This window comes from Heterocephalus glaber, unplaced genomic scaffold (genome assembly GCF_053883595.1).
Source record: "Heterocephalus glaber isolate CG9 unplaced genomic scaffold, H.glaber_assembly_v1.0 deba00001610, whole genome shotgun sequence".
Classification (NCBI taxonomy): Eukaryota; Metazoa; Chordata; class Mammalia; order Rodentia; family Bathyergidae; genus Heterocephalus; species Heterocephalus glaber.
Window position 1 is genome coordinate 33,381,051 of NW_028258381.1, and position 69,619 is coordinate 33,450,669.

Genomic DNA, 69,619 nt, shown 5'->3' on the forward strand with positions numbered 1-69,619 from the left:
GACATCGATGGGGTTGCCAGTGCACAATCGCACTGAATAGGACAGCAGGAGCCACTCAGGGAGAAGAGAAGATCAGGGACCGCACCTATCAGCACAGGAAAGAAGGTAGGAAAGGCCAAGGCCAAGCAGAGATGCCACGGAGGGAGAGGCCAAGGAGGAAAAGGGCCATGGTGTCATCGGATGTCTGTCCAGCAGGGCCAGGACAGCTGTGGGTGCAGCTAGGGTCACAGTCAGGCTCCTTCTGTGACGTGAAGGAGCTGAACCACTCCTGAAGGCTGGCAGCACACCCAGGCTGGGTCTCACTGCTCCTGCCCATCAGCAGGAGTGTTGGAGGCCCAGGTTCCCCATGGGTGCCCCACTCACAGAAAGTTCACTTCCTGCTGTTGGAGGTTTGCTTAGACGTATTAAATTTTGCAGTGTTTCTCAAGCCCTGCTGAATAATAAGATAATATTCTCTTCAACCTGTGAGACAAGTGAGGTCTTTCTGGCTTCTGAGGGCACTGGTCCCTTCGGGGCCAACATCAGCATGCACAAGTTGTGAAATGATGTGAACTCTCTGCCTTTCTCCTCTGCTTCAGAACGATTTCTGTAAGATACAAAACTTTCGCTCCTTGTCAGGTGAAAATGCCTGGCCTGGCTTCTAGGGTATCTAGGGTGAAGGGTTTTTTTTCCTGCTAAGATGGGTCTAGCCCTGTTTTCTAGTATTTCTTGGATCAATCTCTGTAATTTGGATTTTTTTTTAAATCCATTTTCTCTGCAAACTCAAATATACCAGTCTGGGGTTGCCTGGTCTTTTCTGCCTTTCTTGTTTCTAGTCACATTCTTTTCTCATTCCTATAGCACTGAATTTTGTCTTTTGTTAAGTTCATGAAGCTTTGGTCTTTTTTCAGAGTGATCTTCACTTTATTAACTGCCTCCACTATTGTTTGTTTGCCTCTGCATTATTTTCATTCCTTCTTTGTTTGGGCCTATTTCATTGCTCTTTTCTAGTTTCTCAAACTGAAAGCTAGTTCACTTGGTTTGTGTCATTATCATTTCTAGGAAGCACAGTCCTGTCTCCAGGTTTCCTGGGAGCATCCCTTTGGTGACATCCAACAGATTCTAAAAGGTCCTGTTCTTGTTTGTGTTCATATTAAAATAGTCTTCAATTCCTCTTGTGGTTTCTTTTTATAAGCCCAAAATTATGTACAAGTGTCTTTATTTGTGATTTAATTTCCAGATGGAAATATTTGGCTTTTGTTTTATTATACCAAATGCCCTGTGCACAGATTGTAGGTTATATATGGTATGCATATGTACCTGCATATATACGTTGGGTCAGTGAACAGTCAATTAGCTGCCTTTTGAAATTTCTTGACATTTTTCTTATGGTCTAAAGAAGGCCAGTTTTTCTGAGTATTCCATGTCTGATAGAAAAGAATATAAATCATGTCACTGAAGGATGCAAAACATAATTTGCATAGTTTTGGCTTCCTGGTCTGTCACTTTAACTCATATCAAAGTTCTGTTTTCCAACTTCTGGGCCATAGTTGGGAGTGAATGGCCAAGATGACCAGCCATAGTCTTTTGGTCCTTAGCTGCAGCCATCCCACTTCCAGTAGTCCCCCAGACAGCGCAGACATTTACTTAGCTCCTTTTCCCACAAACACATTGTCTTATTCACTTTGTGACAAAATACCTGACACCTGCAATTTAGAGAAGGAGAGGTTTATTTTGGCTCATGTTTTCAGTTCATACATGATTGGCTCCAAAGCAGAACAGCATGGTAGGTGGACATAACAGAGGAAAGCTCCTCATGTCATGGCAGCCAGGAAGTGGAGAGAGAAGGAAGGAGCCAAGGAGGAAGATACATCCTCCCCTGTGACTTGGATCTTTTGCCCAGACCCCACATTCTAATCCACACTCAGCTGCTGGACTCCCCAGTGGATGATTCCCCTGATAGTACAGCATCCCCACGATCCAATCACCTTCCACAAGTCCCACCTGTGAAGGCATGAGACCTTTGAGGGACATCCTTTAACTGAACCATAACACTGCTCCAGCTCCCAAAAGACTCATGAGCATCTCTTTATGCAAAATGAATTTAGTTCATCTCCAAGAGTTGCCAAAGTGTTAAACAGTATTGCTGAGAAGTCCAAGGCCAAAGTCTCCTCTGAGATGGAAGGCAAACTCTTAGCTGTGAGCCCTTGTAAAAATCAAAAAGAATTAAACACTGCTGATTTACAATGGCACAGGGTAAATATTCCACTCGAAAAGAAAGACAGAAAGGGATAGAAAGAAATGAGACCAAAGCAAGACTAAAACTCAGCAGGCCAAACATTAAATCCTGTAGCTCCATGTACAGCAACTGGGGCAAGCTGCAACTTGATGTGAGCTCCATAATGGCTTGGGCAGCCCCATCCTTATGGCCTTGTCTATTGCAGCTCTCATGGCTCCTCTCTGAGGGGTGGCTTGGCTTGCTGCCTGAAGCGTTCCTCAGTACATGTTCCACATTCCTGGCTTCTCCAACCTCCTTGCACTTCTGGCTTCACTATCATAGCTTCATGCACTGACCTCTCAGGAGGACACTGCCTGGCCTCCTAGGCCTTTTTCTGAAATTCAAGTGGAAGCCTCCCTCACCCCACAACCCTTGCATTCTCCATGCCTATAAATCCAGCACCACATGGATGACACCAAAGTCTGCCAACAGCTTGAGTAGTAGCCAGGCCCTCTTGGATCATAGCTACAGAGGCTTCCAATTGCTGAGATGGCTGAGCACTGTGAAACAAATCCTGGGGGACCAATTCACAAGCAGAGTACCCTGGGGTTTTCTTTTTAAAGCAGAGTCTTTCACTTTTAGTCTCATGAGCCCGTGAAGGGTGGGGTCTTGCTCATTCCTTACATGCCCTCAAGGCATCTTTTCTATTGTTCTGATATAAGTAATTGATTCTTTTTAATGCTAATATTTTCAACAACCAACCTATCTCAAGATAAAATTTTACCAACCCTAATTTTGCAGGCCCCAACTTTTTAGGACTTTCCTCTCTGGCCACCAGTAAAATTTTTCAAATTATTCATTTTGGCTTTTTGCTCCTACTTCTCACAGGTATCACTAAAAGTAGCAAACAGTACCCATGCTATACCCTGAATGCTGAGCTTCCTTGAAATTTCCTCTGCCATATGAATTAGTCCACCATCTTTAATCTCAACCTCCTGCAAAGTCTTAGGACATGAGAAAATTGTGAACAAATTTTCTCCCAGAGCATAACGCACATGGCATTAATCCAACTGCCAATGGAGTCCTTCTTCCTAACTGAAACCTCCTGAGCCTAGCTTTTACTATCTACATCTCTATCAGCATTCTGATCTGAGTTCTGACCAGAATCTCCCATCAAGCTTGGCTAACAGCATTCTAGGGCTTCTCTATATGGCATCTCCAAAGCTTTCCAAACTTTTCCCATAAATCACTTCCAAAGGCTTCTAAACCACATGGTCAAGTATAATCGCAGCAACAACTCCATTTCTCTGGTACCAAAATTCTGTCTTACTCACCTTCTCATCACTGGGACAAAATACTCAATATTCTCGACTTAAAGAGGTTTATTTTGGCTTGTGGATACAGTCCATTGTTGGCTGGCTCTAGGGAAGAAAATAGCATGGCAGGGGAGACAGTGGAGGAAAAGGTGCTCCCATCGTAGCATCCAGGAAGCAGAGAAAGAAGGGAGGAGCTAAGAGAGGAGATATATTCTTCCAGGTCATGCCTCAAGTGACTCACCTCTTCTGACCAGATCTTACCTCCTAACAGCAAATCAGCTATAAGCCTCCATTATTCAATCACCTTCCAAAAGCCCTGCCTATGAATGAGACCATGAGGCCTTGGAGGTACATTCTTGAGCCACACCACAACATGTATTTTCTCTTGATCCTCATGTGAACCCTGATAATCAGCCCACTTCCCCACCAGTACTGTATTCCAGACAAGGAGTAAAGTCACACAGCCCATAATTTGTGTGCGACAGCATCTGGATGCTCAGCAGAAGTGACTCTCCCTCCTCTCCCACTTTATGGAGCACTGCACAGCTGCCCACCCCAGTCATTGCCCACCTCACACTCTCAAAATAGTCTGTGGCCAGAGCTGTCTATAGTCATAAGCCCTAGAGCTTCCTGGGGTGCTTGTAGATGAGTGATCCTTAGGGAAACACCCCAGGATCCAGGATGTGAATGACAGGCTCAACAGGAAGCTCCCTCTCTACCACTCTGATTTTGGTGGGCCACTGTAGCTCAGGCCAGGGTAGAGGCACAGGGGTGTGCTCACTCTCAGGCTGTTCTGCTCCTCTAACTCCACCCCAGGAACAAGTCTTGGACCTTTCTGCAGTGTTGCACAACCATCTGGGCAGGGAAGCCTATCATCCCGCAGCTGATGGGACCTCAGTGGGATCCAGGGATATCAGATGGGGGGCTCTGTCTGCTGTGGACTCTCAATCCTTGACCTGCAGCTCAAGGAAGGATTCTTCTCTAGCACTCTCCATCCTCACCTATTATGCACCTCCAAACATTACGGCCCAAAATCTCTCTCCCACCCTGGTCCCATCAGATGCCTACTGGATAGATCTTCATTGCAAGAATTTCTTCAGCTTTGTCCAGACATCTGGGATGCAACAATGCAGCGGGCCTCTTTCTCTTCCTTCTCAAATTGCTCTGCCCCTCCCTATGCCTCCTCGGTCTACTCATGAGCAGCCTTTGTCTTGAGATTGATGCTGGCTGCTCAGCTAGGCGGGTTGGGGGCTGGCACTCCCAGGGGTTCAAGGTATTCTACCATCTCCCTCCCACCCCTGAAGAGTCCTACTTTGACATTAACTCAAAAGAGCAACTGGCTAGTGGGGGTAAAACCAGTCAAACTGCTTCCCTTCCATCATAGGCCCCTGGAGTCCAACCATGACAGGCCCCTCCAGAGCCCTGCTCTGCCCAACCACTCCCTCCCTGGAAAGTCCTTCCTCCTTCCCCATCCACTGGGAAACCCCAAGGTGCCCTCTCACCCAGTCATAGCACCTCCTGTGGGGTCCTTGCCAGCCCTGAACTCCACTGCAGCCCAGCTGTCCTCCTCCTGGCTGCTGAGGTCAGCTGTTGGGTCCACCCAGCCCATTTCTCCTGCATATCTCCTTGGCATTAGCTGACACTGGGATGGATAGTGGAAACGGGTATCCCCTGTGTGCATCCTCAGAGAAGCCCCATGGTCCCTGAGGCCAAGTTCAGCATTCAGGATTCCTCTCTGTCTAGGAACTAGAGGTCCCTCCTGCCATCATCCCATCTTTACCCATTTTTCTTTTCTGTTTCACATGCAAGACATGACACTGTGCCCGAAATGTGTCTGTAGGAGACAGAACATGGCCCCAAATGTGCATCTGGCATACACATTATTTTGAGCTAGTTATTTTGAGAAACAAGAGCCACCATAAAAGCTCTGAAAACAAGAATGAGTTTCCCTTTTATAAGGGAAATTTACATTCATCAAGGAATTTCCCACTGCACCTGGAAGAGAGAAACTCTCCTATCAGGAAGGGAAGAGAAGGCACCCACAGGGCTCGGCCTGACACACCTTCCCCACACATGCTTTCTTTGTTCCTGGACTATGACATTTGAACCTGAAAGCAATCTGTGTGTTTATGAGGACACCTGCCCAGGTACCCTGTGCCAGAGGTGTATGTGTTACAAAATGTGTCTGCTTTCTCTTCTTCATCTGCCTCTGAGACAGGGCCCCACTCAAAGCTCTCCTCTCTGCCTCTCAAGGTCCCCACTTCTCAAAACCTCCTTTTGTCATCTCCCACTCTACAGCTGCACCAAGGTGGCAGGGGGACCACCAATGGGTTCACCCTGGCCCCTCCTTCCTCATTCCAGGGCACTGGCCCTGCTTCTTAACCTCCTGGGCATGCCTTCAGGGCTTCCTGGGCCTCCTGACTCAGGGAACACTGGCTCTGGTCCCCAGGAAGGTCCCTGCTGGCCTTGAGGTCTTCTGTGAAGGTTCCTGGCCTGGGCAATTCCTCCCAAGGCAGCTTGCAATCCAGAATACAATTGGTCCCAGACTATTCCTGGCTCCTGCCAAGGGTCTGGTGGGGGCCTCTGTTACCCCACTGCTCTTGGCCTCCTCTGCCTGTCTCAGTCAGGACACAGCCCACAGTCTGTGGTCACCTGCAGGTCCCACACATTGCCCCACACTCCTCTCCCAAGTCCAGCCTCTCAGGCCTGCTTGTGCCTCCCTGAGTGCCTGTGTGTCCCCTCCTCCCGCCTCTACACTCCCCTGCTTCCTCCTGAAACGCCAGCCACAGACCTCCAAGAGGGATATTCCTTATGTATACATTCCTACTCAGATGTCACTCCTGTGTCTCCCTGGCCATCCCAGATAAGGCAGTAAGCACCTCACAACCCAAATGCCACCCTTTCTATAGAAAACAATTCCTGTCACCACATGACGTTTCACAGTGGTTTATTGGAGCACCAGTATGTGCATGAAAAGTCCCCAGAACCATCCCCTTGTCTTTGATTAGGTCACATAACATCAACAGGTGCCTACCCCTGAGCAGTCCAGTCCAGCCAGCCCTGGGAGGGCCTGGGCCGACAGAACAAGAAGCCAGAGAAGGCCTAGTGAGGTTCACTGAGGACCGTGTGTGTATGCGTATGTGTGTATATGTATGCACCTGTGTCTATGTGCCTATGTATGTGTGTCTATGTGTATCTCTGTGTGTATATGTCTGTATGTGTCTCTGTGTATGTCTGGGTGTATATGCATCTGTGTCTCTGTGTGTGTATATGTGGGTGTCTGTGTGTCTGCATGTGTCTATGAGTATGTGTATCCGAGTGTATCTGCGTGTGTATGCCTGTGTTTGTGTCTGAGTGTATCTCTGACCATGTGTGCCTGTATGTGTACATCTGTGTGTGTGTTTTTATGTCTGTGTGTATGAGCATGTGTGTGCATGTCTGTCTGTGTATCTCTGCATGCACGTGTCTATGTGTGTGTATCCATCTCTGTGCGTTTATTCTTTGTGATTTCCAGGAATGAATGGATTGAATCAAGTCAAATTACTCCTCAGATCAAGCAAAAAAGAAGCAGGCTACAGGCATGTCACTCTCCTGTGTGGGGTCTCCTCTGTCTTCAGGGACCATTTCTGCATTTTACCTTAGCCCGCTGGCACTGACCCATAGCTGGTCAGCTGTGGGTCCTTCCCCGGGCACCTGCTCTGAGCCTGGCACTAAGCAGGGCATCATCTGAGATTCTACTTTGGCAGAGGATGTGCATTTGGGGGAGAAAAAAGATAGAGGAAAGTGTTGGTAGTGACAGTGTTGTTAGGACAACAGAGTGGGGCTAGGAGGGAGGGGCATCTCAGGTGACCTGGTCAGCAGACAGGGAGCAACAGAACCAGGAACCCAGCAATGGAGCCATCCAGTGGTGGACAGGAGTGACCACAACACCCGGAGACCCCAGGGGGCCCTAGGAAGCCCCCACACATGCACCCCAGGTTCCCAGGTCAGGCCACCAGGTCTATCCTGAGGCTGCTGGCCACAGCTCTGCTGTCAAGGATGCAGATTATAGGAAGGATGGGGGCCCAGTCCAGAGTGCCCAGGCCCAAGGGAGATCCCCTGCCTGCACACTGTGTGCTGAGGTGGGGAGAAGCTGTGACCACTCCCAGGGTGAAGCTGTGTCCTTCCAGAGGTGCATCCCAAAGCCAACCCTCGTCACCCTCTGGGCACATCCCCATCACAACACAACCCCCAACTCAACACAGCCGAGAGCTCCTGCTCCAGGGGATTGATTTTACTAAGGAGATGGGCAGGACCTTCCCCTCTCAACACGCAATAGTCTAAAAGTCAGGCACTGGACCAGGCACCAGACTCAATGATGAACTTATGTGTCCCAAGTGTGGCCCAGAGAGGGCAGTGAGGGCCCAAGCATCGGTGTCTATGACAAGGGAGGGGCTCCCTACCCTGGCCTCCACCCCACAGCCCCCTACCTGGTCCTGCTGGAGAGGCTGCTGGGCTGGCTCCCTCCTGCCTGGCTTGAGAAGCTTCCTGGGCCGGAGTTGTCCCTGGGCCGAGGATCTCTCTTCGATCCTCCCCACTTACCTTCCTGACTATTTTAGGCTGAAATTCACTTGGATTCCCATTACGCAGGGGTGTCGCGAGCAGGTACCGTGGGTAAAGAGGACTCGGATTTGGATGGCAGTTCACATACTTATCTTATATTATCATAATTCACTTCAATACAGTTATCACACAATATTAAGTCTGCCAATTACCACGTCCCTGTACCTGTACTGCGCAAGTCCTTATGGGAGCGCGACGTTTCCTCCTGTAGGGTCGAGGGTCCGATCCGTAGACGCAGGGCGTCGAGTCGGCGCTAGGCCTATCCGTCTCTCTGCTTGCCTCGTCCTCTGGTCTTCTCTGGTAGGCGGCGATGCTCCTTCCAGCGGGATCAGGTGTGCAGATGTCTCGGTCGGTAGTCAGATCAGCAGATCGACGACTTGCTTGGAGTCTTCAGCTCCTTTATACTATTCTAACTGGGCGTTTGTGGTATTGGTTCAGACTTATCACGTCTTATCACACTGTCCAGTTCGGGGCACACCCTTATCAGTTCCATACCGCTTCAGGTTCTACTTTCATATTTTAGGGTTATGCATCACTCTTATGATTACGTCACACTTAGGGTTACAGCACACTTAGGGTTATACAATTTAATCTTATTTCAAAGTGTTCTACACAAGGGGGCAGGAGATCCAGAGGCCACGTTGCCGAAGCAGCGTTCCCCTGTTCCCCTCGGAGAGCTTGGCCCGGATGTGTGCGGGGGAGGCCGAAACGCGCCCGCCCCACCCCGCCCCGCCCGAAGCCACGGAGGCGCCCGCCCCCCCCCCACACACACCTCCAAGCCCCAGACAGCCGTTTGGGCGCTCGGCGCCTCTAGATTGAAGGCCCAGGCGTGGTCCCGGGGTGGCGTGGGCCGGGCCGCTGTTCCGGTGTCGGCTCCGGATTTGGGCTCACAGCGCTCTCCTCCGCTCTTCTCCAGTCTTCTCCGCTCGTTTGTGGCCCCGGCACCCCCTCCTCCGCCTCGCGGCCCCACTCGCATCCGGCGGCGCAGACACCCGGCAGTCCGGGGAGGGACTTGGCCAGGCCGGGCCGGCCGGCTCGCTGGGGAGGAGCCCCAGGCCGCAGCTGGCGGGCGCAGGCGGAGGTCCGGGGCGGTGGCCAGGCCGGGCCTCTGCCGCGCTCCACCGCGGGCCTCGGGGCCTCCGCGGACAGAGGGAGGAGGCGCGCTTGGTTCAGCGGCTCGGGGTGCTGCCGGGGGCGGGGAAGGCGGAGTGGAGCGAGCGCCGGGCCGCGCAGATCCTCGAGGCCGCCGCTCCGCCAATCTGCAGGCTCTGACGCGGGGGGCGGCTCCGCGGCGCGGGGATATTTGCGGGCCGGGCGAGGAGCTAGAGAGCTCAGCCGAGCGGGCGCCCGCCGCGCTTCGGGACGCCACGGCACCTGCCCAGCCCCTCCGCCCCTCCCCGGCCCAAGCTCCGGGCCGCCCACCTGAGATCAGCCCCGCTCCAAAGAGCCCTGGAGGACCGCGCCCCGGGAGGATCCCGTGTGGACCGGACGCGCCGCGCCCCGGCTGGGATGGCCAGCCGCATGGGGTCCCCGAGCGCCCGGTGAGGCGGCTGCGATCCCGAAGACCCGCGCCTCGCCAGGCTGCGCCCCCCGACCCCTAGCCCCGCAGGCAAGGGCGGCTGGCAGCTCCCGAGAGGCCGAGGACCGGCCCGAGATGGCCCGGAGAGCCGGCGCCGCGGCGACGAGCGCCCTCCACGCTGTTGGCGCCCGGGGACAGCCCCGGAGCTGGTAGCTGCTCCCGCTGGATGGACCTTGACCTGCAGGACACCGCCGCGTTCGTGCCGAACCGCGGCTGAGGTGCGCAGGAGCAGCGCGCTGGCGAAGGGCGCCAGGTCCCGGAGCCCGCTCGCGCGCCGGCCATGAAGATGATCCTGGTTCGCCGGTTCCGCGTGCTCATCCTGATGGTGTTCCTGCTGGCCTGCGCGCTGCACATCGCTCTGGACCTGCTGCCCCGGCTGGAACGGCGCACGGCGCGGCCCCCCGGAGACCCCGGCTGCTCGTGTGCGCAGCCCGCTGAGGCGAAGGCGCCCGGCTGGGCCCAGGCGCGGGGCCGCCCCGCGGAGCCCCCGGCCGCCGGCGACGCGGGCTGGCCCAACAAGCACACGCTGCGCATCCTCCAGGACTTCAGCTCCGACCCCGCCTCCAACCTCACGTCCCACTCGCTGGAGAAGCTGCCGCCCGCAGCGGAGCCAGCCGAGCGCGCCCCGCGGGGCCGGCAGCCTGGAGCCCCTCGACCCCACGACCCAGCGCACCGGCCGCTGCTGCGTGACCCCGGGCACCGGCGACCGGCACCGCCCCTGGGCCCGAGCGGGGACAGCTCGCTACTGGCCAGGCTGTTCGCACACTCTCTGTACAGCGGGGCCATCCCGCCGCTGACCGAAGACGACGTCCTGTTTAACGTTAACAGCGACATCAGGTTCAACCCCAAGGCGGCAGAGAACCCGGACTGGTGAGCGAGGATGGCGGGTTGGACTGGCAGGTCCGGACCAGAGGGAGTTGGGACCCTCCCGGAATAAAGATGCTCCCCACAAAAGGCTCTTCCACCTAGGCACTGTGTGTCCAGGTCCAGGGCAAGTGGAGGAGGCCCAGGGCCCCTGTGGGCGGGGCTGCCTTTGTCTCCAGATGCCCCCCCCGAAGGGTGTGGCGGCTTGGGAGGTGCCCTGTACCCTGGGGAGCAAGGTGACTGGACACTGAGCCAGGGAGCCCAGTGCTCCGCTGTAAGGAAGCAGAGTCAGGCCATGAATGAATGTGCCGGGGATCCCAGGCATTAGTGAGGACAGCCACCGTGCCCAGGAACATGCTGGGCCTGGGCTTTCAGGACTTGGTGACACTTTTCTGGTAGACACCTTGAGAAGGCCTGCATGTGCCTAACAAGTCTTTCAAAGCTGTCTGAGGATAGAATTAACAGAGAAGTGTGCTGGCAGCAGCGAGCCAGAGCACAGAGGCCTCTGGGCGGCGGTGTGGACAGTGGGCAGCAGCCCTGGGTTGGCACAGCTCTGTAACAAGCGCAGAGCCGCCAGCAGGAGAGCATCATTGGAGCTGCCCTGCTTTGCCCTTCCCCCGAGGCCCTTCCTCCCGCACAGATCCAAATAAGCAGATGCTTCAGCCCAGGGCAGTGAAATATTAACTTTCAGCAAGGTCAGAACAAATACAGTAACTACCTGCAAAGGTTACCCAAGCAACACAGAAAAGGCCAGGCTTCCAAAACCCTCCATGAAAATCCTCCTCCCCTGAAATTAGACCCGGCCCTGTGCTTTGTGCCTGCGCTGGCAGGCTGTAGGTGGGTTTGAGCTTTGCTGGCCAGATTTGAGGAAATGCTCAGAAACTTGGTCCAGGCCTGTAGCTCTCTACAGCAGAGGAATAGCCCAGAGCGAGTGGTCAGGGGCTGGCTCCAGGGAAGCCTCTAGCTGGCCTTTGTGTCTGTTGTGTTCAGGACTGAACTGAGGCCAGAAGTGACTTGGACATGAGAAAGTTCTACTTTCCCCCCAGCCCAGCAAGCAGACTGAGGGTCTTTCCCTCCTCCAGACCGGCCCCTGTCCAGGGAAGGGAGGACAGAACCCGAGGACAGCAGGTCCTCCGTCTGAGCCTGGGCTGGGGTGAGCAGCTGTCTCTCTTCCCTCGCCCCCCACCTAAGTCTGTTCATGTTAAAATCAAATTTAGCCCCTTGCATCATTCCTGCCTGTTAGTTGGAACAAAAGCAGAGACTGGAAGATTCCTGGCGACTGGGTGTGCCTGTGACCGCTAGGCATCTGGTCAGAGAGGGTCGCCTGTCTGCTCCCAAGAAGAGCCAGTAGCCCCGCACCCCACCTGATGTCATTCTGTCAAGCAGTTTTGGTGACCCCAGAACAGACATGCCGAGGATAACGCTGACACTCTGGGTTTAGTCTTGCTATAGTTATAGCTGTCTGTGGCATCTCGAGGGTAGATGAGAATTACAGGCCTCAGGTGTGTTATTACTTATTACTTGGTAGAACCACAGCCCCAAAGAAAGTGCAGAGGCTGCAGGGTCTCTGAGCAGAGGCGCTTCCTCGAGTCTGCATTTTAACTGGAGGTCACAGGGCCTGGTTCAGGACCAGCTCTTCTGGCCCCGTATCGTTTTTGGTTGACTTTGGACCATCTTTGTTTCTGTAGGCCACACGAAGGTGCTGAAGGTGGAGAATTCCTGCCCACTGGGGAGGCTGCAGTGGATTCCTACCCCAACTGGCTCAAGTTCCATATCGGCATTAACCGGTACGAGCTGTACTCCAGGCACAACCCAGCAATCGACGCACTGCTGCAGGACCTGGGTTCACAGAAGATCACCAGTGTGGGTAGGTGCCCTGGTGCCCACAGCAGGCTGTGTTGGCTGAGACGTGTGGCTTCCCATAGGGACCTGGGCAACCTTGCTCATAGTAGAAGCCTCCTTCCCTGAGAGAGAGGGGACCCTGCGTGGATGATGGCCTGGGTGCTCTTGGCATTGGAAGTGCTGCTGTCTGCTGCAAGGTGAGCAGGCCAGTAAAATATCACCTTAGCCGCCCAGAGGGGCACTGGCCAGGCCACCAGGACTCCATCCTCCACAGTCGAGGGGAGGGATACTCCTGGTGGCTACAGTCCTTCTTCGGAGCCTTTTGAAGGGCTCTCTGCTTTCCAATCCAGCTCTTCTGGGAGCTCCAGCCAGATGACAGGGAATTCCAGGGCTGCCTCTTCTGGGGCAGTGCCAGTGGGCCTGGATAGAGCAGTTTGAAGGCAGTAGCTTCACGTGTTTTGTGATCTGCTGAAGTGCATGAAAAGGGCATCCATTTCCGATTTCAGGAAAGTGTATCAGGCAGCATCTAAGTGTGAGGTTTGATGCTCCTGCTGTCCAGTTTTGGACAACCATGAATGTCCCATTAATCACTGCTGCTTCTCCGTGAGCTGAGGGCCCTGGGCTTCCCAGGAATGGCCAGAGCACACAAGCTTTGTGTAGAGGGGAGGCCTCCCTGTATCATAGCTGCAATTCTTCTCTTCATGTTTGCATTTCTGATGCAAGGGCCACCTCCAGTTACAGGGTCATGGGCTTCTGTCCAGATGCAGCACAGGCAGGGAGTTACCTGTGCCTAGCAGCTGCCTCTTTAGGGGCCTTGTGTAGCTTCCCACTGAGCTGTTTGCTGGGCTCTCACCTGGCTGTGGAAGTTGGGATGCAAAGCTTCTGATACGCGGTCAGGTTACCTGGTGAAGAAGTGGCTGGAGTAGTTAGTGGCCTCTACTCTCCCTGCTCTTGCCCAGGAGGAAGGAACCCCTTCCTGCTCTGGGCCTCTCCCTTAGAAGTCCAAGGCCTTTGAGCCAAGTTGGGAGCAGTGCTTAGGCCACAATGGGTTGTCCCTCTCGCTCTGGAGAGTAGGTATGTCTGTTAAAGAAATGTACTGACCAGCTTGATTGTCCCTTTAGCACATACCACTGGGGACCTCTTTCTGTGTGGTGGGGAGTTGGGGTGAGTCCAGCCCCCCACAAGCACAAGCACAAGCCTTTATGGTCCTGGCAGCTAGGAGGAAAGAGAGGAAAGAAAAAAAAGAGAAGAGAGGCCATGAGGATGTGTGGCAGCTGTGGAGGTGTGCACAGCCCAGTGGGCAGATGTTCAGGAGGCTGCAAGGGTCCCAGGGCTGGCACTGCTCTGTGCAGAGGTGCAGGGCTCTGAGCCCAAAAGCTCAGGGAGTAGGAAGAGGCTGGGCCTCCAGGGCCTGACCAACAGCTTTGCCCACTTTAAGGGTGCTCTGTCGCTCTCCACAGGCCTAGCCTTGATCACAGTGCAGTGTACAGCTCCCATCACCATGGGAGCTGAGCCTGTGCAGCCGCCATGCCCTGCATCTGTGCAGCAATGCTCAGCCCAGTGCTGCATGGCACACAGTCGTACCCTAAGCTATGATGCCAAAGCTAGTTCCACTCAAGCATTCCTGGATGGGCCATTCCCAGGATAGGAAGGGACCATCATTCTGCAGGGGCTCAGTAGGTGTGGGAAGTGGGTTGATAGGCTTATGGCAGAGGCAGGATATGGGATGCTGGCCCAGAGTAGGGTGTGATCCTGGCTTTCCTGGTCACTAGCTGAAGTGAGCTGAGGCAAAAGGGTGAACCCTGCTACTGTTGCTTCTCACCTGGAGTAGGGGTGTTATAGCCCACACCTGTAGCTACCACCTGCGACTCTGAAACCCAGACAGAGCCAGGCCAAAGCAAAGCCCTCTAAGGCCTGAGTGTTCTGGGGCAGAAACCTGACTGCCAAGGTGCTTATGGGTGCTGTCGTCTCCGCATGTTCTCTGAGGATTGTGTGTTTGAGTTCTTCCCCCTCCGGGTGGGTGATTCTTGCCAGGCAGAGTGTGTACACCTGAGTGCTTCCCCAGCTCGATGCCCAGACACTGTTGTCCCACAGATGTGGCCCTGTGACACATGCCCTGGTGCCAAGAGGTGTCAGTGGGAACAAGTGAGTACAGGATAAGAGTGGAGCCCAGCAGCCTGCGGTATTTCAGGCAGGCGGAGTCCCCTTGCCTAGGAAGCCAGTGCTGGTCAGGCTCCTGCACCTTCTCAGACCTCATCTGGCTCTGCTGAGGAGGAGGGCAAACCCTGGGGAAAGCCTTGCTCCGGAGGAAGCAGGAGGTCTTCATCCTGGGGGGAGCAGTTTGCAGCAGCCACTTGAGGTACCCAGGCCCAGTTGTCCTGCTCTACAGGGAGTAGCCTGAGAGCATGCACCCTCCTGGAGGTGGTGGTGCCCTTTCATGGCCCCACTCCTGCTGCCCCCACTGGCCTAACTCTGCCAGGGTCTTTCTGTGTAGGAAGAGCTGGTCAGAGCCTTCAGGTGGACACAGCTGGACCCTCACATGGCAGGGCGAGACCTGGCTGGGGCCTGCCATGAGACCAACCCTGCCTCCCAGCCTCCATTCTGCAGCCAGGGAAACAGACCTCCAGGAGGGGAGGCTGCCCCATGGCAGCAGCCCTTCATTAGTCTGGCTTGGGGCAGTGCTTACTCTTGAAATTGTTCACCCCACTGTTAAACGTGAGCCTGGAGATGTGAAGGGGAAGGATGCTGGCAGGCTGAGCCCTCTCAGAATGGTTCCATTAAATCTCCCTTGTTCAGAGTCACTCGCTCCAGTCCATGAGGCTCTGTGTGGCCACAGCACAGCTGGTTGTGGCCAACAGAGGTTTATTTATAGCCAGACTCCTGGCTGCCTGGAAACCGGCTGTTACTGCCTTTAAAGACGCTCTGCATAGGATCCACCTCTGCTCAGCTTGAAGTCAGGCATGCAGCGCCTTCCACTCTGGGCCGGTGATAATTAAATCGCTATCATGCACAATTATGGATGCAAAGAATAAATGACACAATTAACTGCTCTACTTGGAATTACTTTAAAAGAAGAAGAAGAAGAAGTCACACCAGCATGTGAGGATCCATCGGCCTCTGGCCCAAGCACAGACGTCACCATCCTCCATCCAGGTCAGGACAAACCCGGAGGCTCAGAGAACGTGGCTGAAAGAACACAACTGAACAAAGGAAAACGTCTCCACAGGACAGAAGTCCCCGATGCTAATTCATCTGCCAAGGGGAAGAAGGAGTTGAGATGGAATCTGGGATAATTGGCTACGGGCTTCGAGGAACAAAGGGCCTTTGGTTGCGGCAGCCCCACGAGGACCAGCTGTGGGTGCTGGGGCTGGGCATGGCTGCCCTGTCTGACTAGATGGAGGTGAGTCTCAACGGAAGGCAGTGCCAGCCCAGAAAGGCCACAGTCCTCTCATGCTCACCCCTCCTGCAGTTCACAGTCCAGGACCCGGCTTGACCAGGGAAGGGACTGAAGATGCCCGAGTATCCAGATGCCTATAATTCCAGAGGGGCCTCAGATCCTCCAAAGGACAAAGGTCCCGGAAGGGCAGTGGCAGGGGTCACAGAGGAGGTAGTAACAGCTCAGTCTTGCTCGGCTCCTTTTGCAACCATCAGATGGAAGGTCAGAAGCAAAAGCCAATGCTGTGCAGAATGCAGGGTGACCCTGGGTCCATAATGAATAGACAGCAGCAGCTAGAAGCAGCCTTGAACCTGGAGAAGTGTGCCAATAGCTCCTGGTCCCCCAGGCAGCTCTGTGGTGCCCAGTACCACAGATGACTCTGCTTTCAAAAGCCAGCTTCTTAGAGGCAGGTATGACACACAGAGCTCTAGGCTGGAGGCAGCCAGGGCAGAAGCAGCCCCAGGTGTGTGCCAACTGAGGTGTGGACCCACTGACCACTGCCCCTGGGTTGGAGCCTCCAGGTCACAGCTGGGGACCAGAAGACCCAGTTCTGTCAGCTCCAATTCAGCCCATCTTGGACCCTCATGTCTGAGCTGATTCCCACAGTCCAGGCCCCTGTGATGCCATCTGGGGTGCCCATCGCTGATGATGGGTGGACAGACATACCCTGTGTGCTTTTCCAAGGCTCCAGGGCAGTGGGCATAAGGTTCTCTGTGGTTGCCCAAAGCGTGGGCCACTCACAAGACTCTTCTCTAGCCAGGAGCATGCAAGCGGGATGGGAAGAACAGAGTGTCACTTCCTCCCAATGGGAGCCTTCTGGAGAGGCCCTCTTCGCAGCACAGATGCCATCAAGTATCCCTTTGCCTTTCAGACAAGACAGCAGTGGGGTGGGAGAAAGTTCAGTCTCCTCCCCACGGTGGCCGAAGGACACAGTCTCACCTCCCAGATGAGAGGACCAAGCCCATCCTCTGCTGGGCACTGGGCTACATCTCACATGTAGGCTTCTTGTATGGTCCACAGATCTTTCAAAACTGGAGTTCGTTATAAAAGTCAAGAGGTGGCCCCTCAGAATACAGCTGGGGTTCCTATTAGAAAGCAGGAGGCTGTTGGTGCCAGTCCTGGTTCCCACAAGGAACCAGAGCTGGGTGGTGGCTTTTGATCATCCCACACACACGCCCAGTCTCATCCTGTTCCTTGTGGACACCAGGGGTGTGACCGTGCCTTTGGACATGGGAGGAGCTGATGAAGGTCTTGGTCCCACATCTCCTGCCCCTTCGCCTCCCCACTCCACACAGGGGTGCTGGGACCCTAGAAACCTAGAGCCTGAGAGGACTGTGGCCTTTCTGGGCTGGCACTGCCTTCCGAGGAGTGCCAGCCACATACCTCCTCCTTGGAGGAATCTCCTCCCTGCTACCCCTGTCCCTCCTTGAGCTGGAGCTGTTGGGAGGGTAAATGACTTCTCCGCGGTCATGAAGGTGCCCGAGTGCCTTAGCATCTCCATAATGACAGCTGTTCTTTTGCATACAAAGTTTCTATTGCTAAGCACTCCCTCGGACTGCATGCGAGAGGGTCCCTCATTCTGGGCTGTGTTCTGGGGGAAGACAAAGAGCAAACCCAGCAGCGCGCAAGCATCATGTTGCCCTTGGGACTCAGAGCCGAGGGGCACCATGAGACAGGTGCAGGGTTCTCTGCTGGCACTTGTCAGTGTGTTTCGGTAACGATGCATACAGACATGTGAGCACTGGTAACCAAACATGCTACTAACCCAGGCAGGGGCTCTGGGGATGCCAGGAAGGTGCGGAGCTGATACCTCTGCTCTGTGGAGCATGAGAACAGCAAGGGCAAGGCCCCCAGTGCGTGAGCTGTGGGTGACTCTCACCAAGGGGCCCCTGGAGGCCCTCAAGGGCCTGGTGCAAGTGACAGTTGGACTATAGTGGTGTAGATCTGGGTGGGGGCCACAGATGGGTGGGGGCCACAGATGGGTGGAAGGGGAGATGGAAGGTGGGACACAGGCTTGGGAGGGAACCTGCCAGGGAACTTCCCAGAGGTGGAACCTCCCTTGCTGGGTGGCTGCAGGGCTTCTTGGGCCTTGTGGAGTTTCTGCTAGGCTGAGACCATGGCCAACTTCCATCCACTGACAAACATGGAGGGTGCCTGCGTCAGCTCTCCTGCCTGGGCCATCCCCTGGGCTTCTCCCAGAACCACCTCTGTCCCCAATAACACGCATAGATTTCCGCCTGTCTTGACCCTCCCTCTCTCCTCAAGAGGAAAACTCAAGTTTCTGTGCTCTTTCTCGAGGCCTGGTCTGGCAAGGCCTGTGTCCTTGCAGCACAATGGGTACAGTCCACATGGCACACAGGCTGGAGGGTCCTGTATCTCTTGTCTACCTTGGCTACACCCCTGGGCCTTTTCTTCGGCTCCAGGCAGTGTGTGTCAGCTTGTGAGGGCCTCAGTTCAGAGCAGGGTCCCCATTCCAGCCACAGACACCTGTGGATGCATGGTGACCTGGTCAGGAGACAGTCTGTAGTCCTGGGGCCTGTGGTCACCATGAGGCTTAGTCCCTTTGATTCCGAATTGCTTTTCTGCCCTGAAGGAGGAGCTGGCTCTATATAGGGTCAGGGAAGGGAAATAGGATTTGCTTCCAGAGCAAGAGTAATTAAACTGATCAGATTTGCATAATATTTTGTTATTAAAAACTAGGATTACGGGCCCTGGAGAGAGCCTGTCACCTAGACATGCTGTCCCCAATTGACCCAGGAAGGGATAACTAAGTCCAGCAACCCCAGTTATTAAATGGAAATGGGACCATGAAATGGGGCTTAATCGGGGCACTAATTTTTAAATTCTTTTTTTGATCTTACCAAAAATGTATTACATGTTTGTTGTAGAAATTTAGAAAGCACAGATAAGGAAAAATAGAACATGTAAGTCATCTGCAGTAACACTTGGGAGAGAACCAGGGCTCCGGGTGCCTGTGCGTGTCCTCGTTTGAAAAGCCCATGCATAGTGTCCACCGTTTTCAGAAGAAGATGGCTTTTAGTGTATAAATCACTTTGCTATGCCACTAGACATTCTGAGACATCAGTTAGGAGGGTGGCATTATCATCCACCTGCCTGGTGGTGGGCCTTGGTTACATCCTGCATTTGGGTGGGTGTGAAGTTCGTGGCTGCTGTCTCGTGAGGAGGGCATGACCCATCCTCCTGATCCATCTGCAGAAAGGGAAATCCATGATCCGGGAAACGAGGACTTTTTTGGGAATTCTTCCACCTTCTGTAGAAAGAGAAATCCAAAGCCTGAGAAATTGGGGCCCTTTTGTGAATTCTTCATCCTCATCCTTCTGAACTGGTGAGGTACCAGAAACCTGTGCCTTCTGGATGTTTCTGGAAGCTTCCATACCTACCACTCCTGTGACAGAGGTGCTTCCAGCCCAGGGGTGTTTAGGGTCTCTCGGGGTGACTTTGCTCTGAATCCAGAAATGTGCCTGCAGGGACTGCTCCCCGACCTCTGGCCAGCAGTAGCATGTGGGTGTGTGCACAGGGGTGTGTGCAGGTATCTCTGTGTATATGGGCTGTGTATTCATGCAGGTGTATGTAGAGGTGTATATGCAGCTGTGTGTAGGTGTGTATGTGTATGTAGGGCATGTGTGTGCCTGTAGGTGCGTGTAGGTATGTTTGTGTGTATAGGGCGTGTGCATGCATGTACATGCATGCCTGTGCTGGTGGCCAAGTCCTCCTGGCTGCCCCTTGGAGAGTAGGGCCCTTTGTCTGTGGGTCTGAGCTGCAGCGTCTGCTGGGCACTGACAGCTAACAGTCAGGAGGGCTCTGTTCTAGCCAGGGAGCATCATTGCCGAAGCCCCAAATCTCCCAGGCAGAGTGGGGCTCCTGGCCTCATGCAGATGACCTGGTTGGAGGGCGCCTACATCTGGGAGCTCCTGGCCCACCCAAGAGCAAGGGGCCTGAGGCAGCCAGTGACCCTGCTTCTCTCTCCCTCCTTCCTGCAGCCATGAAGTCAGGGGGCACGCAGCTCAAGCTCGTCATGACGTTCCAGAATTACGGGCAAGCGCTGTTCAAGCCCATGAAGTAAGTGCCCGTCGTCCTGGGGTCTGGCGTGAGGCTGGGTGGGGTGGGCAGACGTGAGACAGGACAGTGTTTCTTCCCAGGGAGGGTTGGGGTGAACTGTGGGCGCTGGCTGAGCAGGCATCCAGAGTGGTGTGTGCCCTCAGCCCCTCTTTCTCCCACACCACCCTGGTGTACCTGCACTGCAGGACTGAGTCCACTGGCTGTTCTTCCCAGTGAGTACGAGGGCTTGGGAGGCACCTCCATGTAGGATGTCCCTGTCTGAGGAGTCTGGCAGCATGGCATGGTCTCTTGTCTTGGCCCTGGCAGCTGGGAGTGATACAGAGGCCAGGTGCCACTGAAATGTCACTACAAAACCAGGTGATGGCAGGAGTCGACCCTCTGCCTACAGCTTGCCCCGTCGGAGATAAAATACAAACCGTGTCACTAGTCAGTGTCAGAGCACAGTGTGACACAAGAGCTCCCCGGAAGCGCAGGATGTGCTTCTGTGGTTTGTGACGTCTACTCTGACCATCATGGGGCTTGGCCACCCCATGTGGTCCAAGACTGTTCCATGTCTTCGGTTACTTTATTTCCAACTAGTGTCATGTTGGCACCAGCGGGAGAGTTTGCTGTTTCAAGCACAGCTGGCAAACCCATGTGCCATGAGCCCTTGCAGGTCTGGAGTGTGACTCTGCTGGCTGGGCCAGGCTGGATTGGGCACTTCAGTGTGTGGGTCCCCTGGAAGGCCGGCTGCCTCTGGGTTCACCAGATTTTTGCCTCTGATTTCTAATTTTCAAGATAAGCCAGAAATACAGGGTTTTTCTTTTGTTCTTTTTTTTAACACCCTGTTATGTTCAAATTTTCAAAATGGTAGAAATAAGCTCTGAAACATTTAAGATACTTTATGGTTTCTGAACACCCAGACAGACTCAAAGAGGAAAAGCTGTCCTCCCTGGGATTCCCCAGGACCTGGCTGGCCCCAGACACAGGGGTGCAGGAGTGGGCCTGAGCACCACCGCCCCTGTGGGCTAAGGACGGGCTGCTCCTGGAGATTAGAGAGAACCCTGGGGAACGTGGCCTGGGCTCTTGAAACAACCTCGCGTTCTGTCTTGGAATGAGATTGGCAGGTGTGTTGCCAGGGCCACCATGCCTGAGGGCTGTGGGATGACATGGCTTCCTTCCCATCTCTGTGGACATAAGAGATCCCACGTCCTGTGGCATTCCAGCCCCAAAGCTGGTGCGTGGCTGGACACCACCCCTTTGCATCTCTGGGAGCTCAGGTACCAGCCTGGTTTGCACTGCCCGGACCCTCATGAGCAAGGCAGGAGCCATCTCTGCAGCCCGAGAGGAACATGGCTGGGCAGGTGTGTGTTCTTCCAGAATGTCCTAGAGGAAGGACATGAGGCTCCTCAGGCTTCTTTGCTACCCCCTCACCCCATCCCTGGTTGAGGAGGGTCAGACATGAGATCACAGCCCTGTGAGGAGACTGTTTTAAAGGCCTTCGTTCCTGTGACATGCAGAGGTGCTAAAGGACCAGAGCCCACCAGGTGACAAATGGGCCTGGACAGGGGGCTGCTGGCTGGGATATGGGGATAATAGTGGAAAATGACAGTGTCTCCACCTGCCTTTAAGCTGTGCTGCAAGGGCATGGGTCCTGGGGACAGGTGCCTCGGGTCTGGTGGGTACATCTTCCAGTCTAGCCAACATGTCATCCGGGAGAGTTCCTGCGGTCCAGGTCTCAGGAAGGCAAGGCCCATGGGCTCAGGTGCCCTGAGGGAGTGAAATGGTTCTGGATTCTGGTTCTGGTCTCGTCCCTGCATGAGGCCCTGTTGCCCAGATTCTCCTCAGCAAGGAGCCAGAACATCTGCTGCACTCTGCAGTGGCACCAGTGTGCCATATACTGAACTCTGCCAGGCTCCCTGCACCCCCCCCAACCCTGGGTGCCTGCAGTATGGGTGGCACTATGGTGAGGGGTGCTCCTAGGCCTTTGTGTAGTGTCATCTCCATGTCAGAGCCGAGAAAGGGCTGCATGCTGCCATGTCAGGTCACAGCCTGGAGCTCAGAGTCAATATACCTCCTCCACCACTGGTGAGCACTGCCACGTTCCTGCAGTGGCTGTGTAAGTGGCTGAGGCAGATGTCAGGTGCCTATCTCTGGTAGACCTGGCTCCATGGCCCCCTTGGGGAGGCCAGTGGGTGGGGCTCAGCCCTCCAACTAACCTCAAGACATGGGCTGAGCAGGAGGTCAGTGCCGAGGTACTGTGGGACCATGGACACGAGGTTGAAATTCTGCAGCAGTCAGAGAAACTGGGGCCCACAAATGGAAGGGGCATGTTTGAGGTTAGGCAGAGGCAGAGCAAGGCTGTGGATGTCCAAGGCCAGCCCAGGCCTTTCCCCTAAAGCACACACGGGGCAGGGGACATCCCGAGACAGGGACCCCGTGCCTGCAGGCAGCATGGGCGTGCCACAGTCCCCGGAGCTGTCCCCAACTTGGTCATCTTGCTCCTTCTCCCTCAGTCAGGTCCAGGCATTTCTGGGCCCCTGAGACCGTCCTCTGCCCACCCAGTACCGAGTCTATTGTAGACTACGACCCAGTTGCCACCAGCCAGACAGCCCGACAACCTCGGGCCAGGCCTGGGCCTGAGGCCGCTGTCTGCAGGGTTCTTGTCCCCTGTGGCTGTGTTGAATACAAAAACAGTTATGGTTCATGACCATAGCATTAAGAAATTAAAATCCATGACTAGCAGTTCTCTGTAAGAAAGGACTTTCTCCCACTAACTCATAATCGCCTCCTAAGTTCTCAGTTCAGAACCATGAGTTAATTAGATGGACACACCGTTTTCCCTTGGGGATCTTCACGTGGGTAAATGGGGGCAGAGTATGATGGACAGGATGGGAGAGAAACCACCGGAAGTCAGTGGGTACGTACTTAATAGACATTGGAAAACATAACCAGCACTTTACCCATGAGCACCTTGATATTCTCGCTTTAGGGTTAAAGTGAGTGTTTAAGCTTTTTAGAATGTAGCTTTATTGAGATATAATCCACAGACCATACAATTTACTGACAGCCTGCAGTTTAATAGCTCCTGGTGTATTGACAGATCTGTATATACATCCTCACAGGCACTAAATTTTAACATGTGTGCGGTACGGGAGATTAAACCCAGGGCCTTTGCACTGAGGTACACCCCAGCCATTTTATTTTTTGTTTTGAAACTGGATCTGGCTGAGTCACTAAATTGCCCACTCTAGATTTGAATTTGAGCTCCTCCTGCCTCAGCCTCCCAGAGTGTTGGGATTGCAGGTGTGCACTGCCGTACCTGGTTCCCACAGACAATTCTAATCAATTTTTTGTTTTTCCAAAAGGAAATTCCTTAAAATCTTGCCATCATCCCTCCATCCCGCTTGCTCCTTACCCCAACCCGACAACTGCTAAGACTTCCTTCCTACCTCTCCACGTATTCTGGATTTTCATGGTAGATTTGGAATCACACAGTGAGTGTGCAGTGCTTTGAGTTGACTTATTTCACATGACACAAAGTTTGCAAGGTTCAACCCTGCTGGGGCACACGCTGGGTCCCCATTCCTTTTGGTTGCCAAATACTATTCTGTTGTACGGATGGACCACATCTTGTTTATCCATTGTCTGTAGCTGGGCATCTGGGCTGCCATCGCTGTCTATAATGAATCCCGCTGCTCCAAACACTCACACTCAAGCGTTACATGGACACACATTTTTAGTTCCCCTGGATGTGTGCCTAGCAGGCTGCTGAGTCACAGGACAGCTATGCTCTTCTGAGTGAGCCAGGCTCCCACAGCTGCTGTGCCATTAAATCCGGCCATTGAAGCACAAGGCTCCAGCATCTCCATGTCTTCTTGACAGGTTATTATCTGTCTTTCAGATTGTTGCCGCCTGTGTGGGTATGCAATGGTTTGACTTGCAGTTCCCTAATGACATATGGTGTCCTGCATCTTCTTATGAACTCCTTGGTCATCCTGGTGTCTTCTCTTCAGAACTTGTGCCATCCTTATATTGGCTTGTTTCTCTTTTCTCTAGCAGGTGCTAAGAGTTCTTTAAATACTGTGGATACAAGACTCTTTTAACAGATAAGTCTGGCTTGTGAGGCACAGGCTTTGAATTTTTAGGATGTCAATTTATGTTTCGTTACTCCTTGTGCTTTTGGTGCAGAATTTACGTTTCAGTATTGAGAAAATGTATTTTAGGGAAACTGTGGGGTGGGTGACACCTGGACTTTGCAGTCAGTGGACAGCTGGTTTGGGGAACTCTAATGTGTCCACAACTCCCCAGCCACCAGTAAAGCCTCCCTCATGGGGACTCAAATTTACCTGTCGACAGGGCCTTGGAAGAAAAGGTCTCCAGGCCCCTTCCAGGTCTTAGCTCTGGAATTTCATAGGAGACAGTGCAACACTTCCCTGGCAGCAGCTTCAAGTACAGTCAGAGGGGTAGGTGGCTTCAGGTGGACATGTCCACAGCGCGGGTTCTTTGCAACAAATTTCAACCTGCTTCTTGGACAGTAGCCTTCTGGTTGTGATGCCTGTGACCACCTCCGGCAGAGATACTCATTTAGCCAATTCCACAGACACTCACCGGGCTCCGGGCCTGGCCTGGCGCCAAGTACTGGGAATACAGACATGACTCAGTCCTGGAGCTCGAGGGGAAGCCACAGGGTGCTGACCCTGGATGTGAGTCCACACCAGCTGCTCTCTGAACATCCCGCTCCACTGGGGGAGGGAGAGCCGCCGTGGTTGCTGCTCACAGGCGTGTGCAGAGTGAGAGGGAGCTCGAGCGAGTGTGGGGGTGGACCGTAAGAGAGCTACACCCAGAGAAGGGGTGGCAAGAGTTGAGACATGGGGCTGGGAGGAAAGACGGTCCAGGGTGAAGCTTGTGGAAAGCAGGCTCCTGCCGAGGCCTGGGGAAGAGTGTGAAGGTCCAGTGAAGGTTGATTCCCTTTAGGTTGCAGGAGCAGCCTGTACAGTGGCCTGGACATTGGGCAGTGCCCTCCAGGACCAATTGGCCTCTACAGGCCTCGGGCTTTGGTCCCACACAGCTCCAGGCAGCAGATGGCTGTTCACAGCTGTCTGTGTTGGGAATGGTTACAATGAGATAAGGCTGATCCTTCATCTCCCAAGTACTCCAGGTTCACACGTGGTGGCTGTGGTGCCCTATGGGAGGGCAGACACAGAACACGCCTTACCCCGTGGTGGGGCTGGGATGACCTGACTGTGGGTGCAGATCCTGAAAGCAAGATGAGGCTCAGCAGCTGGAGGAAAGGAGGCCAGGTCCTGAGGCTTTGGGACCTGGACACTTGGGCTTTTCCCAGCAGCCCCGTGCCAGTGGACAAGGTGGGCAGGTGTGAGGGGAGGAGAAGAAGATGTAGAGAATCGGAGGCCCCTTAGCTTTGCACAGTGAGACAGGGCGGTTAGGGAAGAGAGGCTTCCCTGGGCATCTGGGGGCGTGCAGGGGCCCCCCTGTGGCTGCAGAAAGGCACAAGGTGCTGGAGGCCAGAGAATGTCACCAGGTCATGTCTGGGTCCATCATCCTCTGCTGGGGGCCCGCGTCAAACCACTGCTCCCTCTGGGCTGGTTACCTCACTGTGCAAGGCTGGAGTGTGAGGTGGCGCCCCTCCCATTCCTGCAGAACACCCCCAGGCCCCTGTCTGCCCACACCCCTCCCCCAGACCCTCCCCCTGCCTGCCCTGACCTCTCATCTCAGGGGAGGACAGGTCAATGTCCAGAATCAACCTAGCAGGACCTCTAGGGAAATCTGTGGCTCCCACCCACAGTCAGTCTTTGCTGCTTGACCATTTGTGGGTACTCTCAGGTTTTAGGTTTTTGCTCCCCGACCTTAGTGGGAACACTTGGTGACTTGAGGGGTGACTCTCCAGGACGCAGCTGCTGGAAGCAGCCAGAGATGAGTCGCAGAGCTGGGTCTGAGGCCCTGAAGCTCTAACTACTACAGCAGTAGATCCAGAAGTCCAGTTCCCAGCCAGGGAAGGCTGGCAGTCTCCCCAAAACTCCTGCTCAGAGCTGACACATGGTCCCACCTGTGCACTTTCGGTTGAAAGTGTCTTTGGCAGATGGAGGAAAGGCCCACCATGCCGTGGACGTGGGACTTGTGGAGAGGGCCACTCAGCACAGGAGGAGGGGCTGCTGCCCCAGAACACAGTTGGGGCACATCATGCTCATCCCTGCTCCCCACGCAGACCCTCAAGCTGGCACGAACTGGAGGACCTTGCTCGTTCCTCAGTTTTATCAAACTTGAGTGCTACTCAGGCCTGTGCTGCCCCTGGCCTGGGTCTGGCTAGGGTTGAGCGGGTTCCCCCTGAGCCCAAATTCTGGCTCTGACTCTGCAGTGAGGCCCTGGAGAGAGCTCTCTCCTCACTGTCACATGCATAGAGTGTTTGCCATCTCTGCTCTGAGCTGGTGACAGCGCCAGCCCGAGGTGGTGGTGTGACTGTGGGCAGTTGGGTGGCTGTGGGTCCAAGATAGCTCTTTAGTACACACACGTGATGGCATTTGACCTTGAAAACCACAAGTGTCTACATATTGTGTTTATTGTGGAGAAGGAACTGAGGCTCAGAGAAGTTAAAGGTGAGCAGAACAGGCAGAAGCCAGAGTAGGAGTCCAGGGTGGATCCCAGACTTTGGGTTCCAGGCTTTCTGGGGACGTCATATAAGGGTCTGCTGGCCTGGGAGTCGCAAATCCTCCCTGTTGTGGCCAGAGTCCCTTCTGAGGAGGCACTGGGAGTTTTCAAGGCACTGCCACCTGGTGAGGGGTCTGAGGTTTCATCTGTCTCCTCTCCTGGGTGCTGCTTGCCTGGGCTGTGGTCCTTGGGATGGGCCTGCCCTCCTCCATGTCCACCTCCTCTGATTTCCCCGATCCCTGCAGCCTGGCCATGGTTGAGTTTCTAGGTTCCACCTCAGTTGTAGCCCTGTAGGCTGCAGGGCCTTTTCCAGTTGTCCATTTTTGTCTCCTTTTGCAACGACTAGAAATGTGCGTGCAAATCTGTGCCTGCCAGAAAAGCCGTCTGCGGACAGCTGTCCTGGGGCCCAGGAATTCCTCCCAGCTGAGGCCCATAGCCAGGCTGCAGAGCTTGCAGGCCACAGTGCTCTTTCTAAATGCAGAAACCTGAGCCTCTTTCTGCGCATGCAGGGCCTGGTCTCTGGGTGGGCAGCAGAGCAGGCACGATGCAGGGGTGTCGGGGCAGGGGAGCAGGGCCCCCCAAACAGCCCTTGTCTCTGTCTGAAGCAGTGCCTCGTCCTGTCTGACCAGCTCCTGTGACCTGGCATAGTTCTGGGGCTGCCGCCAGCACCTCCCCCCCAAGCCAGGGGCCCAGGAATGCTGGCCTCTGTAGGCCAGCAGGTGCAGCCCAGAGACTCGGGGGACCTGGGCTGCTGGCCTCTGTGGAGGTGTCCAGGTGAGGACATTAGTCGGGCCATGCACTGCCTGAGCCCATTGTCTCCATCACCTGACATTTGTCTAGGTCAGCGTCACGGTGGCCCAGAGACTGGCTCTCTGTGACCTGAGATCCTCCCCACTGTCCCGTCTCCCTGTAGACCTTTGCCTGACTAGATAGGCAGTGAGAGGTGACATGCACCCAGCCAGGGGGCCGGGAAAGCTGCCTGGGGCCTTTGGGGAGGGCATATCTGCAGTGATGCACTCGGCTTCCGGAAGACATTACGTTTGTCCTTGGAGTGGCGTGTGTGGCAGACTTTGGGAGGCACTGGCTTTCCCTGCTGCCTCCTCCCTCTCGGTTTAGCTTCTGGGCAGGCAGAGGTGCTCTGAGGCAGGTCCTTCATGGTCCCTTCATGGCCCCCACACTGAAGTATTAATAAGGAAGAGGGTTGAGCAGTGACCAGGCCCAGTGCCTGTCACGCAGCCTGAATCTTTGCTCACCATGCCTTTTTACGAGCAGAGCTGCAAAGCAGGTGAAGGGGCCACCCTGGGTCCCACAGTGCAAATGGGCTGTGAGAGGGAGACATGGCCACGTTCCGCAGCTGATGCTGTGTTGACATTCCTATTAGATAGGCCACATCAGAAACAGGAAGAAGAAAGGAGAGAAATGCAGAGGAAGAAAGGAGGAGAAAGAAAAAGAGAAAAAAAATAGGCCGCATCAGACCCCATACAGTGGGTTGGAGGCCACCATCCCTCTCGGCAACCCTCATGTCCTTTGTGGGGTGAATGTGATATAGAAAGGGCCTGGAAGCCTGGCCCTGCCACCTGTGGGCCTCAGCATGCTCCCCTGTGAAATGGGGACACAGCAGGGCATCCTGAGATGCAACATCGGTAGACAGCTCTGGTCCAGCTGCATGGCTGCTTTCTCCTGACCTGCTGCAGGGTTACACACTGGCCCCTCTCAGAGCACATGCCCTGTGGCCCCTGTGGACCCTGGGCTCTGTGGATTTGCCCAGAGGTGTGCAGTGCACCCATGACCTCATCAGATCCTCACCAAGCCTGAGGGTGTGGCCCTTTGACACTATGATATGGCCCATGTTCCCACTAAGCTCATGGCTGACCTAGCAGTGAAGGGAACCCCAAACCTAAGGAAGTAAACCAGTGGTGGGACAGAGGGCAGCTGACAGAGGTTTAAGGGACAAGGTGTAGCTTCTCAGGATGGAGAAAGAGCGTTGGGCTGGGGTCTCTGCGTTAGCTCCGTCACACATACGCCCACACTCAGCAGCATTTGCTGAGAGCAGGAAAGAATGAATAGACCTCACTATAGTCAGGAGGATGCTAGGGAAGGTGTGCTTTCCTCTTAGGACTCCACCCCAGACAGCTAGGGTCCCTCCATGGTGACTGTGATGGTCTCTCTGAGGATCTAGTGGAGTGTGTGGGACCTGAAGGAAAGTCCAAAGGACTGTCCAAAGGTCAGTCCCAGTGTTCATGGCCCAGGTGTCCTGCAGAGGCCTGGAAGCACTGCCACCATGGCAGGGGCTGAAGGGACTGGTCCTGGGCTTCTCCCCAAGTCCATAGAGAGTGCCTGAATGGGGGTCCCTCTGGGAAGGGACCAGGATCCGGTGAGGTATGCAGTCACTGGCTGCCTGATCCCAGGAGCCTGAGGCAGGGCTGAGCTGCATGGGGGCTGGTGGGGCTGCTACTCAGGACCCCAGAAGGAGCCACCAATCCTGCCAACTTTTGCTGCCAGAGAGGACACATCCAGCCTCAGACCTGTGAGACCAAGGGTTGAGGCGCAGGATGAGGTGCTATGGCCTTTCTTGGGCCCATCTTCAATAGCCAATCTTAGTTTCCTGTCCAGGGTGTGATGGCCTGAGGAGAGGGCAGAATGGGAGGGGGCATGGCGGAGCTGGATGTGAAACAGAAGGTGTCCAGAGTTGGGGACTGACCCCCCTGGCCAGTGCCCCTCAGGAGAGCTTGGAATGGACGCAGTATGGAGCAGAGACTATGCCCCTGAAGAGCCCAGCCCGGTGTGATGAGACCCCACAAAACCAATGCCTCTGCAGCAGTGCCACTCAGTGCCTGTGACAAGCTGATGCCAGCTTTTCCTGGTCTTCTGGCAGGGACTTCAGGTGGAGGGGAGACTGAGGCACATGGCCTGCTCCCCGTGGTCCCTCGACAGTGTGGCCAGTGGGGCACGCAGGAGAGGAGAGGAACAGTGAGCCCGGCCCTGGACCAGGCTGACCCCACTTGGCCACAGGCTTCCTCTGTGAACCTCACTGTCCTGCTGTCCAGGTGGGTGTGGAGAGGGTTTGGGTGGGTGAAGCCTCAGCACAGCCCAGGCACTGGGACATCAAACACAGCCACAGCACTGGAGGACCCAGCAGAAGAAATGAGTCCAAAACATGAGGGTGGGTGCTTTGTGGACGTGCCATCAGCCAGGGAGTGCAGCCCTCAGGACAACCCATCCCAGAGGAAGAGCCACTGACTGTGATAAGATCTGGGGTGAGGAGCATGGTCAGCACATCATGCCTAGCGGCCTGTGGGACCCTGTGGCCAGGACTATGCAAGGATGAGAGGAAGGAAGAGAGAGGAGGGAGGGAGAAGAGAATCCCAGGTGTTGAGCAACCCTAGAAGAGCTCTGGGTGGTGTGAGCGAGCGACTTTGGGGTAAGGGGGGATATTTGTGTGGGTTTGGGGGTAAGTAGAAGACCTGTGGGTGGGTCTTGCGTGTGAGGTGACCTTTGGTGGTATTGATGTGTGTAGGTGACCTTTAGTGGTATTGGGGAGAGAAGTGACTTTGGGTGGTCTTGGGGTGAACAGATGATCTCTGGGCGGGTCTTGCAGGCTGGGCAGGAGTTGTCCCAGGAGTGGCTGTGGTGGGAACCTTCTAGGCACATGCCGCACAGACTGAGGCTTGGGGTGCATAAAAGGGTTTTGAGGACCAGTGAGCTAGTGGTTTGGAATATCCAAGGATTTTCTGTTCTGCTGATAAATAATTCATGTTCTCACTGCACTGTGCCCTGATGGGACCCAAAAGGCAAACAGATTGCCCAATCACTCGTGGTAAGTGTGCAGCCAGCAGAGGCCTGGGCCTGACCAGAAGTGGACAAGGACACTTTTGTATCCATACTCAGCTTGGGCTGGCCTCCAACCCTGCACCCCACCCTGGTTCTGGATGTGGCTGGGCCTTCTGGCTTCCTGGAGCTTCGGCAGCCTCCCAAAGGGGAGCCAGCCAGGGACCCAAGTCAGACCTGATCCACTCAGTGGGAGCAACCTGAGCCCCCTCCAATCTGGGTTCCATGGAACTCCCCATGTACAGAGACTGGGTGTCCCTTGTACATCTCAGGGACTAGGTCTCTGAGGGGAGGCCAAGCCCATTCCCCACATCCCCAGCCCCACCCAGCAGGTCACCTGGCTCTGGCCCAGTGCCCCCTGCACATCAGAACTCAGGGTAAGTAGGACTCCTTCCTCCCACCCCACATGGAGTTAACTTCCAGTGGGAGACAGATGGTTATTCATAAAGAGGAGCGGGAAGTTCAGGAAGGAGAAAGCCCCATAGAGAGAATTCCAGCCTAGGGACCTGGTGGAGCTGGGTGTCAATGGGCAGGGCCATGCCATCGGTTCCTCCCACAGGCCAGGAAAGCCGCCTGTGATCTAGAAGGGGGTGTTCACCCTGAGGTTGGGATGACAGGGTAAAGAGCTGGCGCAGGCTCAGAGCAGACCATGTGGCAGCAGGACCCAGAGGCCAAGACAGGACCTCCCTCCTGTGCTAGAGCCTGCTGCCAGGCTCTGGGCAGGAAGCCTAACCTGCCCTGCAGGACTCCTTGTAAAGTGTAAGTCATCTTTCCCTCGGAGAGAAGGCAAGGCTTATGGGAGTCTTTCATTTTCTCTGGTATGCCCCAGAGTCCCACTGAGGGACACAACCAGAGAGAAAGGGCAGGAGGCAGCCAGGCCTGTGGAGTGGGGTAGGAATCCAACCCACGACTGCTTGATGGCAAACCCTCTTGGTCAGGAGCTAGAGACGGGCAGCTCTTTGGCTCTGGTTCCAATGGAGGAGGAGTTGGCCAAGGGAGGCACTGGGGAAGGAATGTGGAGTGCGGGCGTGGGATTGTGCAAGGGCCTTCGTATCAGGGTGGCTGGAATGCAGGGATGGGGCAGTCTGGAAGCCGTGCAGAGCTTCGGGGCCATGCGGGGGCTTCCACTGCAGGTCAGAGCCTAAGACAGTGTGCTGCTTAGACAGCACCTCAGATGAGTACGAGTGGTGGGTCAGTGGCAAACAGGAGTGTCCCCGTGACAGACAGGGAAGGCCCGTTCAGACTACAAGCCCTGAGGATGGAGGGACCAGTGTCCAGAGCAGCCCAGCATACTGGATGTTGTAAGAGTCTCTGGCTGACACCTCCTGCCTCCTGCCGGGGCCCTTGAGCCATGGAGAAGCAAGCCAGTGCCTTGGTGCTGGTGCAGAGGTGGCAGGTGAGGAATGGCCAGTGCCTCAAGACCTGGGGTCAGCATAGGGAGGAATGGGGCCAGTATCTGCTGAGGGCTCTGCCCCTGCAGCCCAGATCTAAGCCAAGTGGAGGAGAGGTTTCGGGAGCACCCCTTCAGCAGTGACAGTGAGTAGGTGCACACATGTGCATGGTGGGGGGAGGGTGCGGGTAGGGGGCTGCCTGTGTCCCAGGGCTAAGGCAGCAACCACAGACAAAGCAGGAGAAGCAGGGAGTGGCCTTGGTCGGAGCAGATCCTGGTGCCTCTTTAGAACACTCAGCTGCATCCCTCCCCAGCCACTGGGCAGCAGCTCTCAAATGACACATGGTGGCACATCATATACTTAGGGTCCAGTGTGGGCACGCAGGCCATTTCTACTTTGGTGGATTATTTTTGTGGTCAGTGAAAAACAGCCTTCATTAATTTACAAAACAAGCAACAGTCCCCAAAGAGCTTCTGAGAGACCCTCAGAGCCACCCGGCATCAGGAAGCTGTGAGAGCCTGAAGCTGTCTCGGGTCTGCCCAGTGAGAATCTGCCCCTGCTGGGCCTGCCAGCCTTTACCCAGAGGCGTCCTGCCTCTGCTCATAGCTCCCTGCCCCCTGGGTGCAGCTGGAGGACCAAAGCTCCACAGTCATCGAGGACAAATGCATTGAAGGAGCTCAGTGCACAGATGTACAGACAGTCCCTAGGGGCAGGTGGGTGGGGCTTGCTGGTCAGGCACAAGGCCTGGGCACTGTGGGAAGGGTCCCCTTCATCCCACCCACCAGGCTTTTCCCCTGGCGTCCAACTATCCCCATGTCCAATTGTAGGGGACACAGTTGGCCATGCCCCTCAGCTGGCTGAACCCCTGAACCCATGGGAAAAGCTGGCCAGGAGCCTCCCAACTCGGGATCCTGGAGTGTCTGGGGAGGAGCAGCAGTAGCATCTCCCCAACCACGCAGACTGAGCTCACTGCCAGGTCTCAGGTACCCGGGTCAGGGCCGCTGGTGCTGTGTAGTCTGCACAGACAGCCACCCCACCCTGCACTCAGCTGCCCAGGCTGCTAGGGCTGCAGGCAGTGGGGGTCATGCTGGCTCAGGGAGCATCAGGGACCCGCTCATGACCAGAGACCATTGCCTGAGGCTGACCGCAGTGGTCAGCTGTCTTCTGCTCTCACTTGGCAGCTGGAAGTTTCTTTGCTTAATAAGATAATAGTGAAAGGAAATAATTAACAATTATATAGTAGTTGAGGGAACTTGGCAGGGAAATGAGTAAGTGGTAAAAACCCAGCAAAGCCTTCAAGAGCATAGCCGTGGGCTGCATCCGCTGGGCCCTGGCTTTGCACACAGATGGGGAGTCCAAGGCCAGAACAGGCAGTGTGCAGACTCTCCCCCAACACAAACACACAGCCAGCTTCCTGTAAGACCCCAGCCTGCCGCCCTGCCACGTTTCCTCGGGCCACCTGAAAAGATGACCCCTTCATTGAAAACCAAAGGAAGCAAGTCATTTTCTGCAGAAACATTCTTCTCAACAGCGGTATCGAGCATGTCTTTTGGGCTTTCTTTGGTTATTATGCCATTGAGGTGCCTGCTGGAGTGTAAGGTGTTCTAATTGTCATGGAACGGAGGGAAGATTAAAAGGAAAGAAAGAAAATATGGTCTTCATTTTCCTCATACTGGAGAGGGAAATGAAATCCTAGGGATTTCACTCAAAACCAGTTTGATTGGGGTTGGTTGTTTCTAATGCCCCAAAAGGAAATTCTGCAGATTTAAGATCTTCCACAAGCCCAAAGAGTGGGCTGAAACACAAGCTTGTCTCTCTGGATTTAGTTTATTTTTCCTATTAATATTCCTAAACATCTAGGACTCCTTGGAGGGAGAACAAGACCACAGCAGTAACCTTGGTGCTAAATATTTAATCCTTGGCTTAGTCATTAGTGGCATCTCATCTTTTTATTACTTTTAAATAAGATGATGAACCTCAAAGGAGAAAGTATAGGAAAAAGCTCCTCCTTTGTCTCCAGATGACTGGGAGAGCCTATTCCTTGCCATGGCTTGGACCCTATGTGGTCAGAGGAGGGTTTTTTAAAGCAATGATCATAGCTAGGTATGGTGGTACACACCTGTCACCCCAGCACTCTGGGAGGCTGAAGCAGGAGGATTCTAAGTTTGAGCCCAGCCTGGGCAACTTAGTAAGACCCTGTCTCAAAATAAAAAATAAAGGCCTGGGAATATAGCTCAGTGTTCAATCCCTAGTACCACAAAAAAACAAAAAACAAAAACCCAACGGCTTGTGTACTTTCGCTTTTGAAATCAAGTCCACACTATCATAACTGTCCTTCAGTGGAGTGACCACAGACTTTCCTTACAGTTACAAATCTTCTTTGAGTCATTTTTGCTTTGCTTTTCATTAAATTGACCGAAAGAAGGTGAAGAGTCTTTTCTGAGTTATTTTCCACCCAGCCAGAGAAGCCAGTGAAGCCAGTGATTTCCTTCTCCAAGTCCCACTTTGGGGAGCAATCGAGGGGAACAGCTTCCTCGGGAAAGCTCAGAATTCTTCATGTCCTTGCCACTGAGGGATGCAAGCCCCTCTGTAGTCAGGGACGCCCAGAGTGCACCCTGCAGCAAGATCCTGGCCCCAAGGGATGGTGTCACAAGCCAGGCCTGCACCCCATCCCTTCACCCAGAGACTGACACATGGGGGCCTGGGAGGCCGGGTAGGAGCAGCATCCATGGCCGGCTCTGTGGAGGGCACCAGTTTCTGTGGAGTCAGCACGAGCCATAGGGATAAACACAAGTCGCAGAAGCAGACAACCTGTAGCTGGAGCCTCGGCCTCTTGTGCGAGACTGCGTCCTCCAGGACTGGCCCTGCTGAACAGTCACTCGGGGATCTCTGCTGTAGAATAACTGAGTCTGCTCAAGGATCCCTGCTTGGGGACTCCTCATCCTGAGCCTTAGGCCTGGCAGCCTCTCCGAGACCACGAGCTGTCTCGTGCAGAAGGACACTGAAGCAGGTGAGCAGCAGCCCCGGGACACACAGGCTGCTCCTCAGCTCCCACCAGCCCAAAGAGCCTCCAGAGACGGACCTGCCGGGACAGCCAGGAGGAGCCAGCTGCTGTGCATTAGAGGGTTCTCGTCACCATCATTGCCTGCAAATGCGCAGAGTCCGGCCTCTCTCCGGGGCAAGGTGAGCAGCGGGCGTGCTCATGTGCTCATTTTCGGATGACTTCCCCGCACTATGTTCCAGCCCCATCACAGCCATCCCCACTGCCGCCGACCCTCCCTGCCTTCCTTGTTCCCAAGATCCCTCTGTGAAAGCAGGTGTGGCCAGCACTGACCAGGGTGTCTGCCCCAATGGGGTCCAGTTCTGCCTGCAGCCACCATGCTGGAAAGACACCCTCCCAGCTCAAAGCCGACTGTGCCCCACCTGAGAAAGACCAGCGGACAGCAGGGTTCCAAGGTTTAAATAGACAAGGCCCCCACGATGGGGTATGGAATCAGTGAGCCCAAATTTAGCTCAAAATATCACGGTGCGCTCTAAGACTGAAGGTCACGCTGAGCTGCTGCCAAGGAGAAGCCCCCTCACCTTCCAGAACATTCACCCACCGAAAGCCTGGTATTAAACAGCTTAATATATCTCCTTAATGACAAGGTGGCTGTTTTCTGCTGTGTGAGTGACGGGAAGATTATCCGAGACAGAGGGGCTAATTTTTGCCTCCACGCCTGCATTGGGTGAGTCAGGGATCCACCATGTGTTTAGGAGGAAAAAGTGAGCGTCTGTCTTCTCCGGGTTCTCACCTCCCTAAGACCGGCACTGGGTGGGGAGGGAGGGTCAGGTGTGGGTGCCCCCAGGTGGCAGGGCCCGATCCCCAGCATGTAAAGGTCACCTTATTTTGAAACTGGATCTTTGGAGATGTGCCCAAGTCAAGGGTTTTAGGTGGATGAGTACCTGGACTAGCCTGGGCCTTACAGGGAGTCACGTGTCCTCCTAAGAGGGACATTTAACACGCACAGGAGCGGCCCTGAGAAGACAGAGGTAGGGTAGAGCCAAGGGACACCTGGAGCCTCTAGCAGCTGGCGGGGGTAGCAGGGACCCTACCCTGGAGGAGGAGGAGCCTCGCCAGTCCACACCTCCATGTCAGCCTTCTGGCCTGGGGTGTTAAGTCACCAGTTTGTGGCTATGTGCTGCAACAGCTCAGGAAACCTTGAGAGACTTCTGTGTCCCTGCATTTGGTCATGAGAGCCATCAGGAGGCTCATGAGGAAGGCCTTGGATGGACAGAGGCCAGCTGCCTCACCCTGCCAGTGACCCATAATCTACCACCCCATCCCCGAGTTCCCCTAGTGGTGTCCACCTCAAGGCTCCACTGGGACCCAAGTTCTGGCATGGAACAGTCGATGGGTGTGAGATCCCCTCGAAGATCTGGACATGGGGAGTGAGCTGGTCTCTGGCACCTGCTCCCAGAGCAAGCCAGCACTAAAAAGGTGAGAGGCATGCAGGGCCAGTGGACGGCTATGAAGCATGAAGTGGGGAGCGTCACCTCTGTGTCAAGGCTCAGCTCTGCTGCGTGGATGAAAGCAGCCATGGCCAGTCAGTAATGGACAGCAAGATGTCCAGTGAAACAACTTACAAGCCAGAGTGCAATTGCTGGCTCCTAGCCTAGAACCTGTGAGCACAGCGAGTCTGTTCAGTGGAAAAGATAGTAAAGGACAAAGAACAGTGATTCCAAGACAGAGCATCCCAACTGGAACAGTACGTGCCAAGTCCTGCAGTGGGAGACACAGGTTCCAGCAGCCTCTACCCTCCATGGAACAGGAGGCTGGTATGGGGCATAGTGTGTGCTGGCACAGAGTGAGGAATGGGATCGGGGTGGCAACTGGGCACATGGGGTAACAGGATCGCTCCAGGGAGGGCAGAGGAGAGCATGATCTGGTGGAGCTCAGGGTCACTCATGGGAAGATCCCCTTGGGAGCAAACTCCCAAGAGAGGTCGTCAGCACCATGCCATGTGCTCTGGGTCAGCGCATGTGTCCTTTGTACCCTGCTTGCTTGGGTTCATCTGCTTGTTGGAACACACATGAGGTCGGGGACCCAGGCTCCCACAGCCACCCCTCATGCCTTGCCTTCTGCCCACACTGCAGGTTTGGGACCCGTGGCTTTCCAGGATACACAAAGGTTGATGCACAGTCCACCCCCCCTCTGGACCTCAGTTTGCTGTCTACTTCCAGGGGCCTTAGGACACCTAGCTCTGACTGGGCCACCTGGGGCCATGGCCTCTGGAAACGCTGTGGAATAACTTCCTGTCACCAGAGGTGACCAGTGGTTTGCTGTGGCTTCTGCCCCAGGCTCCCACCTTCCATTCTGTCCCCTAATCAGCTGTGCTCCCTGGAGTACACACTTGCCCCAGATGCAGTCAAACTGGATACCCCTTTTCCTGCCTGGAAAGGGCAGCTGCTCCACATGCAGTGACATTCTGAGCCACCTGGTCTGTGATGCTTCTGCGGCACCCACCCCCGTCAGCCCTGGAGAGGGGAGGGGAGTCAGCCAACCCTGGCTCCACCCTTTGTCCCCCACATGCCTGCCAGGGGACCTGCTGGCCTGCACCCCATGCATGCCTACCTTAGGCCTCTTCTGCATGTCCGGTGGCTCCCAGAGCTGCCCTTGGGATTGGAATCTCAGACTCAAATGCACAACTTTGAATCTGGCCATTTCTGGCTGAGTGTCCTTTCCCACCAGCTGTAGAGTGGGCACCATGGAGAATCAGGAGGGGCCTCACCCAAAACTGAGCGCAGTGCTCAGCTCACAGTGAGGGACAGGTAAGTGTGGGGTTTTATACCTTTTAGGCTTTGGTAATAAGCCACCAATTTTATCTATAACAGAAGAAAAGTCTCCCACAAGTTAAAGGTTGATGTGGAAATGGTTCCAAGGGACAGTCCCCACTGTGTGAGCGCACCGAATGCAGCCATCACCCCAGCTACCCAGGTGACCAGCATCATATGGTCTCGCAGTGCCGGCTCTGGCACCGGGGAGTCACAGCACCCAGAAGCAGCTCTGGTTCGGAAGGAAACATGGCTTTGTGGGTGGAAGGATGAAGCCCAGAGATGCCTGGCTCCTGGAACAGGCTCCACCACTTTCTAGCCATGAGATTGGCACACACCTTTCCTCTAGATGTCCCATCGTTATAATGGGGACAGTGGTGGGCACTGGGAGCCCTGTAAGGACCATGCCAGCTGGAGGTGGGCACATGCTGTGTATTGATTCTGCCTCTCTCAACTGTTTTTTGGAAACATTGGTATAATACTTTCTTGCAAAACAGTTTGCATCATTTCCTAAAGTGTCATAAATTCCAGCATTGATAGTGTGACCAGACTCAGAAGAAATAGACCAGAATAGGAAATTTCACAACCTCTCAAAGTGAGGAGCTTGGTCATGTTGCCCTGTGTCCTGTTGTAAAGTTGCCAAAAATTAGTTTCCTGAGGCTTCTATAATGAATGTCACAAATCCAGTGCCCAGGACAACACGGGCCCTCTCTCTGACGCACCATGGGCTGCCTTCCTGCAGGAGGCTCTGGTAAGCCCCATCTCCCCTTTTCCTGCTTCTTGAGGTAACACGCTCTTTGCTCATGGCCCCTTTCCCCATCCCCAGTGACAGAGGTGCAGTGTCTTCCATGGCCCCATCTCCCCTGGGCCCTCCTGTGAGGATCCCAGGACTTGTGTCAAGCAAGCCCTCATGAATGACTCTCCCCTTGTTAAGACCCTTCAGTCGCATCTACAGAGTTCTTTCTGCCACGTGGGGTGCCACATGCATAGATTCTGGGGATTCCTCCATGGGCATCTTTGGGGAACCATTGTTCAGCCCACCACAGATTATCAGAGAGGGTCAACCCAGAAGTTAATCATTCTCACTTTAGTATGAATGAGTACAACCAGCACTTACTGTGTTTTCTTAGGAGCTAAGGGAAGTCCTAAAGAGAAGGGGGCTTGAGTGTGTTCATCTCTGGGGAAGAGGAAGAAGTGTGTGGGCTTCAGAGGCTGTGGAAAACCTCCAGAAGGCGTGGGACTCAGTATTTCCCAGGGGCTGCCATGGGTGCCTGCCGTTCTAGTCGCTGTTGGGCCCCAAGTGGCCCTCTGAGCCGGAAAGGGGCCACTTTCCAGAAAGAGGAGGCACACACAAGTGCCCTGCTGGGTCTCACCGGGTTCTGCGTCTCCTCCTGGATCCCATGAGTCTCTCCACTGGAACACCGTCCTCAGAGTGCAGCTTATGCCTCAGCACCCACCCCATTGGCCCTGAAATTTTTTCTCTTGCTCAGGCCTGAGCCAAAGGATGGCCGGGAGTAGCCATGGGCTCACTGTGACCTCAGGGGTGGTGGCCTGAGGTCCTGGAGCTGATGGCTTCCAGGGTGAGGGGCAGTGAAAAAGCAGCCCCACCTTCTGGAGTGGGCAAGACAGGACCCACAGGCCCCTGTCCTCAGTCCTGGGTCCTGGCCCCAGGCTGTCAGTGTCTTGGCTCAGCTTGGAGGTTCTGCCCAGATGCCTGGTGGGGAGGGTGTCAGGTTAGCATGGCCCTGGGCACCCAGCCCGGGGCACACTGAAGTGACTCACAAAGGACCATGGGGCCTCCTGCTCTGGGAGCCCAGTGAGGACTTGGTAGCAGCTCTGTGCTATGGCTAGGGAGCCCAGACCCTTTCTCCAGGACTGGGGACCATACCACTCCTGTCCCAGAATCCCCATCCACACTCCCTCAGCATCCATGGCACCCCTGAGGGCAGGATGGGCCATGGGCCACTTACTTCCTGGAGCTTCCTGGGACGTTGGAAACGAGGGAGGTCTCAGAAGAGAGCAGTGAAAGCATATTTTAGCAGTGGGCATTTAGCACCCCGGCACCCCCACCCCAGCTCGGCACAGGCAGCTCCTTCTCAAACACAACCAGGAAATTAGAATTGATCTACCAGGCAAGAGCCCAGCAGAGCTTGGGAAGTGTGATTGCACCGTGAGGACAAGCACAGAAAAGACAGCATGTGGCAATCTGCATGTGAGTTCTAGGATTTTAGGATAAGCATCTCTCCCCAGCGGGGCCCCTGAATTTCACCCATAAAAGTCAGTTTACTTACTTACTTTAACTAACTTCCTTCTTCGAACTTGATGTCTTACTTACAATCCCCCCAACAAAACCAGAAGCCCTGCCCTCCCCGCATGGAGGAGCTCCTAGGCAGGGCCCCCCCTTGGCTAGGGTCTGCAGCTGCATCTGGGTGGGCTGGCAGGCAGCCTGGCCAGTGCTGTGGGATACCTCATCCAGTTCTCAGGTGCAGGTGTCGGCCGCCAACAGGGGGCCTCCAGGGCACTTGGACGGGGAGCTCTCCTGGAGCAGGAAGCATTTCATCCCAGCTGCCCCGTCCCCCTCCCGGTCAGGGCAATTTCATGCTCTGGGTCCCCAGCCAACCAAGTATCCGATAACATCTTCTACCCTGGAAGCAGGACCACGCCCTTCACCTGCCCTTCACACCTGGCACACCTTTCCACGGCACACGCCAGGTGGGGAAGGGGGGCCGCCAGCTGGCGGAGTTCGCTGAGTTTGTACCCTGGCTGGGGAACCAGGCCCAGTACTTTTCCAAAGCACCCAGGGCAGCACTTCTGCTCTCCAGTGCAGGAAGGAGTCAGGGAGCCTGGCACAGAGTGGGCGGGTACCGGGGCACCCGCCTGCCGGTCTCCGAGGGGGACATCCCATCTCCTCCTGGGCTGCCTGGCACCACTGTCTCCCAGCAGCCCCAGAGATGTCCCTGTGCCACCCTTGCTGTGCTGCCGAGCTCCCGTGGCTGCAGACGTGGCTCGGATCCGTGTTCTCTCAGCCTTTCTTGGCAGGCGGGGCCCCTGCAGGAGGAGGACATTTTCCAAAGATGTGTATTTGGGTGTTTGAGGGTCCGAGGTACCCTGTGACTAAGGCTCTCATTACCCCATCCCTGAGCAATCTACCCCTCCATGTTGATGCAGATTTATTGTTTGGTTTTGTTTTCTGGGTCTCATTATGTAGTTCAGGCTGTCCTTGAACTCACTGTGTAGCCCAGGCTGGCCTCAAACTCCCGGCAATACACCTGCCTCAGCCTCCTGAGTGCTGGGATTAAAGGCATGCACCACCACACTCAGGGTGGTGCCGACTTTAAACAGAAGACCTGGAGGGCGACACCTTGCCCTCGAACCTTACACAGCGACCCCCTCCTCACTGGAGGCCCTAGCGCCAGCCGCTTTCCCAAGTGCGTCTAGCTGGGCAGCAGGCCCTCTTGCCCTCCTGGGACTGCCTTGTGCCGGCTCTGCCCAGAGGCCTTATCAGTGCAGACTGAACTGGGTGCCTGCCCTGGGTGCACAGCCTGTAGAAGCCTGGAACGACTCCACCACTAGGCTCAGGAGTTGTGGGAATTTCCCAGAGGAGCCAGCTGGAGTGGACCTCGGGGACAAAGTGTGAACTTGGGGTCTCAACCTGAGAATTGTGCAGCATGGAGTGAGGGGACTTCGTGGCTGAAGGGAGGCAGGGTGGCCTCTGTCATGTTGGGGAGCCAGCCTATTGCAAACACAGAAGCTGGCATGTGAGCGGCCATAGACAGCAGCCTACAGCACATGCATACAAGGCGCAAGGCCCAGCCATGACGATGGACTGGGACTGGTGGCCAGATGGTCGCTCTTGCTGAGTGGCCTGTTGTGACACACAGCTTAAAGGGTGTCTGAGGGGCTGTGGCCACCTGGAAAGTTCAGGGAGGGAAGGGAGCAGGTTATGCCCAAGTATCAGGCCCCTCACCGCTTACACTGAACCCAGAAGGCCACCAGCCGCTTGGCCAGCAAGGGGCCTCCAGGTTAGCCATGTCCTCAGTGGCCACAGGCTCTGTGTGGGGGTGACACCACGTGGTGGGATGATGATCGCCCAGCCGCCGCCAACCTGGGGGAATGCCAGGTCCCTGCCCGTGCAAGTGGGGCTGGGCTCCAGGACACCAGGAAGGAGCAGTGGCCAAGGCACAGCATGATCACCCTCCCCTCAGTGACTGCTTGAGCCTAGGGGTGGCCACACATGACCAAGTGTCTGGGACTGGGAAGCCTGGGCTTAGGCAGGACAGCCTGGTGGTCAGGGCTGCTCTGGTCACAGCCTGGCAAGAATGGCCTGGAGATAAGAGCTCAAGTAGCATGTTGGAATCTGCCCCACCACCCCTAGGGTCCTGATCTGAGGGTTCCAGGGTGTGATGGGCACAGCCATCACCAAGGTGACCCGAAGGTGTCCTGCGGCTAATTCTAGGCATGAACAACCCCTGGCCCTGTCTGAGCACCCACCTGTTCCCACAGGTCCTGGGACTTAGGGTCAGCGCATCACGCCAGCCTACAGCATTTCTGAAGTGTCCACTGGGGCCTTGACATATAGGAGGGTCTGAGAAAGCTAGGGTGCCAGAGGCCTGGGAACTGGGAAGGGCACCCCACACGCAGGCCATGGCATTTGGACCAGTGGAGAGCGGGCCTCAGTACCAGGCCAGGGTGGTGGCTGTACGTGTCACAGTCATGGAGCAGGGCCATCAGAGAGGACCCGGAGAGAGTCCTGCATGCAGGTGAGGTTGGGTGGGTGGTCCATAGCCCTGGACAGTGGGTCCTGGCCCATCCCGGTCCTGCTCCACTGTAAACACTAGGGAGCTTGTTTTTAAGGAGCAGCTTCCAGCCGCTGGTGTGGTGGTTCACGTCTTCGAGCAGCAGGGGGGAGGCTGTGACAACTTTGCCGGTGACTGCAGGCCTTGGGGTCGGGATTCAGAGCCACGGAGTGTGTAGAGCGTGACACACACAGCTTGCTCTTTTGTGGTTCTTGTTGACTGAGGGGCCATGCCGCCCACGGCTGGTGGGTCCAGGGACTGGTGTTCTCCACGTAGGTGGGTGGTTTGTGTAAGGAGAGGGTGAGAGTGCCCCCAGCCCCTTAGAGGTCAGATGCCCCTCCCCAGGAGTAGGGTATGTTCTCAGCATCTCTGGCAGTCGCCAAGGTTCCCTGGGGAGGAGAAAGAAGGCAGCCATATCTAGGTCAGAGTGGATGTGGTCATGTCAGGAGCAAGAGACTCCAGGGCACCTTGCCACCAGCCTAGGACAGCTGCCTGCTTTTCGGCACCCAGTGACTTTTAACCAGGAACTGTTCTGGGCCAGGTCAGGAAGGCCTCAAGGAGGTGTCTGGACTTTTCCCAGAGCCTCAGGGCTGAGGCACCTGTATGCCAGGTGTGTGACCCACTGGAAGGGGCAGGCAGCACGAGGGAGAGGGAGAGAAAGGCCAGAGTGTTGACAGAAAGATCCGCTCCCTGTTCAGCAGCCTGTGCAGACATCTCTGCACATCTGGCTGTGAGCACGTGTCATCCCCCAGTGTGCGGAGGTGACTCCCTCCTCACGAGCTGAAGGCTGCAGGGGGGTGGAAGCTGCTCTGTCCTCCCATCACCTCCTCACTAGTCCCTGACCGTAGTCCGTGACCATGGCTGGGCACGGGATCCCTGGGACAGGACACTTCTGCCCCCAGGCCTTCTCCGCTGTGCAATGAACAATGCTTTCCAGTGTCCCTATGCCAAGGGCTCACTCCTCAGGAGGGAGCCGTGTCTGTCTCGGGCTGCGGAGAGGTCCCGGAGGGAAGTGCACATGGTGGCATAGCAGGGCCCAGGCTGGCTCTGGGAGAGGCAGCTGGAGCAAGAGAAGCCCCGGCTGACTCGAGATCTACTGGGACCAGGGTGTTTCCACCCATGGAGGAGCCCTAGGGCGGGAAACAGGACCATAAACTGTTCTCTGCATTCTGTGCAGGATACCTTTGCCCAAAGAGAGCACGGGTCAGGTGGGAGCCACCAGATCAGCTGCTGCATTGACCGGATTTGTGCAGTTGACTATAGTAGGGACTCTACTCATCTGCTGCCGGAGCTGCACCTCTTTTTGGTTGGGAAATCCAGTACCTTTTCACAGTCACTAATGTTCTTTCCCACCCCTCTTGCAACTGTGCCTGGAAAAATCTGTGGAGCTGGGGCCTAATCCCTTCCCTCCAAGATCCTCCCAATAGCTCTGCTCTAGGGGGCTGTGCGTGTGTGTACACACGTGCACAAGTTAGTGTGCATGCAGTTGTGTGCACTTGTATGTGCATGCAGTGGTGCATGTGTGTACATTTCTGCAATGGGCAGACAGAACTTAACCACACTGAATCCTGATCCAGCCTCACCAGGAGCTTGGGTGGACACCACTGGGTTTGTCCTTCCCTCTTTCCCATCTTAGTATCCCAGAGTCACTGCTGCTCTGTGAGCATAAAGGCCAGGCTCCAAGGGTCCAGACTTGCAGAGCTCCGAGTAGGTATTCAGTTTACCTGAATAGGGCAGGTGTAGACTCAGCACACATGGGCATGCAGTGTGCTCAGCTCATGTACACCTCATCTCAAGAGGCAGCTGTTCTCATTCTCCCTGTAGAACTTGGACTCGAGCTAGGGGAAGGGGATTCCATGACAGGTCAGTGGCAAAGCTGAGATGCAGCTGCAGACTTGGGGTGGGCCTGGCAAACGCCCTTCCGTAGACCTCGTGTGTCAGAGCGGGAGTAAAAAGAGACTCGGTAAAGGTCACATACCACTGTCACATGTGCTGTCCCTGAGCGGGTTGTGTACCCAGGTACAGACAAGGAGAGGCCTTGAAAGAGCTTACAGTCCTGGGGGCCTCTCCGCAGGTGGCAGCTAGAGTAGCCTGAGCTAGCAGGGGAAGGAAGGCAAGGTGGGAGGGCTGGCCAAGGGACATCAAGGCCCCAGAGAGGCCATCACAGCTCTGCCTGCCTCGTAACCACTAGCCACAGGCACTAATTTAACTTTAAATTAATTATTTAAACTTAAATTAAGATTTAAAAGCTGGCTCTTCTTTGGCTGTAGCCATTTTTTTGAGTGGCCAGTGACCACACATGCGCAATACTGCTACATTGGTTAGTGCAGAATAGCACAGCCAGGAGGTTATGCTGCCCCGCACGGGGCTGGGGACAAGGGTCAGGCCATGCAAGCAGACCCAAAGGGACTTTGGGCACTCATTTTCCAGATGAAGGAAGGTCAGCTGGACCCAAAGAGGTGCCAGGAAAGTCCCTGCTGCAGGGCTTGGTGCTGCTCCCAGGGCCAACAGTGAGCTCTGCCTGCCGCACCGTGAGTTGAGGCGAGGATTTCCCAAAGGAAATTCTGTGATCCACAGTGACCTAAACCAACCTGCCAGGGACTGTGGCAGAACAGGGAAGCATCCTGTGCAGGCTGTTCCAGGAGCACCTGTAAGCCTGAGGCTCCCGGAAACTCAAAGAATGGAACTCTTGCCTCAGTCCTTACCCTTTTTCCTGCTAAAACTTAACAGAAGTCCAGAAGAACCAGCGTTCTGAGAACAGCCTTGCCGAAAGCCAGCACTTCTGAGCTGAGCACAGGGGCTACTGTTCAACCTTAGGAGCTCTCGGCTGGACCAGGGAGGGGACTGACAGGCCTGGTCTGACCCACAGTGCTGTAAAGAAATGAAATTATTTGCCCACATTTTAAAACCAGGAGACTACACCAAGTCCAGACTCTCTTGAACTTCAGGAGTTCTGCCCATCAAGGGCGCCCGTGTGCCACCTGCAGCTGCTGCTGGATGGCCAGCCTCCTCCACTGAGTGGACTGAGGAAGCACGCAAGGACAGCACGACCCTAGTTCAGCCCATGGTTAGACCAGCACTCCCTCAATTAGTAGGGTGCCCGCCTGGACAGGGGAACCTCCAAGGGTCTGTCCCCAACACCAACGCTACACACAGGTTCCTGGAAAGGTGGAGGAGGAACTCCATCACTGGGATAAGTGATGTTCAAGGAACCACCTGGCACAGCTGTGGCCCTCGCCTGCAGCCTGGACGCCTCCTCCCCCATCAGAAGCCTCCCACTCTCCTTGGTGGGGACAGCAGCACCCAGAGGGGCCAGATTTCATGCCAGAATCATCGCTCTCAGCTATGATTTTGGGCATTGATAGGCTAACATTTCCAGATTCTCAGGGTCAATCCCCAAGTGACAGGGACTCACCAGAGCCCTGTGGCTGGCTGGTCCCTGCCTCCTCCAAACATCCCAGCACGTGAGGCGCTGGAGACCATCCATGTTTGCAGAATGACACTGGCTGACCTTTCCTGCCTGTGGCCTCATGTCTGTGGCCAGATGCAGGGATGAGAGGTGCTGGCATTATTTCTGGGGACTGTGGGAGGCGCTGAGTGCTGAGTCCAGGGGTCCTAGAGCCCCTCAGGGCCCTCAGGGAAATGGCAGCCAAGCTAGGCCCAATGCAGGGCCAGGCCTGGGCACTGGGACCAGGCTGCACCCACCGTGTGCCATGGGCCTAGGTTGGGAGTGTAGAAGCTCCAGCAGCACAGGAGGGTCCTGTCATCCAGCAGAGCTCTGCTCTGTCTCACAACCATGGACAGGATCCCCAAGTGAATGCACACTCCTGGGACCCCAAGCGGGGTCCTAGGGCCCTGTCACCCAAACTCCTAGCTTCGTTAAGGACACCCATGTGCTCGGAGGTCCTGGACCTGGTGTTGGAAAAGCTGGTTTAGCCATTTGTTGTCTCAAAGGGAAGGCTGTTCCAGAATACGAAAACAACCTGAGCACAGGCAGGAGGCTAAGGAGGAGGAGTCAAGTGCAGGGAACAGCAAGTGGTCATGACTCAGCTCAGGAGCTGAGTGGGAGAGCAGGGAAACTGAGGCCCAGAGCCCAGTAGAGGATGGGAGGCTTCAGAAAGGGCCCATGGGGACATCCCAGCCTTCCCACCAGGGAACTGATGGTGACAGGGCCAGTCTGTGGGATGGTTCATCCCACCAGACCAGGTCCTAGGCCCACACATTGGAAAAGCCTGTGTCCAGCTAAGGGAAAGCTGCTCTGCAGCAGGGCTGTCCTCCCCAAAAACACACACCCAGGCCCACGCAGCCCAAATCTCCACTTAGAGACCGGCACTGCCCTCCGCACATCGGCCTTGGCGTAGTCTGGCTGGCAGTGAGCTGACTGTTCTGTGCTGCCCAGCTAGCTCCTGGCAGCCGGGCTGACAGAGTTCTCCCATTTCCCCAGTATAAACTTCTACCTGCAGCTGAAGATGAGCTGCTGCTTCCTGAGGTCACAACCTCGGGAAGGTTCAGGGCTACTCTAGGGAGACACAGTTTGACCAGGCAATGCATTTCCACCCACAGGTGCTGGGGGTGAAGAACCAGTGAGCAGAGGAGATGGTAGAAAACAGCAAATAAGGAGGCTGTGTTGAGACTTGGGTACTTAAGTGCTTTTTAGGTATAACATCTTTGACTGGAGTGGATGGATATACTTTAACTTTTAAGGACAGCTGTGACTGTGGTTAGCACAGTTCTCCAAAATGTAAGTCAGCTGTAGAAGGTGGCAGGTCCCAGATGTCTCCATAATCAGAACTGTTCTCAGTGACAAATCCTTCTGGTTTTTGCCCCATTTTCTCCAGGCAGACGAGGGAGCAGGAGACGCCCCCTGACTTCTTTTACTTCTCTGACTATGAGAGGCACAATGCAGAGATCGCCGCCTTCCACCTGGACAGGTGAGGCCCCCTCCTTCCTCCTCCCCAGAGGGGCTGCAGGGGCCATGTGGCCTTGGGGTCCACAGCCCATTACCATCATAAGCAGCCCTCAGCTGCCACCTCGGGGCTCTCCATCCAGAGCAGCCCGTGGATTAGACTTCACGCCCTCCCAGGCAGCCAAAACACTGAGGCCCTGGGGGAACAGCCTTCCTGGAGCACCTGTTCTTAGTGGGCAAGGTGGGCACTGCCCTTGATTCCTGAGATCCGTGGGGTGCTGCTTGCTGCCCACCCCAGCAAGGAGTGGCTGGGGTGGATGGTGAGTAGTGGGAGCTGGGAACACAGGAAGAAGGGTAGAGGGTTCCTTGTTGTGTATTTCAACGTGGAAAGTCATGGCCAAGAACTGGCCTGGGGGACCACGAAGGCTTCCTGAAGGAAGAGAGTGAGGGTCCCTTGTCACCTGTCTCCCAAGGGGCAACTCAGACACAGCGGGACGTGGTTAATACTAAATTCCGATCGACCCCTTGCTGCTGACCAGGTCGGGTGGGCGACACACACCCTGTGTGACAGTCGTCTGTTTCTGTGCCTGGAAAGGGGGTTCCTAGGCCTGCCCCTGGGGTCAGCTGGGTGTGGAGGACAGAGACCCCACCCAGGCCACAGCACAGCCTTGGGCTGCACCCCAGAACCAGAGTCAGCATCTAAGCAGATCCCGGGTGACTCCAGTGAGACGACAGACCTGAGGTGGTGACTGCAGAAGTCCCCAGGACTCTCATTTTCAACAACTTCACCCACTTCGAGCAACAGAGACAAAAAAAAAGGACAGCGATGGCCCCGAGCTAGTAAGGCCACTGCCCAGGGCAGTTTGTTACTAAAACAGGCCCTGCAGCCTAGGGGCGCCTGCACTGGGTAGGCGGGCAGGAGGAGGTGGCAGGGTGTGCCCCACCCGTCCCTCCTTGCCTGGCTTCTCTCCAGCCAGCCCCTCTCAACATCCTGTGTCAGCAGGAAGAGCTCACATCGGCATCTCCATTTAATTAAGCAAGTGGCCATGCATGCCGCGCCGCTCAGAAAGAGTTCCATTAAGAATGCTTAATTTAATTTAGTTTCATTTTAAATTTAGCCCTGAAATGAGGGCATGTTTTAGTGATTGGGTGCCTAGCAGGGCCGACGCCAGCACATGAGGCAGCGGGCGCATTCCACCCGTCTGTGCTGGCAGAGCCACAGCTGGCAGCTGGCTTAGACTGGGGCAGGAGAATGTGGTTCCCTGACGGCCATGGAGGCCGTGAGAATCAGCCTTGGGTGGCAAAGAGTCCTTTCTTTGCCTTTTTCTTGCCAGGATCCTGGACTTCCGCCGAGTCCCACCAGTGGCAGGCAGGATGGTCAACATGACGAAGGAGATCCGGGATGTGACTCGGGACAAGAAGCTGTGGAGAACCTTCTTTATCTCTCCAGGTACCCTTGTCCAGCAGCCCGTGGGGCCTGGAATGCAGTGACCTGGGTCACCTCTGAAAGAAGGTGCTGCAGAACACTGGTTCTCAGCCGGTGGCCCTTTGTAGGGACCACGCTCCCGTCTGTGAGTGTCCGACTACCCTGCACGTGAACTAGCTGCCAGAGGCCGTGTGGGTGTGGCTGCGTCACTGACCGCTTCCCTGTGGGAGCCACAGGGTTATGGCCACTGTCACCCACTGTTTATTTTGGTATTTGATTACTCATCTGCCCTGGCTACTTAAACTTGCATTGAAGGCTACCCTGACCCATCCACTCCTGAGCCCTTCCTGGCAGCAGCCCACACTGAGCCCCTGGCACTGGTGAACCCCGTATGCTGGCCTCTGGGAAGCCCCTTCCATACCCAGAGGTGCCCGGTGATCTCCACAGAGCGAGTGTAGTGATGGGCAGAGCCTTGTGGCTCATCACATAAATCCAGTAACGGCCTTTAATGAGCTGTGTCTTAGGGTTTGCTGGCACGTAAAAGCCCGACCTAAAAGCTCATCTCGTGTAGATGTTTCAGATCAATATACTCTTTCCTAACTGCATTCGCTGAGTTGTCAGAATCCAGAGCTGTGAACCCCTAATTTAATTAAGCTCTGTTTTCCTCACCCAGTACTCACCCAGCTCTTCATATGGTCTCTTCCTCTCAAGCCCATTCATAAGGGAAAAATAGGACAGATGTTCCCAAAGAAGAATGTCCCTGTTCCCCTGGGAACTGGTTGGAGGGGTTGAATAAGAGCCCTTATGTCTGGAGGGTCTTGGGAGGTTGGCCATCCCCAGGTTCAGCCCTGCCTGGGTTCTCCACTAGAGGACTGAAACTGGCCCCCAGCCGGGGACCAGGCTTGCTGCTGGGATCCTGGCATTTGGGCTCCTGTTCAGCCCACCCCCTGCCCAGCCATGGCCCTGATAATCTTCCTCCAAACCCATCATCCCCACACCCTCCAGCCCTGCTTTGTGTCCCCACTGCCTGTAGGAACTGATCACCTGGCCCCCACCTGCCATCAAATGCCTGACTGCTTCTTGTCTGTTGCCTTTTACAATTTTTACTTTGACCTTTATAGTGATATATTTCAAAGGCTAAAAAAAAATGTTAGAGAATAACTTTCCTGTTCTCAGGAACCGCCACCCAGCTTGGCAGTTGCCAACATTTTCCGCCCGGACCAATGGCTGTGTTCTAGACCAGGCCTCGTTCTTGGGCTGTTAAGTCTGGACAAAAGATAAATGCAGTCACAAGGCAGGAAGGAGGGAGGGGTCAGCACACCCCCTAACGCTGAACACATGCCCTTGCCAAGGCCATGCAGATGGATAATGTCATCCACTCTGACTGAACCTACTCCTACTGGGCAGAGTCTGCAGGTCCAGTGTCCAGGCAGTGGGTGAGGGTGAAGTGGGTGCCCCACAGCCATGGACCTGGCTGACAGCATCCCCACCCCCAAAGCCTTCTGCCAACAGCATGGACAGGGCGGCCAGCACCATTGAAACGTCCACTGCATGGGAACATTGGCAAGGTGGAGGGAACTGTATTTTCTACCTCCCATCACCCAGCACCTAGGAGACGCCTCTGCCTAGGCAGGAGGGCCCAAAGGAGGCCTCGTGTGCAGTGTGCTGTCACCAGCTTGTATTTTTAGGTCATTTTGTAATAGTGAAGGTTTATAGATTCTTTTTTCTGTTTTTGTTCTGTTTTGGTTTTTGCAAAGACTGAGTCAATTATTAGCATAAGCAGACAAATTAAGATACTCCACACCCAGTTTGGTTGACCTTTGGGATCTCTCCTGCCCTCAGCAGGGAGCTGTCCATTAGTGGAGTCCCCATGGCAAGGCAACCAATGGCTCCCATGGTGGTGGCATTGTGAACTCTCTCGCATTTCTGCTCAGCCGGTCCTGCAGCCTCCCCATCCCTGGTCTCTGGCTCTTGATCAAGATCACGTTTTCCCTGCTGGTCATCAGCTCCCATGAAACCCTGAGAAGCTTCCTTGGCCAGGGTGGCTCACCTGGCCAGCCACTTCTGGTCCCTGCTGGTCACTTCTGAGTGCAGCCTCCTGGGCCCTCGGTGCCCCTGACTGCACTGTGTCAGCGGATCTCTTCCAACAACCTTTGGAACATTCACTTCTTTGAAGCAGCAAGGTCTCAGGAGCCAGTTTTGATCTCATTTTAGAAAACGAAATCCGTTCAGCTTCATTTGCTTCATTTTTGCTTTGCTTGCACTTCTAGCCTATCCGATGCCAAAATTACCATCACTGCTTCTTGAGAGCCAAGTGTGATTGGAGAGGCTTTGATCCCAGCAGCCGCCCTCCTGCCTCTGAGCAGCTCTCCTCTTGGGGTCAGTCAGAAAGAGGAAGCCCAGGGGAGAGGCAGGGCCGCCTTGGAGCCAGTGTGAGCCCAGGCAGCCCAGTGCGAGGTTAGGACTGTGGAAGCCGTGTTCAGAGAGGACGGTGCAGTGCCCCACAGCTGCCTGCCTGTGAGGGGCAGGGCCGGTGAGAGCCTGCAGCTCCAAGGCCACAGTTCTCACTGGCCACACACCTTTGCTTTCTCTGTGAGTTCTGAGGGACACATCAGCACACTCCAATTATCTGTGCACTTCCTTGAGCTGGCCATGCCTGTGTGGCCTTCTGGGGAAGGACACAGGCCCTGAGCACTGCTGAGGGGCTTTGCCTGATGTTGAATTGGCTCTTCTTGCTGCCTCACTGGCCTGGGCTTGGACAGGGGCACTGTGTTGTCCACACCCTGCGTCCAGCTCGTGTGCACATTGAAGGACATGGGGTTTCCAATATGAGACCCTGCCAGCATCCAGGGCACCACCTCACATGGCAGCGTGTTCACCAGTGTCCACAGCCCTGAGATGAGGGCAAGGAGGACTGACGTCCTCCTCAGAAACATGCCTTGCTGCCATGCTGACCCTGCAAGGTTCCGACAGGTCTGTCCTGGGCCCTTGGGTACTCAGCAAGGGGCCATCCGGATCTGAATCCCTGAAGAAAGCAGACACTCATGGCTCCAGGTCGAGGCCAGCCCTGGGAGCTGACTGGCCCATCTTCAGAGGACAGAGGGTATGTGCTGGCTCTCCCAGCCAGCTGGATGCTGGCTTTCTCTCCTTTTCCTTGTTGGTGAAATGGAGCAGGACGAAAGCTCCTTCCTCCCCAGAGCCTGCCCTCTCCGGGAGCCTGGCATCCACTCAGCGAGGCTGTCCATGTACCTGGTGTAACCCTCAGCCCTGTGCAGGTGTGCCTGGCCCTCACTGGTCAGCTGGAAAGGGTCCTTGGCCTTCGGAGCCACCAGCCATACCCTGGGTGTCCCTTTAGAGGCAGAATTTGCACCTGCTGCAGAAGGAGCTGAGCTGTGAAATGCCCTTGCCTTTTAAGAGATACCATCTAGGGCCGGGGATTTAGCTCAGTGGTTTCGCCGCCTGCTGCACAAGTGCAAGGACCTGAGTTCGATCCCCGGTACCAAAAAATAAAAAATAAATAAAACAAACAAACAAAGAGATACCATCTAAACCAGCTCAGTGAGGGCGGGAGGCTATTAGAGTAATCGATTTCATGGCTCCAGCCAGTGAGAGATGGGATAAAGATTTTCCTCCCAGAAATGGAGCCGTTACTCAGCTTTGGCCGTTCTGTCTTCTGGAGGCTGCCAATTAACCTGTATTAACCCCAGGGTGAAGGCAGGCTGATTGCTCTTTGCTCTTTTGATCTTTGAACCATGGTAATGATATGGTGCTGGATGGATGGTGAGGCCGGGAAGGAAGGGAGAGGCAGGTGGTACGCAGCCAAGCTTGATGTGTGCCCCAGATGTGGGAATCAGCTGGCACCCTGGGCCTGCTCCGCAGAACTCTGTCCTACCTCCTCTGCTCTGGAAATGCTTGGCAGAGTTTGCATTCGACTCTTGGTCCTGACCTGTGGTCTGGGCGCTCTGGGAGCCTAAGGAAGATCCTAGAAAGGCCTGAGTGTGTGGCTCAGGAAGGAAGCAACATCTAGACACAGGCATGCATGAGAAGGTGCACAACAAGGGCCTCAGCTCCACCAGACAAACCAAAGCATAAAAACCCAGATTCAGTCAATAAATACATGTGGGAAGAGATCATCCTGGGGCTGCAATCAAGGTGGGATGGTATTCAGGGGCCCTGGCAGCAAAGTCATAAACCAGGGAGCTATCAGGCAGCAAGGACTTGCAGTTTTTAAACAGTTCTTTTTTTTTACTGAGATACAAGCAACATGCCACAAAATTCACTACTTTTAAATATATGATTTAGTGGCTTTGTCACAAGCATGATGCAGTGTAGCCACTACCATCCAGGGCTAGAATGGTTCTGTCACTCCAGAAAGAAACCCATACCTGCTGGCACCACCCAGATCCTCCCAGCCCCTAGCAACCTCCTGTCCACTCTGTAGATTTGCTGCTCTCGACGCCCTCTGTGAGTGGAGTCACACTGGTGACTTTCCTGGCCTGGCTTCTAACTGAGCCCCTGAGCTCAGCCTGTGTTGAATGAGATTTTTGTGGTCTGAAAATACTGCATTTGGTGGATCCATTGGTCAGCTGGCAGGGACTTAGTATGGTTTGCTGTTGTTCCCTCTTGAGCATAAGGAGTCTCTGGGATCGCATCTTCAGTTCTTGTACACAGGAACCTAGGGGTGGAATGGCTGGGTCCCCTGATGACACCCTGGTGGGGTTTGGGGCACCAGGCTGTCTTCCCACAGCCTCCCTATTTCACTCCCACCTGCTTCCTATGTTCCACGTGCTCGCCCGTACCTGCTACTGGCTGGTCTTTGGGTCAGAACCACCATAGTGGGTGTGAAGTGAAACTTCTGTGCAGATATGATTTGTTTCTCTGATGACCAGTGGTGCTGATAAAGTGCCTTCTCGTGAGCCTGTTAGCCACTTGTGTGTCTCTGGAGAAAGGTCCATTTGAGTCCTTTGCCCACTTATAAATTGGGTTCTTTTTATTATTGAGTCGTAAGAGTTCTTTACATATGCTGAACACTAGCTCCCCGTCAGATACATGATCTGCACATATTTTCTCCATTCTGTAGGCAACCTCTTCACTTTCTTCATAGCAAGGGCCATTTTTTGAGCTCTTGAATGTTGACTCTTGAATGCCATCCCCGATTCTGAGGGCGAGGCTGTGCGGCCTTGGAAGTCTTGCTGGTGGTATGGGGGCTGGAGGTGGTCTCCAAGGGCAGGAGGTCTGGAGGGGCCGTGGGATGACACATGGGGATAGGCCTGGCTGGGCACAGAAGGACCACCACTGGACCAGTGCATGTGACCTGGCCATCTCTCCCCCAGCCAACAACATCTGCTTCTACGGGGAGTGCTCTTACTACTGCTCCACTGAGCACGCACTGTGCGGGAGGCCTGACCAGATAGAGGGCTCGCTGGCCGCCTTCCTGCCGGACCTGTCACTGGCCAAGAGGAAGACCTGGCGGAACCCCTGGCGGCGCTCCTACCACAAGCGCAAGAAGGCAGAGTGAGTACAGGTGTAGGGTCCAGGGCCACAGGGCAGAGACGGGTAGCAAGGACAAGTGGTAGGGCCAGGAGGAGCTTCTGTGTGTGAGAAGCAGGAGCCTCGGAGGGGCAGACTGCTCCCAGGGTCGCTTAAGACATGTTCCTCAGGGGTTGAGCCCAGCCTTGGCTCCCTGTCCCCCTCATCCCTTGTAGGAAGGAATGTCCCCTGCTCTTTAAACCAGTCTGTCCCATGTGATATCTGGGCCCTGATTCTCAACAGTGACTCTCCAAATCCACACACCCACAGCTGATGATGGTAGCTTCCAGGCCTGATTCATGGAGGCAGGTAGAGGAGCATCTTGATCACGTCCTGGCCCTGTACTCCTGTTAATGTGGCCTCATAGCCCACAGTGGTACAGACACTTGGTCTCCACTGAGTCCTCTTTGAGGAGCTTAAGCCCACTGGCCTCTGCCCTCCTGAGCTGGGCAGCACCCAGACTTTAGTGTGGCCCTCCCTGACCACACAGAGGAGGACCCATTGTCTTGCACTGCCCCCTGCAGGTGGGAAGTGGACCCAGATTACTGTGAGGAGGTGAAGCAGACACCACCTTATGACAGTGGCCACCGTGTCCTGGATGTCATGGACATGACCATCTTCGACTTCCTCATGGGTATGACCAGCAGCCCAGGCCCAGGACCTTCACCCTGTCCTGACTGATGGCACTAGAGCTGACATGGGACATTGGGCTTGGGGTTCACGAGGGCTGGGTTGAGGTCTGCTGGGTGGGCAGAGGGAACTCAGTGCTGTCCCCACAGGAAACATGGATCGGCACCACTATGAGACCTTCGAGAAGTTTGGGAATGAGACGTTTATCATCCACTTGGACAATGGAAGAGGGTGGGTGCTTCTCTCCCCACAGTCCTGTAGGCTGATCCCCCACGTGGGCCCAGCCAGGCACAGGGTGCCAGCCCCAAGCAGAAAGGAGGGCCGCCCCCTCTGGACCCCTGCCACCTTGGGGAAACTGAGGGATGAGCAGGGCTGAGGAGTAGGTGGGGACTCTGTCTGGGGGAGGGTGGCCCAGACCAGCAGAGTGGGAAGCGAATAATAATAGCAAAAGAACATTCCTTCCAGAAGAGTGTCTGGTGTTTGCGGGGCCAGATGTTGCAGGTCAGCACTCGGAACCTGGATTGTCACATGCAGTCACATGGTCCCTGCAAAGACACAAGAGTGTCTAAATTGGGCCCCAGCAGAGGCCAGCCCCACATCTAGAGCCCCGTGTGGATGCTCAGCAGAGCACTGCCCGCCTCCCCAGCCTGCAAGGGCCCCTGATGGCTGTGCTTCCTCTGGCAGATTTGGAAAATATTCACACGACGAGCTTTCCATCCTGGTGCCTTTACAGCAGTGCTGCAGGTACGGGCGCCTCCCCTCAGCTCCCAGATGTCACCGTAAGGAGTGGGTCAGGTGGCGCCCCCGGCCCCTACACAAGGGTTTACATCTCTGAGCCCCCCATCCCGCCCCACTGCCCTGCTTCCCACCCCTCCATCAGCCCGGCCCCAGGTCCATGGTCATAGATGAGCTCCTCACCAACAGAGACCACTCTGGTGGCCTGACCACAGCTGTCAGGTCCTGCCTGGCCACTCCTGGGGGTCCCAAGCCTGTCCCTCCCCGTATGGCTGGACCAGGCTTGGGCACAGTGGTCTGTGGTCCCCTCAGGAGACATCAGCGTCTGCCTGATGCACAGGCCATCGAGCTGGGGGAGTCCTCCAGGACGGAAGGCTGGCCTTGCCCTGTGTCTGCCAGGCAGGACCCTCCTGGCCACACAGCATGGCTGCCAGTGAGGGTTTGATCTTGAGCCACTCTGTGGCTTCTTTCTCTGTGTCCAACTCTCTCTGTGGCTCTGTTGCCCTGACTTTGTCTTTCTGTCTCTGTCTCAGCCTGACTCTACCTGTCTCTCTGTCTCTGCCTCTCTCTGTGCCTGTCTGACTTTGTCTCTCTCTCTGCCTGTCTGACTTTATCTCTCTGTGCCTGTCTCTCTCTCTTTCTGTCTCTGCTTCTCTGTCTTTCTGTCTCTATCTCTGACTATCTCTCCTCTGTCTCTAACTTTGTCTCTGTATCTGTATCTATTTGTTCCCCCCTCTCTCCCTCCATCTTTCTGTCTCTCTGTCTCTCTCTACCCCTCTGTCTGTCTCTCTGCCCCCCCCCGTCTCTCTCTAACTCCCCACCCAAGCCCGCAGCCCTCCACTGACCTCTCCCTCCGGCAGGATCAGGAAGTCCACCTACCTGCGGCTGCAGCTGCTGGCCAGGGAGGAGTACAAGCTGAGCCTGCTGATGGCCGAGTCCCTGCAGCGTGACCGGGTGGCACCCGTGCTGTACCAGCTGCACCTGGAAGCCCTGGACCGGCGGCTCCGCATTGTGTTGCAGGCCGTGCGAGCCTGCATTGAGAAGGACGGGCTGGGCAGCGTGGTGGAGGACGACCTGGACACTGAGCACAGAGTGGCCACTGAGAGGTAGTGACCTGCCACCCGAGAGAGGGCAGACTTGGCCACACACGCCACTGGTGAATTCGATGAATTCAATGAATTCAGAGACAGGAGGACCGCGCCCACGTGGCTACCGGTGACCCTTCCACGTGGCCCCACCAGGATGTATTTCTTGAGTCTCTGAGACAGGAGAGGCCAGGAGGCCATGCGTACTCCTGGACAGGGCCTCCCCTCCTTCCACAGGGAGAGGAAACCTCTGCCGACTTCCATTTGGGGTTTATGTGAGGCACACATGTGTGCACTAACAGCCGTCTGCATGGAGCAGGGCTGCCTCCCTGTCCTGTGGCTCCTGCCCAGCAGGGTCACCATGACATTTGACACGTTTTCGTGCTCTAGACCTCATTCAAAGTGAAAACTCCTTTACCCCCACTCTGGGGCCTCAGCACTTTGAGGTGGGAGAGGGCTATCTAGGACAGGCTCCAGACGGATGGCACGGGCTGTGCTTGGACTCACAGGGGCCCAAGTAAGCACTGTGAAGCAGTGACAGTTACTCCAGCAGAGGCCGGGCCTTCCCGTTGTGACAGCGCCACTCCCTGCTGGCTTTGCTTTGGACACTTGGCATAAACCCATCACACAGGGTCAGCGGGCACCAAGCAGTAGGCGAACCTTCGCGGCATTCTTGTGGAATAGTTTGCAGTGTGGCAAAAGTGCAATAAAGATATGGCAAGCGTATGTTTCCAGCCTCGCTGGGGTGTGGCCTTCACCCTGGCTCCTGTCCTCCGTCCCAGAGAAGCAGGCCCGGAGCCAGACATGGCAGAGGCCCAGCTTTCTTGGTGCCCAGGTGGCCCAGAGCCCACAGCCTGTGGGACTGCAGAGGGAGCTGTCTGCTAAGCTGTGGGGTAAACAGGCTGGCGTGAGGCCTGCAGTCTCAAAACTGAAGGACACCGTCCAAGCCCAACCTGGGCAAGTCAGTGACATAGTGAGACCCCGTTTCAAAATAAAAAGCAATAAAGAGGGCCAGAAGTGTGGCTGGGTGCAGAGGCCCTGGGCTCAATCCTCGGTGTCACACAAACAAAAGCAGGGGGCCATGGGCTGAGGATAGAGCAACACCTTTCCACCCTGTGGAACTCTCGGAGAAGCTAAAGCCGCAGGAGGCCTCAGAGGGTGTCATGCCGTGTCCACCACAAAAGCCACAGGGTGGCTGCCCTGAGCCAGGGCAGCTGAGGGCCGAGACCCCCCACTGATCCTGCCAGGAAGCTCTGCCCTCCCAACAAGCAGGTGCTGTGGGGCAGAGGGGGCTCCCCAGAGAGGCAGGCCAAGGACGGGGTGGAGGAGGGCCTGTCACACCCTGTAGCTGAGTCAGGAGGATCCTGGGCAGAGGGTGTGGCAGGCACTTCTGCTCAGGTACTCAGCCACAGAGGGTGGTGGCTTCTTGGGTGCCGGGCCCCAGTAGATCACTGACCAGACCATCATTGGTCTGTGAGGCAACACTGCAAGAGCAGATTTGTGTTTCTCATCTTATGGGTGGGGAACTGAGACGAAGACAGGTGTCTGGCTGCAAAACCCATTTAGATGCATTTCTTTTCTTTTTTTTGTAACAGGGATCAAACTCGGGTCCTTCCACTTGCAAGGCAGGTGGCAGAACCACTGAGCTAAATCCCCGGCCCATGCAAAACCCATTTAGGTTCCTGGAACTGCAAAGCCAGTGCTGGAAACTACAGGAGCTTGGGTGGGCTCAGTTGTGGGCTTCAGAGCCCCAGACCACCAGGGAGATGTCAAAGGGAGTGAGAGGTGACAAGGCCCCAAGTCTGCCTGCTGCTCAGAGCAAGGCCCACACCCCAGGCCCAGGCTGCTCAGCTGCTCTGGCTCCTCTCTGCCAGGCAAACTCTGGCAGACTTCCAAACTGGAGAGCATGGATATATACCCGAGCCTGAGTCCCAGCTGTCAGCTGTCAGGGTCACAAAGCTCAGGAGTCCCAAGACATCAGCATGGGAGCGGCAGTCACCATGGCTTTCACTAAGACCCCTTGTTGGTCAGCGACCTATGAGCCACAAAGCCCTGTCCTCTTGCTGAGCTGCTGGGCCATGGTGGGGACACACAAACATATAGCCAGTCGCAGCAAGACCAAGGAGATGGAAAGGGGCAGAAGTCACAGAGGCAGATGTGCCACAGGGCATGAGGGAGGCATGTGCAACTCTGCATCCTAGCTAGAATCCCAACTCCAAGTGACTGTTTAAAGACAGGGCTTCGAGGAGGTGATTCAGGCTAAACAAGGTCACTGGGGTGCCCCGAATCCAATCTCACCAGGCTCCTTTATTGAAGAATAGACAGACAGGCAGAAGGTGGCTTCACCAGGGAACAGGCCTGCTGCACATTGACTTTGGACTTCTGGCCCCCTGGACAGTGAAGATACAGTTCCTACTGTCCTCCAGGTGGTGCCCAGCTGGCTGAGCAGATGCCCTCCCCAAGGAGAGGGATCTAGTGTCTGCAGGGTAAGGAGCCAGCTCAGGGCAGGACAGAGGTGCAGAGAGAGATGGGGAAGGAGCGGCGTGTAGCCTGGAGCCTGCAGGCCTCGGCAGGGAAGGTACCAGGTGTTCTTAATCAACAATGATGTCATTAGTGCTTGACAAGTCTTCTGTGGGAGGTGCTGGGATCCGAGGAAGCTGTCACCGACATCCAGCTGCCCAGCCAGGGCTGCAAGAGGGACCTCGAGAAGACCCAGAGCTTGCTGACCAGCTAGAGGTGGGGACTCGTGGCTCTCACTGAGGAGGGCAATGACTCGCATCGCCCACTGGTGTCCCCTGGCCAACACCTGAGCCAGGTGTAAAACGTGGGGCTCTGGCCTGGGGCCAAACAAAAGCCCCGGCCACAGATGAGAATGTGACCCTGGGCCACGCCTGGCTCAGATCAGCATGTGGCAGCTGGGTGGAGGGGACAGGCAGGACTGCTGCTAAGCAGGAGCAGGCACCCCCCAGCAGCAGAGAGGACAGATGTCAGAGTGACAGGCTCCTCACTGTGACCATGAGCAATGGGCAGGAGTCACCACCTTAGGGCCCAGGAGGGCCAGCTTGAAGGCCAGCTGGGCACTGGAGACCAGCAGGGAGGCTGGGAGAGCCTGGGCACCAGACAGCAAGAGGGTCCCTGGAGGAGAGGGGATGGGTGACCTCCAGCCCGCCAGGGGCATCTTCGGCCTTCCTGATGGAATTCCAGAAACTGCTGTGCAGCAGAGTGGCAAACGGGCTTCATCCCTGCAGTGCAGCCCCTGAGGATGGGTAGGGACCCACTCCACCAGCGACTTCTAGTGATAGCTCAGCCTGTGCCGGAGGTGGCAGCCCCACGATCAGAATACAACTCAGGACAAAGGAAGAAAGGACAAGGCCAGGAGGCAAGGACAGGTCCCAGGAGATGCTGGCCCCAAGGGACAGAAAACAGCCAGGGGGAAAGTGAACCTGGCCCAGGAGAAGAAGGGTTTCCGAGGGAGGAGGCACAGGTGGCTGTGAGGGCCCACAGAGTTGGGGTGGGGAGTATCAGTGGACACCAACCCAAGTTTAAACACAAGGAGTGTGGCTAGAGCCTGTGACCCAAACCCAAAGCAAACACAGCCGGAGGAACTTACAGCTGTGATTCTCCCTGGGCCTCCAAGTGCAGGACAGGCTGTTTCCATTTGACCTATGATGTCACGTAGGACTCAGGACACCAGTCATCCACTGCTGTGACACAAATTTGAGGTAAAGTGTGACAGCACTGGGCCCCGGACACTGCAGGCCCAGAATGGCCACTCCCGTTGCCTTCACTCCCCGCAGTGACTCTGAGAAGAAACCATTGTACCCGGGATGCCTCCTTCACAGCTTTGCAAAACCAGTGCCCCAGATGGGAACTGAGCCCAGAGGTGCAAGGGACAAGGGTATAGCCACTTCCTGTGAGAGTCCAGAGGCCTGGGAGAAACCAGTGGGCTAGGATTCCAATGGGACCTCTAAAAACTGGAGAGAAATGAAACAAGACCCCTCCTCCGCTGGCCTGGGATCCAATTCGGAGGATCAAGGGTAAGATGGCGGCACTCCCTGAAGAAGCCCCAGGGTGGCCAGGACAGGGACCCTTCTCCTTGAATTAAGGTACATGGATGAACAAGCAAATAACACAGTCTGGTGAGCGACCTTTGCCCTTGGGGCCACCAGGCAACACAGTGCCATGGCTGCCAGGAAATGGGTTGGCAGAGGGCAAAGGAACCAACCACAGCTGAAGGACTGCCCTGTCCCAAGGTGAATCTCAAGGCACCTGCACTAGGCTCCCAGGCTCCTCAACCCCTAATCCACAGGTGGAGGAGGCTGCCTGGGGAGCAGAACTCCAGAGGCCCTGTTCAGGAAAACCCGGTGGATGAGAACCAGATGCCAAAGGCAGTCAGGTCTAGGATTGTGCAGAGTGCAGTATGCTGTGACTCAGGGGCAGAGTGTATCTTGGCAACAGAGGCAGGAGGAAGAGGTCTGCATGCTGTGGCCACCTTCCGGTGCCTTGAGAAAGGCACCTGGCCTTTGGCAAACATATGCAGAGTCTGATGTCAGTCAAGTGTCGGGTGTGAAAGGCCTGACTTCAGACCTTGTTGGTTCTACTGGGCTTAGGGTGTGGGCCAGGTGCCCTGACAGGAGGGTTCCCGCACCCTGTTCCTTCCTCACTCTTCTGAGCTGTCCTAGAAATCACTTGCTCTTGGATGAAGGGGTTCATGGCCAGCATAGGCTGCCACTTGAAGGGGAGACTGGCCTGGCTTCAAAGCCTAGGACAGAGGGCTCAGGGCCACCTGGTGGGGGCAGTGCGGTGCCAGTGCCGAGGCCAGTCTGCCCTCCAGCCTCCACCAGGTTCAGGGCCAGCCCGCGGTACTGTGGTGGGGGCTTGGGTCAGTGGCCAGTGCGGGCGTGGATCACGTGGGCAGGTGAGGCCCAGCTCATGCCTGGTCCCCTTGCGCCATCTAGAGGACAACAGGAGAAAAATAAGACCTGGGTGTCTAGGAGCAGCTTGTGCCCCAGCTCAAGGCCAGCCAGCCTTGTCTTCGAATGTTCCGCTCCAGGGTGGCCCTGCTGGGCTCTCACAGCCAGGCCCAAGCAAGGAGCCTTGGTTTGGCCCTGCGTTGTCACCCAGACGTAGCAATGTCCTGACATTCCATGAATCCCAGCTGGATAAACAGTTCTCCATGACTTGTATCCTTAAAGAGCTGCACAGCAGCAAAGATTTACAGACACTCCTCAGACATAGACCAAGAAGGTCCGGATTCAGCTAGAGGGAAATGGAAGCTATGGAAGTTGGCTGAGCCTCTGGGAGCTTCTGGAAGGAAGCTGTGACCCCCCTCCCCCATGGCACCACAGGGCCTTTGCACAGCCAGGATCCCATCCTGGAGTCCACTGACCCGTCCCAACCTCTTCACTTTATAGTTTCTGTTCAGGGGACTGCCAAGAGTCTCTCCTGTGGTCTGTGCTCTGGGTGCAGCAAACCAAGATCATATGCTGTCAGATCCCCTGGCCAATGCCCCCTCCCCACTGGCCTGGTCACTCCACAGGGACAGCTTGCTTTGACTCTGTGTCAGCCTAGCACAGTGGCCAGCATCTCACAAATCCTCCCCATGTGCCCCGACCATCCTGCTCCACTTCTCCTTGGCCTGCACTCTTGGGGACTGGGTGGTCTACATGCACTTCCAGTCTACATCCCCCGCACGCCCCGATATCTGTTGCCCTCTGAGTCCTTGGACCCTGTGGGTTGCCCAGAGCCCCAGGGAGCTGCGTCCCAACTGCAGCCTTGGGGCCCAAGGCCATCCCAAGGGTCTTAGAGATCAACAGGAAGCTCGAGGGATTAAAGTTAGGATGGGGATTAAGGGAAGGGGGAGGGGGAGGGGGAGCTGGGTTAGAAACACTGTGGCCCTCGGGTGCCCTCTCCTGCAGGGAAAGCTGAGGATCGCCCACCCCGACTTCAGGCCCTGCCCACTCATTGGTGTGCTCTGCCCCCCACGCCCACCACCATCCTGCTCATCGCTGACTTGGAACTGCAGTCACCTCCCCTGGCTGAGCCATCTAGGGGGGCACCCAAGGAGGGTGGGTAGAGGAAGTCAGTGCAGCAGGAGTGACCAGGTGGGTGTTCAGGAGGGCATACAAGGGGTCCTGGCTTCAATTCCAATGGCCTTTGGACCCCAAGGACAGGTCCTCACAGGGCTTGACTCCAGACCTCCAGGGACCTCAGTATGTTGGTCTGAGCCCCATGTGGTGACAGGGCAAAGCTCCACCTCCACCCGGATCACACGCTTGTCCCCCAGCCAGGATACAGGGCCCCTTGTTCTATTCCCTGCCTTCCTGTAGGTCCCAGCTGGAAGGAAAGCAGACGACCATCCAGGCGGAGCCCCTGCAAGCTGAGGCCACTGGGCTCCCAGAGGTGACCCTTCCCCTGTGGCCCGTTTTCCATCCCTATGCCACTGGAGGGACAGAGCTCCAGCAGATGCCCTGGACTCCAGGGCCAGCAGCCCCTCTCGTAGCCCCTGCCTTCTCCAGCCCTGGGGTGTCCCCAGGCAGCCAGTCTCCTGGGTCTGTCCAGTCCCCCTGTCCTGCAGAGGCTGCCAGAGGGGTCTAGGATGAGGCACAGGCCCTGGGGCACAGAGGACTCACCAGGAGTATACAAACTCACCATACAAACTGGCCTTTCCTGCCCCCAAGTGGGTGAGTCCGGATGAAGCCACATGGACATTCCAGGTACTGCATTTCCAGTTTCGGGGTAGGTGTAACTTTCACGCCAGCCTCTGAGAAATGTCCAGAGGAAGAAAGTGTGAGCCCTATCACCAGAACCCTACCATCTAGGGACACCGCTGAGGCTGGAGACGGGGAGGGGAGGCCAGCCAGAGTCCAAGCTACCCAAGCCAGGCCTGAGGACCCTGCAAGGGGGGGCAGGAGGGCCCAGGACACCCCAAGGGACCACACTCCTGCCTCACAGATGTTCTCTGGTTCATCCGGGCCTCCCCAGTTTAACAAGAGCTGGTCTCAGATTCCTCCCCACAAATGCAGTCTCCACGCAGCTTCCATCACAAGTAACGGTGGCTTTGTCCCTAGGCCCCTCAGGCTGGCCCAGGTGGTCCCACTCGGCCCTCAGGCCCCTCACGTTCCTATCCACTCCACCTTCAGAATGTGGCCCTGGCCTTTACCCCCTGCATACACCTGGCACAGCACCCCTGCCACCCCTGCTCTTGAACGTCCCCTGAAAGGGTGGGCTCCCAGGCAGCAGCCACACAAGATGGAGCAGGTCACATCGCCCTCTGTGCCAGCCACTGCGTGCACGTGGCCTCCAGGTCCCTTCCGCCCCCCCATGTCCACATTCCTCCTGTCCTCAGCCCCTCTCTGTCCGTGGGCACGTGGCTGCCCCAGCACTTCGGCCCTCTGCTGTCTCCTCTTGCGCTATGGGGTCCCCCTGCTGGGTGTGCACACTTTCTCATGCCCTAGACCTAGGTGCACTCACTTTTGTGCCCATGGTGTATATACACTTGCTCACATCCATCAGTGTGAGCTCCAGCGTGGGTGTGCACATGTTCACATCCCTTCCAGGTCTTCTCCAAGTGTCGTCCCACAGCACAGCCTCTTGGGACTAACACAATGAGATTTGCATGCACACATTCGTGCATGGGCCTGTACACACACATCTACCTGGATCCTGACTCTGCTTTGTCTTTTCACCAGAGCACATTTTTCTTCTAAATTACATTGACCACTTTTTTGGTTTTTTTCTTGTATGTATCATGTTTTTGATGTCATATCAGAGAAATCTTTGCCTGACTGAAGATCGATCCAGACATTTTATAGTTTTTTTAGTACACGTTTTAGTATACACGTTTTAGTTTTTTAGTACACGTTTAGTATAGTTTTTTGCAGTACATAATGATTACACTCATCATGGGAAATTGCTACATGCACATGACACATGGCGATTCCTTTTACTTCTTCCCTCCTTTTCCTCCCTCCTTCCTCCACCTCTTGATCCCCTTTCTTTTTACAAAACTTCTCTGTTTTCTATCATTTCTCTTTTATTTTTCTCTTTAATTTATTTATATTTTGAGTTTCACATAAAAGAGAAACCATGTGTTATTTAAGCTTGTGCGTCTGATTTATTTCACTTAACATTATAGTCTCAAGGTGCATCCATTTTCCTACACGTGACTCAAGTTTATCCTTCTTTATGTGACAGTAGTACTCTACTGTGTATACTACCCTTCTTTTATCCATTCATCTGTTGATGAATACAAAGGCCTCTTCCAAAGTTTAGCTATAAACATGGGTAGGCATGTATCACTGTGATAGAATGCCTTTAACTCTTTTAGGAAGATACCTAGAAGGAGAATCACAGTGTCAAATGAAATGTCTATTTGTAGTTTTTGAGGACTTTCCACAGTGATTGTATTAATTTACATTCCCACCAACAACGTGGAAGGGTTTCTTTTTCCCCCTAGTCTTTTCAGTGTTCATTATTTGATTTCTTGAGAGCCATTCTTTCAGGAGTAACATGGAATCTCAGTGTTGTTTTAATTTTCATTTCTCTAATGGTCAGAGATGTTGCACATTTTTTCATGTATTTATTGGCCCTTTGTACTTTTTCTTCTGAGAAGTGTTAATTCATTTCAGTTGCCCATTTTTTAATGAGTCTTCTATTGGGAGTGTCTAGTTTTTTTGTTGTTGTTCTTTGTATTTTCTAGGTACTAGTCCTCTATCCACGTTGTAGCTGGCAAGAAAAACTTTCCCATTCTGTAAGTTGTCTCTTAACTCTGTCACTTGTTCCCTTTGCTGTGCATAAGCTTAATTTGATATAATCCCATTTGTTAATTCTTAATGTTATTTCTCATACAACTGGAGTTCTGTTCGGACAATCCTTGCCTATGCCTATGTCTCCAAGAGTTTTACCTACTTTATCTGCCAGCAGATTGTTTCTATTTTAATATTCACATGTTTGGTCCATTTTGATTTTAGTTTTATACTTGGGTCAAGGATCTATTGTGATGAATTTCTGTGTAGGAATTAGGGTTCAGGGATAAATTTGTATTTATACAACTTGTGCTCTGAGCTGGGACCTGTGGTCTGATGCATCTCACCAGTTTGGGGAGTTTCTAGCCCATTGGCTCTGCACGATGGTCCCTGTCCTGTTTCTTCTGGCTCCTCTCCTGGCTCCTCCCCCTGCTCACTCCCTATCCTGACCCTGTCCCCCACAGTGGGTTGCCCGCTCTATGTTCTATTTGAGAAGTTTTCAGTTCACTGACATTTCCCCCTGTGTAGGGTTCCTAACAAGCTCTAAGACCACACTTGTCGCTGTTACTGAGTTTTCCATTTATAACACCTAAACGTTTCGTGGCTCACTGAGAGTCTCCACCCAACCTCACGCAGCTCATCTGCAGCCTACTGCATTCGTGGCTATTTTTATCACCAGCTGGCTGTGCATTGTCTCATACACTGGCCAGGTTCTGTTGAATGCTTTGTCTCCTAACAACATGCTGCTTCTGTTAACCCACAGGTCTTGTGAGTTCCAGGCTGGACTTTGGGCTTCCTGTTTAGGAAGCGGCAGAGAACTGACTGATACTCATGCCCAGCCCTGTGGCAGGTCCTTCTATCAGGGTGGCAGGGTGATGATCCACATGCTGCAGGCTGGATTCCCCCACCACCTGGCCTTGTGCTGGGATCAGGTGCTTGCTGGGGGATTTGTCTCTGTGTCTGTGCCCTGTCTTACAAGTCCCTCCACTCCTCCTCATCCTCCACAAACTTGACCCTCACAGGCACCCTTCCTCCTGAGAATCATGGGGCCATGGGAGGGCCATTACCCAAGAACCCAGCTGGACTTGCTCGTAGGTGTTTGGAGCCCACCCTACAGTCCCAGCACCTCCCCTGAGTTTGGCTCCTCTACCCCAGCCTCATCTTCAGTGGGCTCAGGAGAACTTGTGACCTTGCAGGCCACCCTGGTATCTCATACTAGAGGCTGTAATACCCTTCCCTCAATAGTTTCTGAGGTCCACTGACCTTGTTTCATTCTGCTTGTGTTTTAAATGGATATTGTGCTTTAATTTGCCTCTTTAAACAGTCTCAGCCTTTTTTTAAGTATTTTTTATTGTGGTTAAGATACACTGCATAATGTTTTTCATCCTGTCTGTGAGTGCAGGGTTGACGTGGCCTTGATGCTGTCCCCAGCACCACTGTCTGTATCCCCAAATTCCCATCATCCCCAACATGAACTCCATACTTTGGAAACAAACACATCCCTTCCCTCTCTCCTCCAGCCCCAGTAACTTCCCTTCTGATCTCCATCTCTATGAAGGTGCCCATGCCAGGGACCCCAAGTGAGAGGAACTGGGCAGTATTTGTGCTTTGGCGCCAGGTGATTTCCCTGAGCCTGAGGTGAGGAGGTGCATGTACCTTCATACCGCACAGTGAGCAGCAAAACTCTCGGAAGAAAACACTGGGGAAAATCATCATGACCTTGGGTTTGGCAAAGACTTCTTGAATGTGATACTGGAAGTAGAGGCAACCAAAGGAAAAAGATAAACTGGACTTCATCAGAATCAAGCTCTTCTGGTCCTCAAACCCCCCGCCCACACACCACGTGAGATGACCCCTGAACAAGTCACATCTCTCACCAGGGCTGAGCATCCTTATTTTAAGCCATGAAGTTTTTGTCAAATTGTTCTATAAGATTTGTCTTATCAATTGGAAATTCCTTTTCCAACCGTTTGTTCTGAGTTTTCCACCTGTTGATCCTTCACATTAGATTTCCATGCGTGTCTTACAGTTTTGGCCCACAGGCTCACTTTATGTGGAATATTCTTTGGCTCTGCTTTGTTCCCTCTTATTCTCCCTCTCTGATTCCATCACCCCCTTAGACTGCCATGGCACATTGGATTTTTCCAAATAGGATTGCACAGCAACACCCATCCCACCTGCTCATCTCACCACAAGACCTTACACTCATTTGGGAGGCAGCCTGCATTCTCTGCCTAGATTTGGGTGAGCCTGTGTCTGGGGAGGAGGTAAGGTGGGAGATCATTGAAGCTGAGTCATAAAGGGCGTGCGGCCACTACCTGGAGTCCTGTGCACATTATATAAGTGGAATCATAAAGTACATAAACCATTGAGATTGCCTTTTCACCCCAGTAGAGATTCTCCTGTGTTTTGTGCATCATGAGTCCCTTCCTTCTCCTTGCTGAGTGGTGTCCCATGGCAGGGACACTCAAGTTCACCTAACCAAGATGTGAAGGACATCTAGGCTGTTCCTGATTTGGGGACACTGCAGACACAGCAGCTGTGAGCACTGGTTTGCAGGTGTCTATGTGAACACGGCCCAGGTGCACTCTGGGTAACCCCAGAGTCTGTAATTGCTGGGTCACATGGCTATTGCACGTTTGGGTTTTTGTTGGTTTTGTTTTGTCTTTGTGGTGCTGGGGGTTGAGCCCAGGGCCTTTGCACTGACCTACATCTTAGCCCTTTTTTTGAGACTGGATCTCTCTAAGTCACTAAGTTGCCCAGGCTGGATGTAAACTTGCAATCCTCCTGCCTCATAGTGCTGGGAGCACAGCTATGCACCCTCATGCTTGACTTACACATTTACTTTTGTAGGACACTGCCAAACTGTCTTCAGAAGGACTGGGCCATTTCACATCCCCTATTCCAGCACTTTAATTCTGACGTCTGCCGGAGAGGGCAGTTCTGACACTGAGACTCAGGACAGAGCAGAAACCAGACAGTCACAGGTCCAAAGCAGAGGGACAATGGCAGGTCCACCGTGGTAGCTTGCCAGGCTTCTCTGAGGACCCCCAGCACACCAAGCCAGGAAGGTGGGTGCCCCTCTTTACCAAGGGCAGCGGGCAGCACCAGGCCCACCTGGGACTACCAGCTGGATGAAGCAGCAGTCACCCCAGAGCTCAGGCTGCTGCTGTGAGGGGGTTTCCCAGGCTGTCACAGGCTCCCTGCTGAGGCAGGCTCACGGACACAGCTCTGTTACACTTCTGCAGGTTACTGAAAAGCACTTCCTCTGGGGAACCCAGCCTTCAGGTCCCACCTCCTCCCCCAGCTTCTAGGTGGCGTCTCTCCTGCATACACTTACCCACTCTGACCCAGTGCTTTGGAGACAGAAGCCCAGCCCAGTGGAGGCTCCTGATGAAAAGTCCACCTCCCAGGATGCAGATTCTTCGCCCCAGGGCAGGCCAGCGCCCCTGGGGACACCACTTCTGGGCAGGGATGGACAGTGGGGCGGTGCTGAGCCCCTGGCCCTGCTCCTCCTGAGGCTGGACTCCAGGATCCCGCTGGACCCCAATCTGGGGCGGGGAGAGGCAGGGTCCAACTCCACCCCGGGACCAAGCGCAGCAGAGAAACGCTGTGCTCCGGACTCGGGCAAGGCCGCCCCGCCCGTGGGACCCCCGCGCCCCCACCCCGCGGGTCACGGGTGGCACGGGAGCTGGCTCCTGCTCCGCACGCCGGGGCCTCCCCAGCTCCGGATTGGACGCGAGAGGGCCGGGCGGGGCGCGCTAGTTGCAGACTCCGCCGGGACGCTGCACGGAAGCCGCGGGCAGCGCGGAGAAGTTGCCGCGATGTTCGACAGCTCGCAGTACCCCTACAACTGCTTCAACGACCACGACGACGACTACCCGGCCGGCAGCTCGGACGAGGAGAAGCGGCTCACGCGGCCCGCGTACAGGTGAGGACCGCGTCCGGCGGTGGGGCTTGGGGACAGAAGGGGCAGCAGGGAGAGGGGCTGGATTCGTTAGAGCGGGCTCCGGGAAAGCTCGGGAGTGGCGCACTTTGGGGACCCCCGGGTGCGGACGGTGCGCCCGCCCGTGTCCCGCGTGACCCCAGCGCGTGTCTGTCGCCGTCCTCAGCTACATCGCGCTCATCGCCATGGCCATCCAGCAGAGCCCCGCGGGCAGGGTGACACTGT

At 55.2% G+C, this 69,619-nt stretch overlaps 2 protein-coding genes across 2 annotated transcripts in view; both read left to right on the top strand.

Moving 5' to 3' along the window:
• The first annotated feature begins 9,831 nt into the window (after nucleotides 1–9,831).
• Nucleotides 9,832–57,427, top strand: Fam20c (FAM20C golgi associated secretory pathway kinase). The gene is made up of 10 exons (XM_004840308.4): nucleotides 9,832–10,564; nucleotides 12,247–12,425; nucleotides 19,838–19,916; nucleotides 47,229–47,321; nucleotides 48,631–48,746; nucleotides 54,056–54,236; nucleotides 54,776–54,885; nucleotides 55,031–55,112; nucleotides 55,566–55,625; nucleotides 56,477–57,427. Exons 1-10 carry the CDS (start codon nucleotides 9,975–9,977, stop codon nucleotides 56,724–56,726), a joined length of 1,740 nt encoding a protein of 579 aa, XP_004840365.2. The 5' UTR covers nucleotides 9,832–9,974; the 3' UTR covers nucleotides 56,727–57,427.
• Nucleotides 57,428–69,251: 11,824 nt separating this feature from the next.
• The window catches only part of Foxl3 (forkhead box L3), a 2,883-nt gene continuing 2,515 nt past the window's right edge, over nucleotides 69,252–69,619 (top strand). The window contains exons 1-2 of the mRNA XM_004840565.3: nucleotides 69,252–69,379; nucleotides 69,561–69,619. The exon at nucleotides 69,561–69,619 is cut by the window's right edge and continues 110 nt beyond it. Of these exons, the coding sequence (XP_004840622.1) occupies nucleotides 69,273–69,379; nucleotides 69,561–69,619 (166 nt within the window). The 5' untranslated portion in view covers nucleotides 69,252–69,272. The remainder of the gene's footprint in view (nucleotides 69,380–69,560) is intronic.

Bases quoted from the DNA above. Each gene is read 5' to 3' on its own strand.
- Fam20c (XM_004840308.4), top strand. From the start codon at position 9,975: ATGAAGATGATCCTGGTTCGCCGGTTCCGCGTGCTCATCCTGATGGTG. The intron at 12,426-19,837 runs GTAGGTGCCCTG...TCCTTCCTGCAG, and splicing joins ACAGAAGATCACCAGTGTGG to CCATGAAGTCAGGGGGCACG. The intron at 19,917-47,228 runs GTAAGTGCCCGT...CATTTTCTCCAG, and splicing joins GCGCTGTTCAAGCCCATGAA to GCAGACGAGGGAGCAGGAGA.